At 43.3% G+C, this 72,089-nt stretch overlaps 1 protein-coding gene across 1 annotated transcript; it reads left to right on the top strand.

The window, feature by feature from the left end:
* Positions 1-46,020: 46,020 nt before the first annotated feature.
* On the top strand, positions 46,021-71,655 carry LOC132834839 (cytosolic 5'-nucleotidase 1A-like). The gene is made up of 6 exons (XM_060853918.1): positions 46,021-46,272; positions 46,365-46,532; positions 53,573-53,702; positions 57,719-57,841; positions 66,070-66,254; positions 68,226-71,655. The coding sequence occupies exons 1-6, from the start codon at positions 46,141-46,143 to the stop codon at positions 68,589-68,591; spliced, it is 1,104 nt and encodes a 367-aa protein (XP_060709901.1). The 5' UTR covers positions 46,021-46,140; the 3' UTR covers positions 68,592-71,655.
* The last annotated feature ends 434 nt before the right edge of the window (positions 71,656-72,089 follow it).

Here is a 72,089-nt window from a genome sequence, read left to right as displayed (position 1 = left end):
GGTAGAATGTGCAAACGCCGCACAGACAATCAGCCGAGGCTGGAATCGCACCCGGGTCCCTGATGTGTGAGCCACCGTGCTGCCTACCATTGTTATGTTTTTTTTATTGATACAGTCTTCCTAAGATGAGGAACATATGATATGAAAAATGCTTTGATATGCAGAAAGTAACATTTTCTGTTTGTTTCAGCTCCCTATAAATTACATGCACATCAGAAGGCAAACTCCATCTCACTTCACACACAGGCTCGCTTGTGGAAATAGCCCAGGATATAAAGCTGCTCAGCAACGGAATTGGGGTAAAAAAAGAATAAAATGCAGCAGAGGCTACAACACTATTGCATTGAAGAATTTGAAATTACCAAACTAGAGGAAGTGCACAGAGGAATTGACTCCCCCCCCCAAGTTGATTTTGAAGATGACTGTACAAAAAGCTCGAAAATTATTCCAGAAGCTAAAAGTATAAAACGTTTCTTATTCCATCAAATTACCTGCTGCAGTAAAAGTAGCTTGTAAAGTATTGTTCATAAATTCTTCCAGAATACCAGCAAGTGTCTAACATCTGCAAATTATATGATGATGCTTCCTTGCAGAAATAACTTATTGTTAGACACAGCAAATGGGGATACATTTGAATAATATAGTTTGAGTAAAGGAAATTGCTGGAGCAACTCAGTGTGCCTGACAGCATCTGTGTGAAGAATGCAGAATTAATGTTTCGATTCAAATAACTCTTCACTGGAACAGTTCTGATGAAACTTGAAACATTAACTCTGCTTTCTCCTCACTGATGCAGCCGGACATGCTGAGTTTCCCCAGCAATTTCTGATTCTCTTCCAGGTCTCCAGCATCGTCCGTTCTTGGTTTTATTTTACAAAAGTTGTGTGTCAGTGTTGTCATCACTCTTCCAAATTTTCTGTGTTTTCTAGAGGACAGTCAGGTAGAACATTGGAATTGACTCAGTAACTGTGTGCAATCTGTTAACATCCTTTATAGAATATCCTTAATTGTGACATGTACTCAAGCCCAGACATACAGGAATACAGTGAAAAGTATTATAATGTTGCCTCTTGCGGTGCCAGCGTGGGTACAGGTACCTGGGTATAATTCTTAGGTACAAAAAGAAATGGACAGAAAAGTCCTTGCATTACTTTGCTGAAATAAGACATCATTAAAAGTATAGACATTACAGTCATATAAACAAATTACAAAAAAACATGACATTGCAGCAGTTCAATACAGAGGGCTTCCCCGTGTGGTCTGACCACCCACAGCAGACCCCAGTCCAATAACCATCACCAATCTACTCCAAGTCTCCAGGCTGCTCCACACGGGCTCTCAGCAGCTCCAAGGTACATATTCTCTGGAACTGCATCCCACATCACACTCTGCTCCGGGACTGTTTCCCCCTCACTGCTCTCTGCTCCAGGACTGTTTCCCTCCTCACTGCTCTCTGCTCCGGGACTGTTTCCCCCTCTCTGCTCTCTGCTCCAAGACTGTTCCCCCCTCACTGCTCTCTGCTCCAGGACTGTTCCCCCCTCACTGCTCTTTGCTCCGGGACTGTTCCCCCCTCACTGCTCTCTGCTCCGGGACTGTTTCCCCCTCTCTGCTCTCTGCTCCAGGACTGTTCCCCCCTCACTGCTCTCTGCTCCGGGACTGTTTCCCCCTCACTGGTCTCTGCTCCAGGACTATTTCCCCCCTCACTGCTCTCTGCTCCAGGAGTGTTCCCCCCTCACTGCTCTCTGCTCCGGGACTGTTTCCCCCTCCCTGCTCTCTGCTCCCGGACTGTTTCCCCCTCTCTGCTCTCTGCTCCAGGACTGTTCCCCCCTCACTGCTCTCTGCTCCGGGACTGTTTTCCCCTCTCTGCTCTCTGCTCCCGGACTGTTTCCCCCCTCACTGGTCTCTGCTCCAGGACTGTTTCCCCCTCACTGCTCTCTGCTCCAGGACTGTTCCCCTCTCACTGCTCTCTGCTCCAGGACTGTTTCCCCCTCTCTGGTCTCTGCTCCAGGACTGTTTCCCCCTCTCTGCTCTCTGCTCCAGGACTGTTCCCCTCTCACTGCTCTCTGCTCCAGGACTGTTTCCCCCTCACTGCTCTCTGCTCCAGGACTGTTCCCCTCTCACTGGTCTCTGCTCCAGGACTGTTTCCCCCTCTCTGGTCTCTGCTCCAGGACTGTTTCCCCCTCTCTGCTCTCTGCTCCAGGACTGTTCCCCTCTCACTGCTCTCTGCTCCAGGACTGTTTCCCCCACACTGGTCTCTGCTCCAGGACTGTTTCCCCCTCTCTGCTCTCTGCTCCAGGACTGTTTCCCCTCACTGGTCTCTGTTCCGGGACTGTTTCCCCCTCTCTGCTCTCTGCTCCCGGACTGTTTCCCCCTCTCTGCTCTCTGCTCCAGGACTGTTCCCCCTCACTGCTCTCTGCTCCAGGACTGTTTCCCCCTCACTGGTCTCTGCTCCAGGACTGTTTCCCTCTCTCTGCTCTCTGCTCCAGGACTGTTCCCCCTCACTGCTCTCTGCTCCAGGACTGTTCCCCCCTCACTGGTCTCTGCTCCGGGACTGTTTCCCCCTCACTGGTCTCTGCTCCGGGACTGTTTCCCCCTCACTGGTCTCTGCTCCAGGACTGTTTCCCCTCACCAGTCCTCCATTCCTCTCTGGAGAAGTCAAAGTCATTAGTTGACAGAAAATAGCAAGGAGGAGGAAAAGGAAGGAGAGGTAAATAAATAAAGAAAGAAAGAGACAATAATAGGCAGAGCAGAAGACCTCAATTGGACCCTCTTACTCTGATGCCATCTTGATATTATTAAAATGCACAATCATACATTTCCCACGACGGAGAAAAGAATAAGGTGCTTGAAAGTTAAAACAGCTAGATAAAATCATCATTAATAGGAGCAGGAATAGGTGCAACGTATTTGTCCCATCAAGCCCGCTCTCCCATTTTATAGGTTACGGCAGATCGTCCTTAACTCCTCTTTTGTGTCAGGTCTTCAACTCTGCAATATTTAAAATAAATCTATCTACCTCCTCTTTGAATACTTTCAATGACTGAACATCCACAAAACTCTAGGGCAGAAAATTTCAGACATTCCTTTCTCTCTGGAAGAAGAAATTCTTTCACATCTCAGTTTTAAATGAATACTTTGTTCTGTAAACATGTCTCCTCGCTCGAAATGTCCCACTGGTGGTATTATCTTCTCAAAATCTGCTCTGTCAGACACCTTCAGAATCTTTCGTGTTCCAAAAAGATCACCCCTTATCCTTCCAAATTCTGATGAATAACCTGTTTAACTGTTCTTGTCATGTCAACTCCTTTATTCCCAGGAATCAGCCCGAGGGGATCTCCTCTGGAAGTATTCATATCACTGTAACCGATTTAGAAGGAAAGAAAGATTGGATTAAGTACTGAGAAAAGAAAGAAGGTGACAGAAAAGAAACATGAGAGAAAAAGACTTTTAAAATCCTAACAATTAGCAAACGTTTATATACATGTGCAAACAGATTCAAGAATAACATTGTCCCCTCTGTTATCAGACTTTGAGTGGACCTCTTTAATGTTAATGATGATCATCTCTGTACCTTATTGGCAGCTGTAACACAGTATCCTGAACTCTGCTCTGTTTACCTTGATGCACTTGGATTGTACAGTCTGCCTGTAAAGCACATAAGAAAACACTTTTCACTGTGCCCTTTTACAATAATGATAAATCAAATTTACGTACCACATATAGGAATGAGAAATTTACTTTGCATAAGATTAAATGAAAAGTAGAGCTCTTGCTAAAGTCATACTGGTGTCTATTGCATTGTGGCATTAATTCAAGACCAGCCAGGGGAAACAGCTTTAAGACCGCTCCATGATTTCACATTCTTTAAAGTTCCCATATAAAGGTAGCCAGCTACTTCAGTCACTCTGTTAGTGAACTAGAGTCAGTGTAGCCTCATCAATAGCCAGCTATGTGTGTAATGTACAGTAACATCAGGAAACAAACAATCTGCGTAAGACTGGGATATTGTGGCATTGTAAATGTTTAACATTGTAAATAAATTACAAGGTATTCATCTCAACATGAATCTGATTTTTGTGATATATGATACATGGATAACATATAGCAAAACCACAAAGCCATCAAAGCAGCAGTAAATGGACATTTAAAGTTGATTCTGCCAGCTAATTAGTGGTAGTAACTGGATGCGAAAAGCTGACAAGGCGACAAGGTAGTTGAGAAAAATATGTTTCCTAATGGTCATCCATAAATCTGTCTGAGTTCAAAGTTGAAGTTACAAATCCAGCCAAGACTGAAGTGCTACAAACTACTAAAGATTAATGAAAATTCCACTTCTCTCTCCATCTTTCACACAAAAAAAATCAGCAGTTTACAAGAGGCCCAGGACTGCTCCAATTAACATGAAAATGGTTATTAAAAAAGTGCTGAAGAACAGCTCCAAGGTAATAAAGCCTTGCCTTCAATTATGTGTAATGGAGTTACTGTAATCTTTTCCATCAGTTGAGCGTGTGTATTTTACAGAAATAGTGGTCAGCACAGAATTCAGAATATACATATAAGTGTGTGATAATGTGGCATTTTTAACAGTGTTGCAAATAAACTTCTAAATATCTGACTCAACAAAACTCAAATCTTGTGATATATGTTGTACAGACTAACATATCAAAAGTGAATCAGTATTGGCTTGGAGCATTCAAACAGACATGATAATTCATGGTTCAAAAATGCAGAATATTATTAAAGAATACATTTTATTTTTTAGCATGATGTAACAATACACTGCTTAATAAATTGTCAGAATTATCTGCATAATACATTTGTCATGATTATTATATAAATACCTTAACATTAAAGGAAAAAGTGAATGAACTGGAATGGTGCCAATGGACACTGAAATCCATTCTTTGGATGGAATCATGTGCTGTCCTGAGGGACAAGCTTGACAGAACAACATAATTGCATGAGAAGTATAAAAATATGATTCCTAATAGCAGGATGAAAGTTTGTAATTAAGTTCTCAGAGCTTTGAAGACAAGTCGAGCTTTCCAATGGCAATCTTCAGAAAGTCCCATGTCATACATACTCATTCTCGAATGCATTTTCCAGAGTCAGTGGGAGAACTGTAGAACAAACACAAGGGGGCTTTTTAAAAACAGGTACGATAATAACTTTAGCAAGAGCCTGACAAATATTAAGTCAAGATACCTTCAAAATCAACTACAATGGATTGGACAGTCTGGATGACTGAGATGCATTTTCCCCACTGAGTCTTGGCTTCTCAACTCTCAAATGGTTAGTCTTCAAGAGAAGACAATAAAAATATTCTAAATGTACTCTGAAGCACTCCTTAAATCATGGCAGCATTGACATTTATAATTGGTAGAAGCTAGCCATGAAATATTCAAATTGGTGGCTACATCTCCAACAATCCACATAATGCTCTGAGTCCAAATGCTTAAAAGATGAGGCAGAGCAGTGGCAGAAAAGGAAGGGAATGGAAGCAATTCCTGCATGGCAGAACCCACTACTTCACAGAATGATCTGCTCCATGGGCCCAACACATGTGGGTTAGGAATCAATCTGCTCAGTCACATAAAGACACAGGGCAGAAACTTGTCACACCGAGTTCCCCATTCCAGATGAGTTCAGGAGAATGTTTTTCTCTTAGAAGGTTATGAGCCTTCAGAACTCTTCCCAAAGAACTGTCAAGGCAGAGCCATTGAATGTCTTTAAAGCAGAAATAGATCAATTCTTGACCAACAACACAGCCAGACTTATTAGAGGGAAGTGGAATCGATCACAATCAGATTCATCATGGTCTTATTGAATGGAAAAGCCAAGCTTGGGGGCTAAATGGATGACTCCTACTCCTAGCAAATATGTTTGTGTGCTTATATGAAAGTTGTTGCTGTTTGGATATTATATGGGCTGTGATTCAAAGGAACAGAACTGGTTGCATAATACGAGTAACCAAACAATGTTTGATTTTCTGATTGTAAGATTCACCATAATAAAACCAGAGCTTTTGATGGACATTATAAATGAAGGCATAGCGTCCAAAAGTCAAAAGATATGGCTAAATTTACATAAAGCATATCCAACCCTCCTGCGTCTGTAGTTCCCCAATAATGCACACACAAAAAATATAATGTGTGGATTAAAATGGTGATTGCCGAGAGGGTGAGTAAGAAAACCCTGGCAACAGGGGAACCACCTGAATCCATTTGCAGGCTCTGTCTCCCCTGCCTCTTCAGGCAAATGCACCAGAATCCAACCTGTCCCTACTACCCTGTCAGGGCGAGACCTTTCTAAAAGATATTGTCAAGAAATTTCCAGACTTGCTTTTACCCCTCCTGCATGAAAATCCAGCTCAGAGAGTCTGTTTGCACTGATAAACTCATAAGGTCCAGTCCTCATTCTCTGTCATCTTACACACACCATCCCTTTGTTCTCTCAGGCTGCTCTCTGTCGTACAGCTTTGATTGGTTGCCACTTGCTGCCCCACTGGGATAATATAGGCTAACGTATGTAGCCACATAACAAGCTCCATGCCCTTACCACAATGCCACTTCTTCTCCTGACTTTGGTCATAAACTAAGCCTAATTTCTTACATTCCGATTGTCTTTTTGAACTGGAAGGGAGCTCCAATTCACATCGTCTCTCCATCATAATGGGAATACAAGTTACATTGCTGAGTGATTCCTGGTTCATGTCTCACTCTCAAACAGAACAACATTCCTTAATGTATTATGATATAGTCAAAAGGTACATGTGCTATACAAAATTGCTTTATCGTTAACATGATGTCAGTCATGTTAAATGTTGGATGTTGGATGATGTCACGAAGGTAGACAGGCATTCCCATGCATGGGACAGCTGGATCCCATAGTGCACTCCTGTGGTCTCTGGGCTATGAGCGTCACTGCCTCCCACATCCTTACTTGCAGCTCCTGGTCCTCTGTGTGCATGTGGATAAATTCCCCAGATGCCAACGTGTCAGGGTCCACTCCCTGCTTGGAGCTGAGCAAGAGACCACAAGGTCCCTGTTAAAGAATTGCAGCACCATCTTTCACTTCTCCAAGATCCTCAGGCTGAATATCCATCACCGTCTAGTCGGGCAGATTCAGAATTCCAGTGCTTGACTGGGAGCATAAGGGCTTATTAAATATGGTACGGGTGCCAAGATTGTTGGCCTTCTGGTGGCTATCCTGTGAGTGGCAAATTGTTTTGGCAATGGCACGTGGGGCTAGAATTAGACCAGACTGGTGTCATAAGGGCAGAGTAAGTAATTAATGAGGCAAGTTTGGAAAGATACAGCAAAACATCTCACTCAGCCTCACTGTGAAAAGTCTCTCCAAAAACACAACTCAATAGCCAAACATTATATAATACTGCCCAAAGGCATCAACCTTCCAGATATCTAATTGCAGGACATTTCCGCTAATTGAATACTGGCTATTGGACAAAAAGCCAGGACAAAGCTGGGGCAATGGAATGATTGAAGGAACTGGTGGTGAGGCAATGTCTCCAATGTACATAATGTGTTTTCTGACGTTGTCATTGAGCGGCAGTAAATAAATGAAAACCAAAAAGTAGCAAAGGAGGGATCCTTGAGCAACAGTAACGTTAGTGATGTGGGAGTGAGCCAGATGTCAGTCGCCCTCTGGTTATGACCGGGCGGGTAGATGATAAAGTAGGTAAAAACCAGGTGGGTAGATGATGAACCCAGGTGATAAAGAAGAATGAGGAGCAATAATGTAACACGGTTACTGTCATATCGGATGTCATTTGACTGGGCAATATAAGGGATGGATACATAATTTAATTAGAAGGTGAACGTGCACCCATGCATGCAGTGTAAGAAATGGGGGTGTATAGAAAAAGAATGAACCTAGTTGGTCCAGCCGCATTTAGAATATTGTATAAGTTCTGGTCACCACATTACCAAAGGATGTGGATGCTTTGGAGAGGGTGCAGAGAAGATTTACGAGGATGTTGCCTGCTATGGAAGATGCTAGCTATGAAGAAAGGTTGACTCGTCTAGGTTTGTTTTCATTAGAGAAAAAGAGATTGAGGGGGGACCTTAATCATGAAGGGTATAGACAGGGTAGATAGAGATAAGCTTTTTCCCAGGAGGAAGGATTCAATAACGAGAGGTCATGCTTTCAAGGTGAGAGTTGAACAATTTAAGGGGATACACATGGCAAGTACTTCACACAAAGGATGGTGGGCATTTGGAATGCGTTGCTAGCAGAGGTGGTAGAGGCAGGCACGGTAGATTCATTTAAGATGTGCCTGGACAGATGCATGAGTAGGTGGGGAACAGAAGGACACAGATGCTTAGGAATTGGGCGATAGGTTTAGACAGTACATTTGGATCGGCTGAGGCTTGAAGGGCTGAAGGGCTTGTTCCTGGGCTGTAAATTTTTTCTGTTTTTTGTTCTTTGGTTGACGTTGCTAATTAGACTCGTTGTGAAATGATTATCTAATTTTTTAATTACCAGAGTTCTGCGAAATAAAATGAAAAATCTTATAGAGTCTTACAGCTCAGAAGCAGACTCTTTGGTCCAACCAGTCCATGCCAAACATAACCCCAAAATAAATTCGACCCACCTCGAGTCAGAAAGTCATAGAGATGTACAGCATGGAAACAGACCCTTCGGTCCAACTCATCTATGCCGACCAGATATCCCAACCCAATCTAGTCCCACCTGCCAGCACCCGGCCCATATCCCTCCAAACCCTTCCTATTCATATACCCATATTGCAATTGTACCAGCCTCCACCACTTCCTCTGGCAGCTCATTCCATACACTTACCACCATCTGTGTGAAAAAGTTGCCTCTTAGGTCTCTTTTATATCTTTCCCCTCTCACCCTAAACCTATGCCTTCTTGTTCTGGACTCCCCACTGCAGGGAAGAGACTTTGTCTGTTTAGCCTATCCACGCCTCTCATAATTTTATAAATCTCTATAAGGTTACCCTTCAGCCTCCGACACTCCAGGGACAACAGGCCCAGCTTGTTCAGCCTCTCCTTGTAGCTCAAATCCTCCAACCCTGGCAATATCCTTGTAAATCTTTTCTGAATCCTTTCAAGTTTCACAACATCCTTCTGATAGGAAGGAGACCAGAATTGCTCACAATATTCCAAAAGTGGCCTAATCATTGTCCTGTACAGCTGCAACATGACCTCCCAACTCCTGTACTTAATACTCTGACCAATAAAGGAAAGCATACCAAACGCCTTCTTCACTATCCTATCTGTGACTCCACTTTTAAGGAGCTATGAACCTGCACCGCAAGGTCTCTTTGTTCAGCAACACTCCCTAAGACCTTACCTTTAAGTGTATAAGTCCTGCTAAGATTTGTTTTCCCAAAATGCAGCACCTTACATTTATCTGAATTAAACTCCATCTGCCACTTCTCAGCCCATTGGCCCATCTGATCAAGATCTGAGGTAAACTTCTTTGCTGTCCACTACACCTGCCTGTTCCTGTTCCATATCTCTCCAAACCTTTCCTATTTATGTATTTTTCCAAGTGCCTTTTAAATGTAGTCATTGTGCTCCCATCAACTTCCCCTGGAAGTTCTTTCTACACACAAACCATTCCCTGTGTAAAACAATCACTCTGCATGCCATTTTTAAAATTTTCTCCTCTCACCTTAAAAATATGCCCTTTTGTCTTGATAAGCCCACTCTACCTTATCTTTACCACTCATGATTTTATATATCTCTATAAGGGTACCCATCCCACACTCCAGTGAAAGAAGTCCTTGTCTATCTTGCCTTCCCCGATAACTCAAACCCTCCATTCGCAGCAACATCCTGGTAATCTCTTCTGAACCCTCGCCAGCTTAATTATAATTTTATGATATTATTAATAATACTATCGACCTCCTCGAAGTTCATTTGCCCCACATCAGTATGTTGTGCCTAATCTTCCTGCCCAACATGAACCTTATGTTTCTCAACAACATAAAAATCATCACCAAATGTTTCAAATGCAGCTCAGTTTTAAAACATCAATGAATGGTGGCAGTCTGTTCATGCAGCAAGGTAGCTATTGCCTTGCTACCAGTGACTTTCTTTAAATAGGGCACGGATTGCAATATACATTTATAATATGGGTTTTATAATGTCCCTGTATACATGCTTGAAAAATGAGATACAAATAGGTGGAAGATGCTATGCCCATTTAGTGTTGAGCTGCCGAGGAAAAAGTGAGGACTGCAGATGCTGGAGAGTTAGAGTCGAAAAGTGTGACACTGGAAAAGCACAGCAGGTCAGGCAGCATCTGAGGAGCAGGATAGATGATGTTTCAGGCATAAGCCTTTCATCAGGAATGTGGTTGGGCTGCCTAACCAGTTAGGTAAAAACAATGACTGCAGATGCTGGAAACCAGATTCTGGATCAGTGGTGCTAGAAGAGCACAGCAGTTCAGGCAGCATCCAATGAGCAGCAAAATCGACAGTTCGGGCAAAAGCCCTTCATCAGGAATTGTCAGCATGATGTGGAGGTGCTGGTGTTGGAATTGAAAGCTGGAGATTTGAAATAAAGCTGTTAGACTATAATCTGGTGTCGCGTGACTTGTGACATTGTCAGCATCCCATTGAGATACAACTTAGAATGAGCATTAGATTAGATTAGATTAGATTCCCTACAGTGTGGAAACAGGCCCTTCGGCCCAACAAGTCCACACCGACACTCCAAAGAGAAACCCACCCTCCTATATTTACTTCTGACTAATCCACCTAACACTACGGGCAATTTAGCATGGCCAATTCCCCTAACCTGCACATCTTTGGACTGTGGGAGGAAATCTTCGAGGAGGAAACCAGAGCACCTGGAGGAAATCCACGCAGACACGGGGAGAATGTGCAAACTCCACACAGACAGTTGTCCGAGGCTGGGATTGAACCCGGGTCTCTGGCGCTGTGAGGCAGCAGTGCTAAAATAGACGTTGCATCCTTTCACTCATAATTTCACAAAAGGATGGCACCAGGGAAGGCAGTATTGGTGCAGGTGGATAGATACAGATTAGAAAAATAATCATGTTAACCCTAATTCTGTAGCTGCCGATGCTTCAACTCTCCATGAATAACAGGTTCCCATGAAGAAACTTTTAGCCTTGGAATCACACTGTGTAAATTGAGCAAATGAATACTTAACATATTGTGTGAAATTTTAATCAAGGTGTCGATCTTGGTTGAGATAAATATGTAATACAGCACCGTTGTTAAAATAATGGGTCAAACGAATTCATCCAAAACTATCTGCAGGCTGATATAACCACAGTGTAACTTCAAAGCAGTTCTCAGATATGGTTTCTACTGTAGAATGGCTAATCTTACAGACCTCAGTGGACTTGTAATGTTCTAACAGTTTTAAACTCTCTAAATATAATATTTGGTTTGGATTCTGCATCTTGTTGTGAGTGAATTTGATGCAATTCTCTAACCACCTAACTGGCTAGGTGTTTTGTAACTGTTTAAACCACAGAGTTATTTTGAAGTGTTTTGATTGCGCTTTTTCCCTTCTGATTCCAAAGGATAAAATTCTAAATGATGGATTACAATGCTGAAAGCAGTTTCTATCCTTAGCACAATGATCAGATTACTTAGCTGATACTTACTTGATCACAAATTAAAATGATCTAAATACCTCCAAAGGTTTTCACTCTATCAAAACTGCATGACGAAATTTTAAAATGTTAACAGTGGTTTCAGAGGAATGTTTATTATGAAGGTATGAATAACAAATTAAATGCTGTGGGTCATTTGCCTGAGTAGCTAAATGATCATTTGCAAAAAAAATCAAGTTTAGATTAGATTAGATTAGATTACTTACAGTGTGGAAACAGGCCCTTCAGCCCAACAAGTCCACACTGACCCAACCGAAGCGCAACCCACCCAGACCCATTCCTCTACATTTACTCCTTCACCTAACACTACGGGCAATTTAGCATGGCCAATTCACCTAACCTGCACATTTTTGGACTGTGGGAGGAAACCAGAGCACCCGGAGGAAACCCACGCAGACACAGGGAGAATGTGCAAACTCCATACAGTCAGTCGCCTGAGGCAGGAATTGAGTTCCAAAGCATTTCCAGATTTTGATAAAATTAACATATTTTCACACTGGCATAATTTTACCTTGTCGTTATCAGGCCCACTTACTGGGCAACGTGTATTGAACCCAATTTCTGTAGTGATTGGAATGAGGGCCAAGTGGATCTCATTATCTATGAGATCCCTGATTGGGCCTGTTAACTTGGGCCACTCAGGGAGCCATGGCTGACAGATGTAAGTCAGATATTCAGAGAGTCTCCTGATTCTAAGCATTGTCTCTAAGTTGGCTGGTCAGAGCCTATGTGTCTGTATATCTAAATAAAGAGTGGCTTGGTGAAGGAATATTGGCCTCTGTGCACTTATTCCACTTTCCCAATCAGATCAAAGTGACTGGGTAGAAAATCAGGAGATTTAGGCCTGTGATTCTCTAACTGTCACTCACTACACATGTCTCTCTTTACAGAAAGACCGAATTGGAAAATCAGCATTAGGTAGTCATCTTCAGTTTCAGTCAGAGATCCAACTGGTGACTACTAATTGGCCATTGGTTATTTATTCCATTCCAGTGTTTCTGACCATGAATTCCCACAGAACCTGAAATCAGGTAGGACATATAGTTATGGGTGAACCACAGCTCCTCCCCATTTGAACCATCTCCAACCCCCATGCACACAGGAAGTGAAAGCTATCACTTCCTGACAGTGGTTGAAGTTCCCCAAATACTGCAAAATCCATTGGCTATTGTGCCAAAAGTAAATCTGGTGCAATAACTCTGTACAGGCTGGTATTCTGTCTCCAAAACACTCTTTATTACACATGCATTGTACTCGACACTGACCCAGTTCCCTCAGCTCTCAGACTGAACAGAACCCTTGGCACTCCCATTCATATCTGTCAGCCAGGGCTCCCTGATCAGACTAGATTAATAACCCTAATCAGGGAACTCATATTCTGTGGGATCCAACTGGCTGACCTCATTACAATCACTACAGTTGGCAATGGAAATCTATTTTTACAATGTCTTTAATAAAGATTAAAATGTTGATGCAACAACAGTTACTCAGCTACACAAGGCAAATTTCCATGGAATGGCTTGAATCACAAAGCAGTTCTGAAATGATACTTGATTATTTTCTTTCTCTTATGACATTTTGATAGAATAATTTCAGTGTGAAGATTTTCAGAATTCTTTCAAGAGTGGAGACATGGTGAACAGTGGTTAACACTGCTGCCTCACAGCGCCAGGGATCCCTGATCAATTCCAGCCTTGGGTCACTGACTGTGTAGAGTTTACACATGCTCCCCGTGTCTGCGTGGGTTTCCTCCAGGTGCTCTGGTTGCCTCCCACAGTCCGAAGATGTTCAGGATAGTTGAATTGGCCATACTAAATTGCCCATAGTGTTCAGGGATGCACAGCCTGGGTGGATTTGCCCTGGGAAATGCAGGGTTACAGGAATGGGATGGGAGGTTGTGTTTAGGTGGGATGCTCTTTGCAGGGTACATCCAGCTTCAATGGGCCAAAAGGCCTCTCACTGTACTGAAGGGATTCTGAGAATAGTACATTGCTAAGATCCATATCAAACAAATGATTGTTTTCATCAGTTGTTCATGGTTTTCTCATACCATTTTAACCTATCCACAGCAGAGAAGATAAATGAATTCAGAGTGGATACCATTTTATACCTTATGCTTTTTTGATTTAATAAGGTCTGAAACAGAGTGTACAGCTTTCAATTGTTCAGATGACACACTAGGAAGCTGTAAACTTTTATTAACTCATAGCATAGTTGTCAGCATATCACAGACAATTGTTTTAAATAATATGTGTATAAACTCATCTGCCTGTTCTAGCTTCCTGCAAACTGTTTCCAATATTGTTGTAAGGAAACTTATTGAGTTTTGTACTAATTCTGAAACATGCCGTATGCGCTTCACTCATTTGTTGGATCACTTTGATCACTGAGCAAAACAAATTTTGCCTTATATTCAACAGGTTTTTTTTTCCAGAAACCATCAATACCATAACAGGGCGTAAAATGTGAAATTTGGAGAAATTTGTTTGGGTAAAGAAAGATATTTAGTGCCACCTAGAGCATGATAATGGAAAAGTTCCCCTCTGCTTAATTTTGGAAAATATGTGAAGCTTTGACCTTAAATTTGCATTCAGTACAGTTTGCTCATGCTCTCAACTTCAATTTTCCCTTCTGTTTCTTCAATGGATGTCTTTAACCCTATCTAATAGGGCAATGGCTACATTAAAATAGTGGCCAGAGAATTTTTACAGGAATGCAACAAGTCATAGAGTCACAGAGGGGTACAGCACAGAAACGGACTCTTCGGTCCAACTTGTCCATGCCAACCAGATATCCTCAATTAGTCTAGCCCCATTTGCCAACACTTGGCCCATATCCCTCTGAATATCTTTCCTATTCATATGCCCATCCAGATGTCTTTTAAATGTTGTTACTGTACCAGTCTCCACCACTTCCTCTGGCAGCTCATTCCACTTACACACTACCCTGTGCATGAAAATGTTGCCCCTTAGGTCTCTTTTAAATCCTTCGCCTCTCACCCTAGTTCTGGGATCCCGCACCCCAGGGAAAGGAGTTTGTCTATTTATCTTATCCATACTCCTCATGATTTTATAAACCTCTATAATGTCACTCCTCAGCCTCCAAAGCTCCAGGAAAACAGCCCCAGCCTACCCTTATAGCTCAAACCCTTCAAACTGTGTAACCCTTTCAAGTTTCACAACATCCTTCAGATAGCAGGGAGACCAGAATTACATATAATATTCCAAGAGTGGCCTAACCAATTACCTGTACAGCCGCAACATGACTTCCCAACTCCTATACTCAATGCTCTGACCAATAAATAAGTTTTTGTAACCTCATGAAGTAAGGCTTTATTTAATTTTATCACTTTGGAAACAACAACAAAAATAAGTAGGATGTCTGTTTGCCTGTGTCGTTATTCTTCTGTAGATCCAACAAAGTCAGATTGTTTTTAAAGTTATGCATTCCAAAGTTATGCACTCCAGCTAAGATATTTAATTCATTTAACTAAATTATTTAATATAAAGTTAAAAATCACACGACACAAGGTTATAGTCCAACAGGTTTAATTGGAAGCACTAGCTTTTGGAGCGCTGCTTCCAATTAAACTTGTTGGACTATAACCTGGTGTGATGTGATTTTTAACTTTGTACAGCCCAGTCCAACACCAGCACCTCCAAATCATTTAATATAAAAACCTTTTAAGCCCTTAAATGCTAAGTTACATGATAGTAGCTTAAAACTTAATTCATTGTGTTTCTAAAAGTATTAACCAATACAAAAATGATAAAAAGGCTAAATAAAATTCGATGTAACAAAGCAAAGGTTGATCCTACCAAATAGTAAAAGGGCAAGCATTTGACAGGATTTTCTCAATCGATTGCAGGAACTCTAGTGGAAGCATCAAGCTAACTCCAGAACCAAAATGACTTAAATGCTACCTGCCAGTGTTGTTTGCCAAACGATGAGCATGAGAATGAGGTGGATGAGCAGGGAGAAACTCCACAAAAAGTCATCTCTTGAGCTGATGGTGGGGATTACAATTGCTGTCAGTGCCTGTGGGAAATAAATGGAAAAGTTGAACAGTCAAGATCAACTATTCCGAACTTCCAATGATGTCCACTTGGGGTGATGCAGTAAAGGCCACTGCCACTTGCAAAATCTAGCTCCAAATAAGACAGTAGTACATCAAGGAAAGGATAATGCTTGTAACTTTATAAATCATTCAATGTCCCAAAATGCTTCCCTACCAATGGAAGACTTTAGAAGTGTAATTACTGTAAAGACAAAGGCAATAGCCAATTTGTGCAATGTAAGCTCCCATCATCTTCAGCATTATAGATGACCTTATTATTGATTTGGAGAAAGTGAGGACTGCAGATGCTGGAGAATCGGAGTAGAAAATCACAGCAGGTCAGGCAGCATCCAAGGAACAGGAGAGTCGATGTTTTGGCATAAGCTCTTCATCAGGAATTCCTGAAGCTCACCTACTCCCTGGATGCTCCCTGACCTGCTGTGCTTTTCCAACGCCACACTTTTCGACTTATTATTGATTTGGTTGGGGGATGCTGGTCAGCACATTGGGAGAACTCTCCTGCTTTTCAATGTTTTACAACTGAACAGGCAGATTGAGTCTTGATTCAGCATCTTATCCTAATCACAGCACCTCAATGTAGCACAGCTTAGCAATGCAGTGAACTGTCAGACCAGATTATCTGCTTAACTTGTGAGGGGGAACTTGAATTCAAAATCTTCTGAATCATGAGATACAAATTTTCTTGGCTGAGCTTGGCTTAAAGGAAGACCAAAAAATATTACTTGTAACAAGGTAACTGGGCAGTCCATCTCATCCACTTCCTCAACTCAACAAATTTTCAGAGTGAAGATTGGTGACACAGACGGCACGTGACAGGAAATCACAAATTGCCAGCCCGTAATTTTCCAAGACGTGTTCCCCATGCATTCTATATTCCACTGAGTCATCGCCTTTCAACGCATTTTTAAAGATTGCTTTCATCGATAGTCAAGTACTTTGCAATCTCTGTCATGTGCCATTTATCTCAAGTCTGCCATTTTTCCAATTGGTTCAGACTGGCATTCTGGGAGTTTTGGAAATGGTCTTCGGTGATGGTACAGATGGGCTGTAGAGAATTAATATGCCACATCACACTCTGCCAATGGAACCTGGGTGTAAAATGGAATGCGTATTCACTATCACCTATTTTGCATAAAAATTACTTCTCAGTGCAAGAACAATTTTCACCTCTGCACCATCATTGCATTCAAAAGAAAGAAAAAGTGAAGAAATGAGACTGTCTGCTGGTTAGGACAGTGTGGCAAGCATACAGTGCCCACGTGCCCTCTCCAACTGGAATACACAGGTGGATGTGTAAGATCCTGAATTTATTAGTGAAACAATTCCTGACGATGCCAGATTTCTCAAAGTCAAAAATCACTTAACACCTGGTTGTAGTCCAACAGGTTTCATTGGAAGCATTAGCTTGTGCCCACAACAATACACAACCACCTGATGAAGGAGCAGCGCTCCAAAAGCTAGTGCTTCCAACGAAACTTGTTGGACTATAACCTGGTGTTGTGTGATTTTTAACTGTCCACTCCATCCCAACACCGGTTCCTCCAAATCAGGATTTCTTAAAGGAAGTCATCGCTGAATGAGTTGCGGTGTTTAGCACAAATCAGCATCCACTACAGGTCTCAATGTCAATGTCCACACAATTGTCCAAAACTATTGTAGAATCAGACACACTTGTTTATCGGCTACAAATAAATATAGACATCATCCAACAGTCAAATATTGCAGAAGCTAGAAATTACAAATGCATGCCAAAAGAACTGAAAACACTCAGAGGGTGGACAGAATCTGTGGAGAAAGAAACAGGATGTATACTTCAAGTCAGTGGTCTTAATATTGTAATTTGTTAGCATGCAGATAACTATATTTATAGAGAAGTGATAAATCTTAACAAGCCATTAAGAACAACGGTCAGAAACATTCTCTTTCCTCAGATGCTGCCCGACCTGCTGATTCTTTTCATTATGTTTTGCCTTCATTAGAATTGTGAAAAACACAAAAAGACCTGGAATTGATTTGAATTCAGCAGGGAAAAAGGGACAATGGGAAGATGTGTCCTACAGTAAAAGGCAAACGTTAAATGGCAAAACAGTTTGTGATGTAATGAGAACGGGAATGCGATAAATAATAAAAAAAACAAAAGAGATAAATGGAGGAGGTGTGCATGGCAGTATCATGAACAGCTGCTTCCAAAAAACCAAGGTTAGGAGAAAGAAAAAAAAACAAAAGAAGAAAATCTAAAATGTGTAAAGAGAAACAACTCAAACTGCAGGCTTGGATGACAAGTTACAGTCAAGAGCTGTTAAATACCAATGTGCTTTTCTATTCAATGTATATGCCCCAATCACACAACAAGAACTGGTAAAATAACAACATAAGTTCTTTATACTGACAATGTACTAGAGGACCATGCACACATCTGACCATCACAACTGCTGCTGCATACAGGGAGTTCAGAGCTATAGAATGGTCAGAGCTATAGAATGGTCAGAGCTATAGAATGGCTAGAACACACTGTGACATGGTAGTAACAATTGTTAGTTATATGGGATTTCACCATGAAAGATGTACATATATCAATATCACCACATCATTTTCTTTCTCAAACTAAAGTTTTACCCTTGGTGAATCAATCTACATACATTAAAACAAAAGAAAATAACATTGGGTGGAATCTTACAGGGGTCTAAGTAACATTGGCCATGGGAAAAGTAAAACAGAAATTGCTGGAGAAACTCAGCAGGTCTGGCAGCACCTATGGAGAGAGGAAGCAGGGTTAATGTTTCGGGTCCATTGACTCTTCGTCAGAGTTCGATACTGAGATGTGAAGCCAAACCCGAGACTGGACCCAAAATGTGAATTCTGCTTCTCTCTCTGTTGCAAAAATTGATGTGCTTCTCAAGCATTGCTGGTTTTGTTCAGATTTCCGGCATCCTTGTTTCTTTGATTTTATTGGCTCCAGGGTAATTAGTGACATGGTTAAATGAGAAGTCTGACAAGGAAAATTTCCATCTTGGGAACATCTTGCTCCATCTTTTACCCTTTTGATGAATAGTGAGGCAAGTTCCTTATAATTCAGTGACGAGTGCCAATAAAAGGTGATTGTTGCTTGTTAACCACCTTGCTAATGGCCCAACTCATCATATTAATAATTAGTTTTCTACGTTATTGAACAAGCGAGACATTGATCAAGCTTACTCTAGAAGGCAGAGCTAGTACCTTGCAAATTCGGCTAAGCACTTGCTCTGAACAGCTTCCATATTGTGTACAATGAAATATCATCTCGGGGTACAACCCAAGTGCACCATTGCATGCACTCCTCAACCACAGACACTGCCAACCATTTACGGTCATCATGGTATGTCTCCAATACACTTGAGCAACTTGGGTTTCTGGCTCCATTTCTTTGCCCATGATGGCAAAGCCACATTGTCAACACTCTGAAATATATTGATGATTTTCTTATCGATCCAGACTCTTTGCAATATCCTTGGTTCGATATTGTCACATCACTTTCAAAATGCTGGTCATTAGAAAGGATACTGCGATTGAATTGTGTCTTAGTGCTCTGTTCAGGATATGAAAACAACAAATGCTGGAGATCACAATGTGTCAGACAGTTTCCATGGAGAGAGAGCAAGCTAACATTTTAAGTCTAGAATACTCCTCATCAGAGCTAAAGTGAAGTGTAGAGGGGCAGCATTGGTGCAACAGTTGAGGGGAAGGGGTGTCACAGATGTTGGGTAGTGGAGAAAAGATGTTAATAGTTTACATTAAGTGATTGGAACATCAGATCAATGGTGTGTCACTTGCCAGACTTGAAAGGTCAGTAACTGGGATGGGGGGAGGGGATAACAAGCTGAAAGAAAGGGAATTTGGAGGTGTTAAGGTGTTAAGCTCCATATTAAGTTCAGAAGGCTGTAAAATGTCTAGTCAGAAGATGAGATGTTGTTCCTCCAGTTTGTACTGTGTTTCACTAAATGCTGCCCCCTCCACACTTCACGTCAGCTCTGATGAAGAGTCATCTAGAGTTAAAAAGTTAGCCTGCTCTTTCTCCATGGGTGCTGCCTGACCCACTGCGATCTCCAGCATTTGTTGTTTTCAGTACAGATTCCAGCATCTGCAGTAATTTGTTCCTAGGATTACTTTGTGTTTCTGGTTGTAATTTGATTCTGATTTGGCAGCTGTTCTGTCAGACTGTTGTGCCATTTGATATTCACTCTTGATACAACTTTACTTGTGTGTATGTGCCAAAAATCTCCATTAGATTTCACACACCTTCAGTTGGCGGTTATATTCAATTAATTTGTTCAATGTACATGTTGGTGAGGTATTACCGAATTGCGGCATCTTTTATCTCTGCTTGTTTTTTGATCTTGGTACTGTTGGGAATATCCTGTGAATGATGACTGGTGAGGATTGTCAACGCTTATCTGCCAAATAATAATTCCGCATTGGTTCCACTGTTTGCAATTTTGGAATTGGTTTACATATTTAATTCCAACTGTGCTGCTTCCTCTGTCAGCTGAGATCTTGGCTCCTCTGGGACTGTTAGAGTTGCTGGCCAATCAGAGTGTGGGGCTTCCAGCCAATGAGACCCAGAAGTTTCACACTGCACTAAGTTAACCCCCTGGCAGTGGGATGGGTTTGTCTCCATCTGCCAGCTCACTGCTTGATGTTCCTCCCAGGGAAAGCTGCACTTGTTACGACTCTCTGAGTTGCAGTACATTACACCCTTAGCTGGTAACGGGTTGCTGCTTGGATTGCAATGGTGGTACTATCAAGTTGTGTTTGTTTCTTTTCTCAGGTTTCCTCTGAACCCCTGCCGACAGAACGATGTTTTTGGACGTAACAGAACTACAGGCTTCAACAGTAAAATTGAGCGATGAGAGGAAGTAAGTTTCCAGCCTTCTTTTAGCTATTCCAAGTTGTTAGGATCTTTTATTGGATTGACTCTTTTGCCTTAGCTTCATCATCCTTATTTTAATCTCCTTGACCATCCACTGGAAATGCAGTAAGCAGCACTGGATCCCTCTACCTGAAGAGTTCTGCTTAATGCTAAACCCTCAAAATCATCTATTTAATATTTGTTCCTGTACATATCCTGTATAAGTATGAGGGAAGCAATGGCCTTGTGGTATAATCACTGAAAGGTTTATCCAGCGATGAGGGAGGTTCGGGGAGTTTGGGTTATAATCCTGCCATGGCAGATAGTAGAACTTGAATTCAATAAAAATCTGGAATTAATGTTCTGATGGTGACTATGACACTATGGTTGATTGTCAGGAAAACTCCGTCTGGTTCACTCATCTCCACCAAAGAAGGAAACTGCCATCCTTACCTGATCTGTACTGTATGGAAGTCCCGACCAACAGCAATGTGGTTGACTCTTACTTGCCCTCTGGGATGGCAATAAACACTAGCCCAGCTAGTAATGCCTCATCCTGTGAATGAATAAGAGAAAATCTTGTAGAAGGTATGTATGAGTTAATTTCTCTTCAACATAGCATAGCTGTATTCCTGATGAAGGGCTTTTGCCTGAAACGTCGATTTTACTGCTCCTTGGATGCTGCCTGAACTGCTGTGCTCTTGCAGCACCACTAATCCAGAAACTGGTTTCCAGCACCTGCAGTCATTGTTTTTACCTCGTGTTTGTAACAGTCCGCCAGGTGGACCTCATACAAGAGATTTCCCTGATTAGGGCTGAAAACCTGGTCCAATCAGGGAGCCCTGGCTGGCAGATAGAAACAGGAGTGTTAGAGGCTCTGTTCAATCTCAGAGCTGGCTCTGAGCAAGCCGAACCAGCATCAAGTACAATGCGCGTGAAAATAAAGGATGATCCAGTGACAGGATATCACCCTCTGTGGTGATGAAAGAAAAAAATGGCCAACTGAATAAATTTGTACACAACAGTCATCTTTGAGTTGGGGCAAGCATTTCCGGCATCGTGCTGTTATTTGATGCCAAAGACTAGACCCAGAGTGTGGAGCGATTTTGTTTTTTTTTCCAGGCAAATTACATTGGGACAGAAGAATAGCAACGAGTAATTTTCCTGACAGCTCGTGGACTCACAGTTTTCTCATTTATTAGGAACCTAATGTTTCCTGAGGCACCGCTTACTGAAACCTTTTGAGATTTGACAAATTTAGTTATGGAATATTGTGACCCCAAGCCTTCACTAATTCTGAGACACTTTGGGTTTTCCTCTGCAATTTGAGAACCAGGGGAATCGGTGTCATGATTTTTTTGATGAGGTTGAGACGATTGGCAGAGGCATGTGACTTTGGTTTAATCCTTAATGAGATGCTGAGAGACTGTTTGGTATGTGGGATTAATGATGTAACCATGCAAAAGCACAAGCTGGCTGAGTTCCAACAGGCACAACAACTGGCTTTATCATTGGAAAATGCGGCAAGTGGAGCATATCAGTTGCAGGGTGTTCTGATGGAGGTGGACATCCTCGCCAGTCTGACTGACCTTGTGGACACTAATTTGAGTGAAAGCAATTGCACAGCCTCACTCAGGACATATCCTGAATTGAGGGACTCTAGGTCAACCCACAGCAAAACCCCGAAATACAGCCAAACCTTGACTAAACGTTAACATTTTTTCAAGATACGGATTGACAAACTATTGTACTTGCTGCCAATATGCAGACGCAAGACAACAAAAGAGCCCCATTCGGCCTGAAATGAGTAAGAAATGCATAGGCCAGTATCCAGGAGAGTGTACCTTCAGCTGGCTTGGAACTGTGACATTGCTTAGGAACATCTAATCAAAATAAATGCTTGGTTAAATAGTTACCTGGTTTTAATGGAGGTCAATATCAGTGCAGCTGTTTCAGTGATTCAAGATCCAGTTTTTAACAAAATTTGCTCTGGGCTCCAACTCTTCAGTTTGTACAAGATCTTGACTAGACTGAAAACCTGTACTGAGAAACCTTTACAAATTACGGGTGCAACTTCGGTTCTGGTAATTTATGAGAATCAGTGAGTTCAGTTACCACTGATCAAGCCAAAGCTTGATGAGGTGAAATTGACTGAGAAAGATTCTCCTTGATTGGCTCAGTATTTTTGAATAGAAAATGGCTGCCTGTGTGAAGTCCTAATTAAATACCCAGAGGTTTTTCAGGAAAGTCTAGGGACCATCAAAGCAGTCAAGGCCGCCTTGCATGTTGACCAGGAAGTAATCCCATGATTCTGCAAGGTGTGCTCAGTGCCATCTGCCTTATGGGCAAATATAGAGGCAGAAATCAGGAGGCTGGAAAGTGAAGAAACCATCAAACCAGTCCAGTTAGCGGAATGGGCAGCACCGGTCACACCGATTGCGAAGCCCATCGGGTCGGTTCACCTTTGTGGGGATTTTAAACAAACAGTAAACTGCTTTTCATAGCTGGATAAATACCCAATCCCTCACTTAGAGGATGTATACACAAAGCTGGCAGGGGGACTGTCTTCAGGAAGCTGCACATACAGACATGCAATTGTGATCAGATGACAATTCCCAGCAGTATGCCACGATTAATACCATAGGGTTTGTACCAATATACAAGACTGTCATTTAGGGTATGGTCAGCCTATGCAATTTTTCAGATGATGGAGAACATTTTATAAGGTCTACCCCAGGTCACCATAGATCTAGATGACATGCTAATAACAGGGAATACCGATAAGGAGCACTTACAGAACTTGGACACAGATTTTAGACCTTTTTCCCGAGCGAGAATTTGCTTCAGAAGGGATAAATGTGTATTCCAGCCACCTCAAGTGACCTATGCTGGTTACAGAATTGGCAAGACTGAGTTACATCATTGGAAGGTAAAGTAAGGGTGATCAAAGGTGCCCCAGCTCCCATGTCTGTACTGGAGATTGGGTCATTCCTTGAGTTGGAGAATTATTATGGAAAATTCATACATAACCTGGCATCTATCCTGGCACCCTCACATCTGCTATTGAAAAAGGGTTAGCCATAGAAATGGTCTTGTAGCCAAGACATAGCCTTAGGGGAGTAAAGAAGCAGTTATTACTGCCTATGGTATGGCACGCTATGATTCCCAAGCAAAACTTTACACTGATATGTGATGCCTCCCCGTATTGTATCGGGGTAGTGTTGACTCGCAGATGGCCCAATAGTCTTCGCTTCCCAGGATTTGGCTGATGCAGATTGCAAAAATACCAGATAAAGAAGGAAAGTTTGGCAGCCACCTTTGGTGTGAGAAAGTTCCACCAATACCTTTATGGACATATATTTGTAATAGTAACAGACCACAAACTCCTGCCTGGGCTATTCAAACAGGACAGTTGGGATTTTGGTACACAAGATCCTAATTAAAGGCAGGCTAGCCATGAAAAACTATTATATTTATAAAATGTCATAATTCTCCACTTCGATAAAATGTATCAAATAGCACAGATCATCTGTTCAGAATCAGAAACCCTATTTCCAAACCTGATCAAACAAAAATATACACTGCTCCCCTCACCAGGGAAGCATGTGGGAAATGTACATGTTATCCTCACTTGGAGGTGGGGGTGAGGGTGTAGCATGTTGGAATTGGAAACTAAATCCCCCTTTTCTGGAGTTCATGTGAAAGTTAAAGATTTTTAAAAGTATGTAAAACTTACCAATTTTCCTGACTTACAGATTTACACAAAGCATGGACCAGGCTTTTGTATTCAACAAGAATTAATAGTTATTACAAATAAATAGGCAAGTAAACAGTTATGAGCCATCAGCATTTAATTCTACAGGTTAACCCTTTAACTTTTATAAACTCTCCCTACTCCTACACAGATAGATGAGGGGGAAGACATAGAGTGAATGACTGGGAAACAATTCCGTGCCCTCTATCACAGGAATGCTGCTTGCACTAATCAGGACACAGCTTCTTTGTCTTCTTTCCCCTTTATTTTTCACTCATTTGCAGGAGGCACAGGGTGACTACTTCATCACCATAAAAGGTTTCTGCTGGATTAATTAAAATCCATGGCCTACAGCAAATGCTGAAGGGAAAAACAAACTGGCTTGCCTCAGGCTTAAAGTGACTTTTACTGCAGAGAACAGAGAGATCTTTTGAGCTCTTGGAGATCTATGGCTTCTCACAATGTTGTTCGCAGCCCCAAACTGGTCAGCTAGTCAAGAACCAATCACATAGTTGTTGGCAGGGAGAAGCGCATTGTCATTAATAACTGGTCACTAGTCCATAGACCAATCAGCCACATGTTGCTGGCTGAATCTGCATTTATATGCAGCCCTTGGCTCCATATCATTCATACCATCTTCTCCCACTGCTCAAACAACTAGCCGAGTGACCACTACTTAATACAAATGTCAGATTTAAAAATCATGCAGTAATCCTTCAGCAATCTTTAGCTTTAAAGCAGATTTTTTTCTTATTTCAGTTCACAATTAAAAATGCAGCAAGATAAAAAGACATGATGGTAACAACACATACCTTAAAGGAGTTCTCTATACGAACCTCCAGACTGGGAGCCTTCTCAGCTGAAGTAGGCAAGCAGGATTCAATACAGTCAGCACTGAAATGGATCAACTCTAAAATCAAACCCATTTTCAAGAGAATTTTGTATTCTCGGATTTAAAAGTCTTAAAGCCACTTTTATTGGGATAAGTTAAGTGTGTAAGGTCAGCAAAGGGATAAAGTTGCAGATAGGTGGGTATTGGATAGAGGGCTGGATGCCAAGATGATTGAGGGCTGAGGGTGCCAGGTGGGTGAGGGGTTACAATGACAGGTATGTGAGAGGTTAGGGTGCCAGGTGGGTGAAGGGTTAGGGTGTCAGGTGGGTGAAAAATTAGTGTGTCAGCTGGGTGAGGGGTTAGACTGTCAGGTGGATAAGGAATTAGGATGCCAGGTAATGAGAGCATTGAGTGGAAGTTAAATGGGTGTGAGCTTGGGGTGAACTCTGGGGAGTTCGTACAAAGACAATGGTTGGACGAATCTGTCAGAGTGATCTGGTCAGTGGGGTGAATGTGGGGAGAGGTCAGCATTGGGTCAGATTGAGTTTGAAGGGTTTATTTCCATGGGGAATTGGTCAGGCAGGCAGAGAGGGTCACGTTAAACAGGGCAGTTGGTGGTGTGTGTTGTGGGAAGTTAGGACTGTGTGGGTGGGGTGTTGGGAGGGGATTGGTGCTCAGTCTGACAAAAGGAGGGAGGGAACTGTTGGGGTGGGGAAGCAGTTTGGGTTGTGTCCAGTAGGGGTGAAAAATAGTTTTATTTTAAATTCGTTCGTGAGATGTAGACATCATTGGCAGGCCAGTATTTATTTCCTGTCTCTAGTTGCCCTTGAGAAGATGGGGGCGAGCTGCCTTCTTGAGCCATTGCAATCCATGTGCCCTTAGAGATGGAATTCCAGCATTTTGTCACAGTGACAATGGAAGAATGATGATATATTTCCAAGTCAAGAAAGTGAGTGACTTGGTGGGGAACTTGTAGGTGGTGATCTTCCCATGTGGTGTCATGGAGTCTTCGGGGGGAGGTCACATGTTTAAAGGGGATTTCAGGTGGAGTCTGGAGTCAACTGTTGGGATGAATTCAATGGATCATGCCAGATTCTGGGGAATGGAGATCTGGGATGAATTATAGGTCAGGCTGGGGCTTGGCAGTGGAACTTAGTGCCATTGGGAGATTGGACTCAGGTGTGCATGAACAGTCAATAAAAGGGGCTCAGTTTAATTATTCCACAAGAGTTCAGTCAGATTTAATTATTCTAATTCTTCCTGTATAACTATTAACTAAGTTAGTCAGAATGCTCCAAAGACTCCAACTCTGACTCAGTTCAGGCTCTTTTCAGGGGAATCCAGTCACTGGGTATTGACCAATCAAAATCTTCAACTTCTCAAGCAATTCCCAGGAAGCCCTGAAGACTGAGCTGCCTGCCTAGTGCCACAGTTAAAAGGGTAACCTCAGGGCTCAAGAGAAACTGAATGGGAGGGAAGAGGTGCAGTGTTGGTATTCATGTTGGTAATAATGACATTGATAGGACAAGAAAGAGCAGTCTTCTGAATGAATTTGGACAGTTAGGAGCGAAATTAAACAGCAGAACCACCAAGGTAAATATCTCTGGATTACTAGGCGAATGTGGACTGCAGATGCTGGAGATTAGAGTCAAGAGTATGGTGCTGGAAAAGCACAGCAGGTCAGGCAGCATCTGAGGAGCAGGAGAATTGACATTTCAGGCAAAAGCCCTTCATCAGGAATGAGCCTGGGAGCCTCAGGGATGGAGAGATAAATAGGAGGGGTGGGGCTGGGGGGAAGGGAGCTGAGAGTACAATAGATGGATGGAGGTGGTGGTAAAGGTGATAGGTCAGAGGGGAGGGTGGAACAGATAGGTGGGAGGGAACATGGACAGATGGGACAGGTCATGAGGATGGTGCTGAGCTGGAAGGTTGGAATTGGGGTTGGGTGGGGGGAGGGGAAATGAGGAAACTGGTGAAGTCCACATTGTTGCCAAGGGGTTGAAGGGTGCCGAGGCAGAAGATGAGGCATGCTTCCTCCAGCTGTCAGGTGGTAAGGGGGTGACAATGAGGAGACCCAGCAGGTCCTCGGCAGAGTGGGAGGGGAAGTTGAAATGTTCAACCACATGGAGGTGGGATTGGTTGGTGCGGGTATCCCAGAGATGTTGTCTGAAGTGCTCTATGAGTAGGGTCCTGTCTCCCCAATGTAGAAGAAACTGCATCAGGAACAACAGATACAGTAAATGACATTGATGGAAGTGCAGGTGAAACTTTGATGGATCTAGAAGGTTCCTTTGTGACCTTAGATGGAGGTGGGGGGGGGGGGGGGGGGGTGTAGGCAAAGGTTTTGCAATTCCTGCGATGGCAGGGGAAGGTGCCGACAGAGAAGGATGAGTTGCTGGGAGGGGGCATGGACCTGACAGGTTAGTCATGGAGATAATGGTCTTCACGGAAAGCGGATAGGGGTGGAGAGGGAAACATATCTCTGGGGGTGGGGTCCATTTGTAGGTGGCAGAAATGACAGAGGATGATGCAATTTATACAAAGGTTGGAAGGTGGGGGGGGAGGGGTTAATGTCCTTGTTGCAGATGGAGGGGTGGGGTTGGAGGGTGGGAGTGCGGGAAGTGGATGAAATGGGCTGCAGGGCCTAATCAGCAACGTGGGAGGGGAAATTGCGGTCTTTAGAGAAGGAGGCCATCTGGTGTTTTCTGGGGTGGAACTGGTCCTCCTGGGAGCAGATATGGTGGAGGCGGATTACTACCTGGGCAGACTGGTATAAGGTTAAAGAAAAAAATCATTGAGTTAAATGTGTGACACAGGGATTAGTGTGGGTGGAATGGATTGCAGCTCATGGGATACTGGCACCAATACTGGCGTAGAAGGGATGCTCTCCACTTGAACCATACCCAGTGTCAAATAACGTGGGCTTTCGAGAAGCCTTTAAACTGATTAGGAGGGGGGCAGGGGAAAGGTAGGCTTTTGAACTTTTTCATTTAATTGTTGACTGAAAGGATGGTAAGATCATATGATGATAAGATATAGGAGCAAAAGTCGACCATGTGTGCTCTTCCATTCAATGAGATCATGGCTGATTTGATTATCCTCAATTCTACTCTCCTGCCTTTCCTCATAATTCTCGATTCCTTGACTGATTTATTGATTACAAATAGCAGGGCAGCTACTGGAAAACTAACCACCCAGAGTGGAAAAGTATCGGACAGAGTTTCCAAACAGAAATACAGCAAAAAATCGTTGATGGTGGGAAAACAATAGTGAATGAATGGCTTTTTATTTGAATAAATGTATTATTCAGAACAAAATAAATGAATTAACAGCATAAGTGAAGATGAATTGGAATTGTCTATAGCCATTACAAAGACATGCTTACCAAGAGGTCAAAGCTGGGAACTAAATATTCAGGGCAACGTGAATTTTTAAAAGGGCAGGCAGGAAGGAGAGGTAGGGTAATTTTATTCATTCAGGATGAAATAACCAAAAAGCAAGAAATATTCTTGGATCAGAAGTAACAAGATGATGGATTAGGAGTAACAAGATGATGGATTACTGGGCTAATGGTAGGCTACTTGGTAGTGTGGATGAGCAGAGGGATCTTGGTGTCCATGTACACAGATCTCTGAAAGTTGCCACCCAGGTAAATAGTGCTGTGAGGAAGGCATATGGTGTACTGGGCTTTATTGGTAGAGGAATTGAGTTCCGGAGTCCTGAGGCCATGTTGCAACTGTATAAGACTCTGGTGCGGCCTCATCTGGAGTATTGTGTGCAGTTTTGGTTGCCATACTATAGGAAGGATGTGGAGGCATTGGAACGAGTGCAGAGGAGGTTTACCAGGATGTTGCCTGGAATGGTAGGAAAATCTTATGAGGAAAGGCTGAGGCACTTGGGGCTGTTCTCATTGGAGAAGAGAAGGTTTAGGGGAGATTTGATAGAGGTGTATAAGATGATTAGGGGTTTAGATAGGGTTGACACTGAGAACCTTTTACCGCTAATGGAGTCAGGTGTTACTAGGGGACACAGCTTTAAATTAAGGGGTGGTAGGTATAGGACAGATGTTAGGGGTAGATTCTTTACACAGCGGGTTGTGAGTTCATGGAATGCCCTGCCAGTAGCAGTGGTGAACTCTCCTTCTTTATGGTCATTTAAGCGGGCATTGGATAGGCATTTGGAAGTTATTGGGCTAGTGTAGGTTAGGTAGGATTCGGTCGGCGCAACATCGAGGGCCGAAGGGCCTGTACTGCGCTGTATCTTTCTATGTTCTATGTTCTAGAAGATTTAGAATCCATATCAGTGGAGTCAAGAAATCCTGAGGGAATTTCTTCCCTCGGAGGTAGTGGATCTGTGGCATTCTTTCACACTGAGTGCTAGCGAGGCTCTATTGTTAAGTATATTCAAGGCCGAGATAGACAGACTGGTAAGCAATAATTCAGTCTAACAAGGGAGAAAGGTAGGGTAGTGGAGCTGAGGATTGTCAAATCAGACATGATATCATTGAATGGCAGCACAGATATGTTGGGCTAAATGGTCTAATTCTGCTCCTGTATCTTATCATATTATGGGTTAGATTAGATTCCCTACAGTGTGGAAACAGGCTCTTCAGTCCAATAAGTCCACAACGACCCTCCGAAGAAAAACCCATCCAGACCCATTTCCCTCTGACTAATGCACCTTACACTATGATCAATTTACCTAACCTGCATATCTTTGGACTGTGGGAGGAAACCCATGCAGACATGGGGAAAATGTACAAACTGTACACAGACAGAGGCTGGAATTGAACCTGGGAACCTGGCACTGTGAGGTAGCAGTGCTAACCACTGAGCCACTGTGACACCCCACAAATCTTATTATCCTTTCAATCAACATTTAAATGCTTGTGCATCATGGCTAGAGCAAATGATCAGATGGTTGTTGTAACACAGACTTCACTTTGTGAAATTCCTCTATCTTTTTGGGTGTCAGAACATGACAACATTCTTGATACCCTCTTAGCCTTACAAAAGCGTGAATGGCTGGAAATGCACCACCTCACATATTCCTGCCACTAATTCATCAGGTATATGTGTCCATCAAATATGAGAGGATGTGTTACAATTGGAAGTGTGGACCAAAGATAAAAAAAAATTGCTGATGGCTTAAGGTTCAGAAAGAGCAGAACAGATCCAACCCGACAAATAAGAAATATTCTAATGGATGGACCTGCCACCCACACCTAACTAAAAAAGTCAAATCTAGTATCAAACTCAAATAAGACAATTAATTGTGCAAAGATAGCTGACAGGTCAGAAAATTGGACAGAATATTCAAGAAAAAAACAAACAATTACTAAAAAATTTATACAGAGGGACAAATTACAGGACAGGAGAAAATCAGCCAAAATATAAAAACAGACCAGGAAAGTTTCTTCAGATATTTAAAAGAAGAAAAATGTTTAAAAAAGTAAATTTTGGTCTTGTACAAAATGAGTCTGGGGACTAAGTAATGGAAGATAAAATGATGCCAGATTAATTGAAGAGATATTTAGTTTCCATCTTCTGTTGACAGGATACAAGTAACATCCTGGGAAATAGCTGTAAATGAGGAATTGAAAGGGAGGGAGGAACTCAAGTAAAGAACAATTACCAGGGAAGTAGTACTGAATAAATTGTTGGAACTGTGAGTTGACAAGTTTCCAGATTCTGATGGATTTCATTCTAATATTTTAGTAGCTAGTGGGATAGTTGATGCATTGGTTTTAATTTTCCAAAGCTCATTAGAAGCAGATAAAAGTCCTTTATTGGAAAAGCGAGAATGTAATTTCTTTATTCAAAAAAGTCAGGAGGCAGAAAGCAGGAAACTATAGGTTTATTTCAAACTTACAAACTACAGGCTTAACATCTGTTATCGGGAAAATATAAGAAACTATTATTTATTACATTATAAAAGGACATTTGGATAAGTTCAAGGTAATCAGACAAAGCCAACATGGTTTTGCCAAAGGGAAATCATATTTAGCCAATTTATTGGAATTCTTTGAAGAATCATAGCACCATATAATGTGGAAGCAGGTCATTCAGCCCCCTGAGTCAACACCGACCTTCCAAAGAGCATCCCATCCAGACCCACCACCGCCTCCCCCCCCCTCCCCCCCCCCCATCCTATCCCTGTGAACCTACACTTCCCATGTTTAATCCACCTAACCTGCACATAGAACATAGAACACTACAGCACTGGAAAGGGATCTTCAGCCCATGAAGTTGTGCTGAATATGACGCCAAAATAAACTAATCCCATCTTGCTGCCCTTGGTCCATGACCCTCCATTTCTCGTATATTCATGTGCTTATCTAAAACTCATTTAAACACCCTATCGTATCTGCTTTCATCACCGCCCCTGGCAGCGTGTTCCACACTCCTATCACTCTCTGTGAACTTTCCCTACTTCACCTTAAATGTTTGTCCCCTTTCATTAGACATTTCAACTCTGGGAAAAAGATTCTGACTGTCAACTCTATCTATGCATCTCATAATTTTGTAAACTTCTATTAAGTCTCCCCTCAGCTTCTGCCCTTCAAGAGAAAACAACCTGGGTTTTTCTAGCCTCTCCTTATAGCTCATACTCTCTGGTTCAGCTAACATCCTGGTAAACCTCTTCTGCACCCTCTTGAAAGCCTTCACATCCATCCTGTGATGTGGCAACCAGAACTGAATGAGATACTCTACGTGTGGCCCAACCAAAGTTTTATAAAGCTGCAACATGACATCTTGACTCTTGTACTCAATTCGCCATACAGTAAAGGCAAGCATGCCATATGATTTCTTGACCACCTTTGCGTGGCTACTTTCAGGGAGATTTGGACATGAACCCCAAGATCCCTCTGGACATCAATGCTGTTCAGGCTCCTGCCATTAACTGTATACTTTTCCTTAACATTTGATCTCTTAAAGTGCAGCACCTCAAAACGCCCAAATTAAACTCCATCTGCTATTTCTTTGGACTGTGGGAGGAAACCAGAGCACCCAAAGGAAACCCCAGCAGACAGGAGGAGAATGTGCAAACTCCACACACTGGCCCAAGGTGGGATTGAACCTGGGTCCCTGATACTCTGAGACAACAGTGCAAAACACTGAGTCACCATACTGTGAAAAAGTAATTTCTGCTGCAGATAAAGGGGAATGAGTAGATACAACATAGAGCATAGACCATTACAGTGCAGTACAGGCCCTTCGGCCCTCGATGTTGCACTGACCTGTGGAACTAATCTGAAGCCCACCTAACCTACACTATTCCATTCTCATCCATGTGCCTTTCCAATGATCACTTAAATACCCTTAAAGTTGGCAAGTCTACAACTATTGCAGGCAGTGCAAGCTCTGAGTAAAGAAACTACCTCTGACATCTGTCCTATATCTATCACTCCTCAATTTAAAGCTATGTCCTCTCGTGCTAGCCATCACCATCTGAGGAAAAAGGCGCTCACTGACCTACCTATCTAACTCTCTGATCATCTTTATATCTCAATTAAGTCGCCTCTCAATCTTCTCTCTAACAAAAACAGCCTCAAGTCCCTCAGCCTTTCCTCATAAAACCTATCCTCCATACCAGGCAACATCCTGGTAAATATCCTCTGAATCCTTTCCAAAGCTTCCCACATACTTCCTACACTGCCCAGAACTGTATGCAATACTCCAAATGTGGCCGCACCAGAGTTTTGTACAGCTGCAGCATGATTTTTTTTTATTAGATTAGACTTACAGTGTGGAAACAGGCCCTTCGGCCCAACAAGTCCACACCGACCCGCCGAAGCGCAACCCACCCATACCCCTACATTTACCCCTTACCTAACACTACGGGCAATTTAGCATGGCCAATTCACCTGACCCGCACATCTTTGGACTGTGGGAGGAAACCAGAGCACCTGGAGGAAACCCACGCAGACACGGGGAGAATGTGCAAACTCCACACAATCAGTCGCCTGAGTCGGGAATTGAACCCGGGTCTCAGGCGCTGTGAGGCAGCAGTGCTAACCACTGTACCACCGTGCTGCCCACCATGATCTCATGGTTCCAAAACTCAGTCCTTCTACCAATAAAATCTAACACACTGTATGCCTTCTTAACAACCTTATCAACCTGGATAGCAACTTTCAAGGATCTATGTACCTGGACACTGAGATCTTTCTGCTCATCTACACTACGAAGAATCCTTCCATTAGCCCAGTACTCTGCATTCCTCTTGCTCCTTCCAAAGTGAATCACCCCACACTTTTCTACATTAAACTCCATTTTCCACCTCTCAGCCCAGCTCTGCATCTTCTCTATGTCTCTCTGTAATCTCCAACATCCTTCGGCACTATCCACAACTCCACCGACCTTAGTGTCATCCGCAAATTTATTAATCCATCCTTCTATGCCCTCATCCAGGTCACTTATGAAAATGACAAACAACAGAGGACCCAAAACAGATCCTTGCGGTACCCCACTAGTAACTGAACTCCAGGATGAATATTTCCTATCAACCACCTTCTTTCAGCTGTCCAATTTCTGATCCAACCACTAAATCACACTCAATCCCATGCCTCCGTATTTTGTGCATTAGCCTACTGTGGGGAACCTTTTCAAATGCCTTAGTGAAATCCATATACACTTCATCGAATGCTTTACCCTCATCCACCTGTTTGGTCATCTTCTCAAAGAACTCAATAAGGTTTGTGGGGCACAACTACCCTTACAAAACCATGTCGACTATCTCTAATCAACTCATTCCTTTCTAGATTATTATAAATCCTGTCTCTTATAACCTTTCCCAACCACTTGCGGCACAGTGGCTCAGTGGTTAGCACTGCTGTCTCACAGCACCCGGTTCAATTCCAGCCTCAGGCAGCTGTCTATGTGGAGTTGGTACATTCTCTGTGTGGGTTTCCTCTGGGTTCTCCAGTTTCCTCCCACAGTCCAAAGATGTAGAGGTTAGGTGAATTGGCCATGCTAAATTGCCTGTAATGTTAAGTGCATTAGTCAGGGGTTAATTGTTCATTATCTTTTGGATTTTACTACCATGTAAAGTCATGCTGAGTTGTGGCTGTGCCTGGAAATTTGCCTGGCAAATCATGTCTATGTTAAGTGGTTGCAATTTCAGATTTCACAGTGTTATCAAGACATCCAGAACACAAGAGGCTCTTCGGCCCATTGAGTCTGTGCCAACCTATTTGCACAAATCCTACTTTACAGTTTTTGGTCTGTAGCCTTAAATGTTATGACTTTCTAGTACTCAATCATATTCATGATACAGGTTGTGAGGTTTCTTGCCTCTACTGCATTCCAGATTGCCATCACCCTCTGGGTGAAATAAAAACTCCTCAAATCTCCTTTCCACCTCCAGCCCTTCATCTTTAAATGATGCCCCCTTGTATTGATCCTTCGACTAAGGGAAACAGCTGCTTTCGATCAATCTATCCACGACCCTCATTATCTTATACACCTCTATTGGTTCCTCTCTTGGCCTTCTCTGAGCTTACCCAGGTTCTTTTCATAGCTAAAGCGCTCCATCTTAGGCAACATCCTGGTAAATCTCCTCTACACCCCCTTCAGTGCAATCACATCCTTCCTATAGCACAGTGACCAGAACTTTATAGTGAGCAGTACTCCAGCTGTGGCCTAACCAAAGATTTGTACAGCTCCAACATAACCTTCCTGCTATTTCTAATCTTTGCCACAACTGATAAAGGCAAGCATCCCATCTGCCTTCTTAACCACCCAATAACCTGTCCTGCTGTCTTCAGGGATCTGTGCACAGGCATGCCAACGTCCCTCTGTTTCTCTGAGCTTCCTAGCATCCTGCCATTCATTGAGCACTCCCTTGTCTTGTTCCTTCTTCCAAAGTGTATCACCTCACACTTTCCAGCGTTAAACTTCATCTGCCCCGATCTGCCAATCTAACCAATTTGTCGAGATCCTCTGTAATTCTAGACCTTTTTCCTTACTATTAACCCAGCCAGTCTTCGTGTCATCCACAAACTGACTTATCATCATGCCCCTTCCTTCCATATTCCCATCTTTATCGTTTACATATATCATGAAAAGTAAGAGACCCCAGTGCCAATCCCTGTGATAAATCACCGAACACAGGCCCCCAGTCACACAAAACGTCTCCTACCACTCAGCCAGTCTTGCATCTAGCGTGGAGAAAGTGAGGACTGCAGATGCTGGAGATCAGAGCTGAAAATGTGTTGCTGGAAAAGCGCAGCAGGTCAGGCAGCATCCAAGGAGCAGGAGATTCGAAGAAGGGCTCATGCCCGAAACGTCGATTCTTCTGCTCCTTGGATGCTGCCTGACTTGCTGTGCTTTTCCAGCAACACATTTTCAGCTTGCATCTAGCGTGCCAAGTTACCCTGGATCTTTTTACCTTCTACATCAGTCTCCCATGTGGGAGATTGTCAAAAGCTTTCTGAAATCTACATAAACTACACTGAAATCTACATCCAGTACACTACTCCCATCTATACAGCTGACCATTCCTCGAAAAATTACATCAAATTTTTTGGTTGTGACCTCCCTTTGACATAGCCATGCTGACTATCACTGATCAACTCTTGCCTGTCATCGTGGAGATTGATACTCTCCCACAGAATTTTCTCCAGTAGTTTCTCTACCGCTGATGTAAGACACGAAGGCCTGTTTTCCCCAGTTTATCACTACCACCCTTCTTGTCAAGTGGAACCACGTTAGCTGTCCTCCAGTCCTCTGGCACCTCCTGCATGGCCAGGAAGGATTGGAAAAATTTGAGCCAAATCCCTAGAATTTCTTTCCCTGTCTCCCATAACTGCCTGCAATACAGCTCATCTGTACCTAGGGATTTGTTCATTTTAAAGCATACCAATACCTCCAATAGCTCCTCCGTCCTTAGATCAATCTGCTCAAATCACTCACCTTCCACTCCCCACATTCTGTGCCTCCTTCTCCTAAGTGACGACAGAGAATCCTGGGTAATCCAAGATGGAGGACAGGAAAAATTTCTGGCTGTAAGAGCTGCTCCTCTTTTAGAGATACTTTAGGTGTTGGAGATGATTTCCTCGAATTCCAGGAACAGCAATTACTGTTTTATATGCTGTTGCATTGTTTTGGAACTTTGGGGGAAAAAAAGTCAAAACAACAGCAGTTTAAAAGGGAGAAGAACAGACAAAGGAAGCACATGGTGAGGACAGTGCAGGGGAGAGAGAAAGAGAGAGAAAGAGAGAGAGAGAGAGAGAGAGAGAGAGAGAGAGAGAGAGAACGAACGAATGAATGAACGAACGAACGAACGAGAACCTGCACGGTTACTGCCTTTGCTGTTTGAATTTGTGTATCGCTGGACATCGGAGTGCATCTGGGAAAATTTACAAGCAATGAAATTCACAACTAATATTGGAGGAACTGTTGGGTGAAGTTCACAGCACGGAATCAGGTAAGTTAATTATTGTTTTACGTCTGTCCAAGAGAAAGGCTGCATTAGTGAGTATAGTGAATTCTTTCTTGATTATATGTTTTTGGAGATAAGTCTCTTGATAAAACCTAAAATATAAGCCATAGCTATTAATTTAACCTGGGGCAGTGTTTGTGGAGGAATAAGACGGTGTTATTTTCTGGGTTTGTAGATTGTGAAGGAGCAAAAATGGCCTTTGCAGTGATATGCACTTCTTGTCAGACGTGGGAATTTAAAGAGAGTTTAAGGGTTACTACGGATTATATTTGCCATAAATGCTGTTGGATGCAAATCTTATCAGGTCGAGTGGATCGGTTGGAGAGACAGTTAGAAGCAATGAGGAAATTGCAACAGCAACAGTATGTGATAGATGGCAGTTATAGGAAGGGTGGAAAGTCTCAGATATAGTCACATAGATGGGTTAACTCCAGGAAGGGTGAGAGAGGTCAGCACCTAGGGCAGGAGTCTTTTGTGGATATACCCATTTCAAACAGGTATGCTGTTTTGGAAAATGTAGGGAATGATGGATTCTCAGGGGAATGTAGCACAAACAGCCAAGTTTCTGGTATTGAGATTGGCTCTAACGCAACGAGGGGTATCTCGGCTTCCAAGAGATCAATTGTGTTAGGGGATTCTGTAGTCAGAGGTACAGACAGACGTTTCTGTGGCCAGCAGAGAAAAAGCAGAATGGTGTGTTGTTTCCCTGGTGCCAGGATCAAGGATGTCTCAGAGAGGGTGCAGAATGTTCTCACGGGGGAGAGGGGCCAGCAGGAGGTCATTGTCCACATTGGAACCAACAACATTGGAAAGGAAAAGGTTGAGACTCTGAAGGGAAATTACAGAGAGTTAGGCAGAAATTTAAAAAAGGAGGTCCTCAAGGGTAGTAATATCTGGATTACTCCCAGCGCTACAAGCTAGTGAGGGCAGGAATAGGAAGATAGAGCAGATGAATGCATGGCTGAGGAGTTGGTGTATGAGAGAAGGATTCACATTTTTGGATCATTGGAATCTCTTTTGGGGTAGAAGTGACCTGTACAAAAAGGACGGATTTCACCTAAATTGGAAGGGGACTAATATACTGGCAGGGAAATTTGCTAGAACTGCTCGGGAGGATTTAAACTAGTAAGGACCCAGCGAGATAGTGAGGAAAGAGATCGAACTGAGACGGGTACAGCTGAGAACAGAAGTGAGTCAAACAGTCAGGGCAGGCAGGGACAAGGTAGGACTAATAAATTAAACTGCATTTATTTCAATGTAAGGGGCCTAACAGGGAAGGCAGATGACTCAGGGCATGGTTAGGAACATGGGACTGGGATATCATAGCAATTACGGAAACATTGCTCAGGGATGGGCAGGACTGGCAGCTGAATGTTCCAGGATGCACATGCTACAGGAAGGATAGAAAGGGAGGCAAGAGAGGAGGGGGAGTGGCATTTTTGATCAGGGATAGCATTACAGCTGTGCGGAGGGAGGATATTCCCGGAAATACATTCAGGGAAGTTATTTGGGTGGAACCGAGAAATAAGAAAGGGATGATCACCTTATTGGGATTGTATTATAGACCCCCCCAATAGTCAGAGAGAAATTGAGAAACAAACTTGTAAGAAGATCTCAGCTATCTGTAAGAATAATAGGGTAGCTATGGTAGGGGATTTAATGAGGTGACATACTCATTGAAGACTCTGTCAATGTCCTCTGGCTCCAAACACAGATTATCCCCATGGTCCCTAATGGGTGCTACTTTTTCCCTGGTTATTTGCTTTTCTTGAATATATTTACAGAATATCATGGGATTTTACCTGCCAGTGTTTTCTTATGTCTCCTCTTTGATCTCCTAAGTTCCACCTTACACTTTCTACACTCCACCAGGACCTCTGTTGACTTTTCTTTTTCCATTTGCTAAAAACTTTTCTTTTCTTATCCTTCTTATGATGTCCTGAATATTCCTAGACATCCAGGCTTGTCTGACAGGCCATGATGAGCTTGTACTGTCCCGTTTCTGATCCACCCCCACATTGTTCTGCTGTAGATGTTCCCACAGGAAGATCTCCCCAGTCTACCTTGGCCAGATTGTTCCTTATTTGAATAAAACCTGCCTTCCCCCAATCCAAAACTCTTCTTTGCAGACCTTTGTTTTCTGTGACAAACGTATGACGTCTGGTGCTGTGGCCGTTATCACTAAAATGTTCCCCTCCTGCCACCTCAAACATCAATCCAGTTTCATTCCCCACAATTGGGTCCAGTACTGCACTGTCCTTCTAGGACCAACTGCATGTTGACATATACAGCTCTCCTGTGTACATCTCAAGAAATCTACCCCACTAAACCCTTTACATTATGTCTGTGCCAATTAATGTTCAGGAAGTTGAAATCCCCTAATATAGTCACCCTATTTTTATTTTTGCACATCTCAGTGAATTGTCTACCTATCTGTTCCTCTTTTGTCCTTTGACTATTTGGGAGTCTATAATACAGTTCAAAGTGTGACTGTCCCCTTTTTATTCCTGGAATCTGCACATAAAGCTTCCTTTGAAGGCTCTTTCAAAATCTCGTCCCTCGTTATTACAATAACTAACTCCTTAATTAATAAGGAGACATCTCATATCTATTACATTCTCCCCTGTCTTGCCTGAAGATCTATTATCCCAGAATGTGCAGTTACCAGTTCTGCATCTCTCTCAGTTATGTGTCTGTGATAGCAACAATGTCACTATTCCACATGTCAAACCATGCTTTTAACTCACCTGTCTTACCTGAGCATTAAAGTAGACACCACCCATCCTAGTCTTATTGCCTTTAATAAAAATGGCTGAACTTTCTGTGCCCTAGCTCCTTTACCAGGCTGTGTCCTTATTGTAAGGATCCTAGTACCATTCTGATTCGTTGTACAAGTCCCACCTTCCCACGAAACAATTCAAGTGATCCAGGAATCTAAAAGCTGTCTTCCTGCATCAATTCCTAGGACACATAGCCACCTACCATAATCTCCTATTTCTGTACTCACCAGCACATGGCACCAGGAGAAATCCAAAGGTTACAAACACAGAGGTCATGCTTTTCGATCTACTGCCTAGTTCCCTGAATTCTTGATGCAGACCTCATCCCTCATTCATCGCATGTTGTGGGAAGCGATGTGTATCACAATCTCTGATTACTCCCCTACCCCCTTCAGGATGCACCACAGCCACTCTGTGACATCTCTAACCTGTGACAGTAGAAGCAGCACACTATCCTGGAGTCATGTCTACAGCTGCTAGAAAGTCTGATCTATCGGAGAAAGCTTTCCAAAGAGGAGGAGCAGAGCTTGTTATTGCAGGATTGCAGGATTTTGTACAATCCTGAAACTGTAGCTGTACTCGGCTTGAAGGTATTTCATATCAATTTAATGCTTGATTATAATAAACAGGGTTGACTACTGAGACTGCATTACTTTCACATGATGCAGAAATCGTTCTGTTAAATTATTGCCAGAGGTGTGTTACTAATCACAAGGAATAATATTGTCTACAAGTAATAACATGTCAGAGTACTGTATCTAGTTCTGTGTTCCATTGTAAAAGATTCACTGAAAATGCATTTCTGTTCAGTTCGGTGGAAACTAAAGTTTCAAGGAAATACTTCTCATTCCACCTTATTCCACCAGGTTACCCTGGCTGAAAAGGCAGAAAGTATTCCTTGGCACACCCAGGATTAAAACTAGTAGGCAAGCCATGATAATGCAATTGGGGCATGGCCTGATATATTTTTAGGAACCAGCTTCTATACAAACAGGCCACACTTACACCTACTGAGAAATATGGGTTAAAATCAGAGCCGGTGGCATTGGTGCAAGATGTGTCAATACCCAAGGAGCACCGTGAACCCAGTGGACAGAATTGAGTCTGATTGACTGGGCAATTTAAAACCAACACAGCATAAGATATTAGTCTCTCGCTGTACAGTAAATGAATGACGATTGTGGAGCTCCTGCTATAACTATCAGGTCATTAGCAAAGCATTGCTCATGTATAGAGGCTTTTACTGTGTCCTTCCCTCCATGGGCGACAAATATCTGGAACAATTGTGAAGCCCATTGACATGTTGTCCATTAAAAGCTGGTGAGGATTCTCAGGACTTCCTGGAAAAGTAACAACTACAGCAGGACCTGAAACCTTTCCCATCCACCACACCTCCCCCTATCCTCACACCTTCAGGTGAAATCAACCAACTCAATGAGGAGATACTAAATAAAAACCAAAGAACTGCGGATGCTGTCAATCAGAAACAAAAACAGAAATTGCTGGAAAAGCTCAGCAGGTCAGGCAGCATCGGTGAAGAGAAATCAGAGTTAGCGTTCTGAGTCTTGTTCTGAAGAAAGGTTGCCAGAACTGAAACGTTAATTCTGATTTCTATTCACAGGTGCTGCCGGACCTGCTGAGCTTTTCCAGCAATTTCTGTTTGTGGAACTCAATGAAGAGGCTTGAGAAGAGAGAATCCAGATTTTGAAGAATTGTATTGCAGGATTATTGTCAACTGGACTGACAAGTACCTGAGGGAATGATGTATGTTCCATTGACTGTTTCCCAAAGATCTTTGATTTCTGTGGTGTTGTTCCCATTGTTTGTATTAACAATGGAGAGGGGGGTTCATGTGAATTTGCCTCCAGCAGGATGCTTTACCTGATGTGGAAATGCTCATGTTATCCCTCAAAACATAAAAACCAGAAGTGTACAGTATATTGAGGAAAGCAACAGACATGCATTACAAACAACCAACAATGTACAAACAGAACATTGACAGGAACTTAAGTGTGTGGGTGGCATCAAGCTGTTACATACAACAGAAGAAAATGTTTTTAGGAGAAACATATCATGTTACAAGATGGGTAAGTAGCAGATGAGACATTTATTTCCTCAGTACATGTACCAATAGACAGTGATAATAATAATATGCAAGTTTCTTAGAGTACTGAGAGTCAGAACACGAGTAGTAGAAGTTGAAATCCAGTACACAGAGTCCTTCACAGAGGTTTTACAGTGAGGGTGCAGACAATATGTGGCTGTTGAGTTCCATGATCTTCTCTGAGATGTTTCAATTATGGAACACATCATCCAGTGACCTATCACTTGCAACAATTGCTCTGAGAAGAACAGAAATGGTCTTAGGTGAAAGTTCATACATGGGATTATGTATTAAATAGCAATGGGCAGCACAGTAGTGGTTAGTGGTGCCTCCTCCAGGGACCTGGGTTCAATTCCAGCCTCAGGTGACTGTGTGCGTGGAGTTGGCGTGCTCTCTCCTTGTGTCTGCGTGGGTTTTCTCCAGTACTCATGTCCTCCCACAGTCCAATGATGGGCAGAATAAATGGTTTGGCCATGCTAAATTACCCATAGTGTCTTGAGATTTGTGGACTAGATGGGTTAGTCATGGGAAATGCAGGGTGACAGGGATGAGGTGGATTTGGGCAGATGCTCTTAATAGGATTGTTAAAGCTGCAAATGTGTTGCTGGTCAAAGCACAGCAGGTTAGGCAGCATCTCAGGAATAGAGAATTCGACGTTTCGAGCATAAGCCCTTCATCAGGAATAAGAGAGAGAGAGCCAAGCAGGCTGAGATAAAAGGTAGGGAGGAGGGACTAGGGGGAGGGGCGATGGAGGTGGGATAGGTGGAAGGAGGTCAAGGTGAGGGTGATAGGCCGGAGTGGGGTGGGGGCGGAGAGGTCAGGAAGAGGATTGCAGGTTAGGAGGGCGGTGCTGAGTTGAGGGAACCGACTGAGACAAGGTGGGGGGAGGGGAAATGAGGAAGCTGGAGAAATCTGAATTCATACCTTGTGGTTGGAGGGTTCCCAGGCGGAAGATGAGGCGCTCCTCCTCCAGCTGTCGTGTAGTTGTGTTCTGCCGGTGGAGGAGTCCAAGGACCTGCATGTCCTCGGTGGAGTGGGAGCCTACTTCCACACTATCAGGAATCTATGATAGGCATGGCATGTCACACTGCTAAAATGGATACTTCGGATATATGTATGAAAATAACTTTGCTTGAGGATGACAGACAACATACCCACTATATCATAAGATATTGTAACATGTTAGTTGACTAAATGTTCATGATGTGGAGGTGCCGGTGTTGGATTGGGGTGGACTAAGTTAAAAATTACACAACATCAGGTCACCGTTCAACAGATTTATTTGGAAGCTCTCGCTTTTGAAGTGCTGCTTCTTCATCAGGTGGTTGTGAAGCAGAATCATGAGATACAGAATTTGTAGCAACAGGATTGCAGTGTCATGGATTGGAATATTAAACAAATTCAGTTTACGTCTATCATCTTTTAGAATGATCATATTAGTTTCAGTTCCATCATACGTAAATCCCATAACTTTTGTGTATGTGCCCACTTGTGTGCATGTATGTATGAAAGAGTGTATCGTGCAGTGGGGTCATCTGTAGTGTGCCATGAACCCAAGATCCCAGATGAGGCCATCCCCATGGGTACTGAACTTAGCTATCAGCCTCTGCTCGGTCACTTTGCGTTGTTGCCTGTCCCAAAGCCTGTCCTGGAGGACAGTCACCCGAAGGTCCAAGGTCAAATGTTCCAGACTGCTGAAGTGTTCTCCGACTGGGAGGGAACACTCCTGTCAGGTGATCGTTGTGAAGTGCCCATTCATCTGTTGCTGTAGCCTCTATTCAGTCTCAACAATGTACCATGCCTCGGAGCATCCTTGCCTGCAGCGTATGAGATAGACAACGTTGGCTGAGTCACATGGGTACCTGCCGTGTACATGGTGGGTGGTGTCACCACGTGTAAGGGTGGTATCCATGTCCACACTCTGATATGTCTTGCAGCGTCTGCCGTGACAGGGTTGTACAGAGTTGTCCTGCCATACCTTCTTTTAGCTTAAAAATGTGTTGCTGGAAAAGCGCAGCAGGTCAGGCAGCATCAAAGGAGCAGGAGAATCGACGTTTCGGGCATAAGCCCTTCCTCAGGAAATGGAGGGTGTGCCAAGCAGGCTAAGATAAAAGGTAGATATTGCTGAGGCTAAACGCTAACCCCAACCTCACCATCAAACCGGCAGACAAGGGAGGCGCGGTGGTAGTTTAGCGCACTGATTTTTATATTGCTGAGGCTAAATGCCAGCTCACGGACATCTCCTCCTACTGCCCCTTTGACCATGACCCCACCTCCCACCACCAAACCATCATCTCCCAGACCCTCTATAACCTCATCACCGCAGGAGATCTCCCATCCACCGCCTCCAACCTCATAGTCCCACAACCCCGCACTGCCCGTTTCTACCTCCTTCCCAAAAAACAAACCTGACTGCCCTGGCTGACCCATTGTCTCAGCCTGCTCCTGCCCCACCGAACTCATCTCTGCATACCTCGACACGGTCCTGTCCCCCTTAGTCCAAGAACTCCCCACCTATGTTCAGGACACCACCCACGCCCTCCACCTCCTCCATGATTTTCGCTTCCCTGGTCCCCAACGCCTTATCTTCACCATGGACATCCAGTCCCTATACACCTCCATCCCCCATCACGAAGGACTCAAAGCCCTCCGCTTCTTCCTTTCCCGCCGCACCAACCAGTACCCTTCCACTGACACCCTCCTTCGACTGACTGAACTGGTCCTCACTCTGAACAACTTCTCTTTCCAATCCTCCCACTTCCTCCAAACCAAAGGAGTAGCCATGGGCTCCCGCACGGGCCCCAGCTATGCCTGCCTCTTCGTAGGATATGTGGAACAGTCCATCTTCCGCAGCTACACTGGCACCACCTCCCACCTTTACCTCCGCTACATTGATGACTGTATCGGTGCTGTCTCGTGCTCCCATGAGGTTGAACAGTTCATCCACTTCACCAACACCTTCCACCCAACCTCAAATTTACCTGGACCGTCTCAGACTACTCCCTCCCCTTCCTAGGCCTCTCCATTTCTATCACAGACGACCAACTCAACACAGACTTTTACTATAAACTGACTGACTCCCACAGCTTCCTAGATTACACCTCTTCCCACCCTGCCCCCTGTAAAAACGCCATCCCATATTCCCAATTCCTTCACCGCATCTGCTCCCAGGAGGACCAACTCCAATACTGAACAACCCAGATGGCCTCCTTTTTCAAAGATCGCAATTTCCCCTCAGACGTGGTCGATGATGCTCTCCACCGCATCTCCTCCACTGCCCGCTCCTCTGCCCTTGAACCCCGCCCCTTCAATCGCCACAGGGCAGAACCCCACTAGTCCTCACCTACCATCACACCAACCTCCAGATACATCGGATCATCCATCGTAATTTCCGCCACCTCCAAATGGACCCCACCACCAATGATATATTTCCCTCCCCTCACCTATCAGCATTCCGGAAAGACTACTCCCTCCGTGACTCCCTCGTCAGGTCCACACCCCCCACCAACCCAACCTCCACTCCCGGCACCTTCCCCTGCAACCGCAAAAAATGCACAACCTGCGCCCACACCTCCCCCCTCACTTCCCTCCAAGGCCCCGGGGATCACTCAATATCCATCAGCAATTCACCTCCACACACATCATTTACTGCATCTGCTGCAATCGATGTGGCCTCCTATACATTGGGGACAACACCTCTGGGACACCCGGACCAACCAACCCAACCACCCCGTGGCTCAACACTTCAACTCCCTCTCCCATTCCGCCAAGGACATGCAGGTCCTTGGCCTCCTCCATCACCAGACCATGGCAACACGACGCCTGGAGGAAGAGCGACTCATCTTCCGCCTGGGAACCCTCCAACCACAAGGGATGAATGCAGATTTCTCCAGTTTCCTCATTCCCCCTCCCCCCACCTTGTCTCAGTCCCAACCCTCGGACTCAGCACCGCCTTCTTGACCTGCAATCTTCTTCCCGACCTCTCCGTCCCCACTCCCTCTCCAGCTTATCACCCTCACCTTAACATCCTACAACCTATCGCATTCCCAACTCCCCTCCCCCAAGTCCCTCCTCCCTACCTTTTATCTTAGCCTGCTTGACACACCCTCCTCATTCCTGAGGAAGGGCTTATACCCGAATTGTCGATTCTCCTGCTCCCTTGGATGCTGCCTGACCTGCTGCGCTTTTCCAGCAACACATTTTTAAGCTCTGACCCCCAGCATCTGCAGTCCTCACTTTCTCCTGTACCACCTTTTCGGTCTAGAGAATGAGAACTTTGGAATAAAAAAAAATGCAACCCCAGTCCACAAGATGATCAAGCTGGGTTTTACAGGAAGACAAATTAGTGAGGGGAATTGTTATAGAGTAAGGAGATGAAGTTTCCCACGCAGTGAATGTGTGTTCTTGCACTGTTCCAGGGGAACTTGAAACAACACAGCATCTCCCACTCAAGTGAACTTGCCCAGCAGAAAGTGACACGCCTCAACCATAGAGAATCATGGGGGCAGGAACGCCCAGCAGCAACATTGACACTTCCTTGTTGCATTTTCAGAAGCTGGGTCTGTTTCCCCGGGCAGCGAGAGAATCCCAGTGCCTGAGTTCTTAAATCTGTTTGAACCATGAGTGAGGAGACACTCAGAGCGGAGGGTGAAACCTCAGGCACAGTCACTCAAAACCAGGAGCAGTTGACCGACTGGAAAGCTGCACAGAAGGAATTTGAAAAAATAGCTTCCACGAAGAAACTGCGGACTGTAAGTGTCTATGTGTAAAAAGCGGTTTGTATTTATTATCCTATGCAACTTTTCCCAACGCTTGATAAACTGGTGTGCTTTTCCTTGGCTAGCCCAAGTCTCAGGATGCTATCACGATCGCCGTGTCTTCTCGCTGCCTCTTTAACATGGTGGAGGAAAGGAAAATATATCAAAAGCAAGGCCTGGAAAGTTACGTGAAATACCAGCAGGAGCACGAAGAGGAGCCTCTGAAAAGGGGACCCGCATTCCCATTGGTGAAGGTAGTAAATAATTGTGGTTTCCCACATCCAGCCTTTTTAGAAATGTGCATTAACGGGAATCAATATTGTCAGGTTTCCATCATTGTAATATTGAACGTTGATTTAACATTCCAACTCTGACAGGGGGGCTCCTCAATCTACAGTTTTCGTTATCGAGCGGTTGCAACAAATTATAATGCCAGTCCCAACCACAGTCTAACTTCATAAAATGAAAGCTGTTGCTGCAATGACACAGGGACACCCCCACCCTGCTGATAGATCACACACACACACACACACACACAGGGACACCCCCACCCTGCTGATAGATCACACAAACACACACACGCACAGGGACACCCCCACCCTGCTGATAGATCACACACACACATGCACAGGGATACCCCCACCCTGCTGATAGATCACACACACACACACACACACACATGCACAGGGACACCCCCACCCTGCTGATAGATCTCTCTCTCTCACACACACACACACACACACACAGACACCCCCACCCTGCTGATAGATCTCTCTCTCACACACACACACAGGGACACCCCCACCCTGCTGATAGATCTCACACACAGGGACACCCCCACCCTGCTGATAGATCACACACGCACACACACACACGGACGCCCCCACCTTGCTGATAGATCACACACACACACACACACACACACACACATACAGGGACACCCCCACCCTGCTGATAGATCATACACACACACACACACACACACACACACACACACACACACACACAGGGACACCCCCACCCTGCTGATAGATCATACATACACACACACACACAGGGACACCCCCACCCTGCTGATAGATCATACATACACACACACATACAGGGACACCCCCACCCTGCTGATAGATCTCACACACACACACACACACACACACACACAGGGACACCCCACCCTGCTGATAGATCATACACACACACACAACATGGACACCCCACCCTGCTGATAGATCATACATACACACACACACACATACAGGGACACCCCCACCCTGCTGATAGATCACACACACACACACACACACACACACACACACACACACAGGGACACCCCACCCTGCTGATAGATCATACACACACACACAACATGGACACCCCACCCTGCTGATAGATCATACACACACACACACACACACACACACACACAGGGACACCCCCACCCTGCTGATAGATCACACACAGGGACAACCCCACCCTGCTGATAGATTTCTCTCTCTCTCTCTCTCTCTCTTTCTCGCGCACTGTCACTCACTCATAGACACACACAGGGACACCCCCACCCTGCTGATAGATTTCTCTCTCTCTCTCTCTCTTTCTCGCGCACTCTCACTCACTCTCAGACACACACAGACACCCCCACCCTGCTGATGGAGTACACAGGAGGCTGAAAGAAGTGTTAAGTCCTAACAAAGGAAAGTTACAGCCCAGGACCAGGACCTTCAGCCCTCCAAGCCTGAGCTGATCCAAATCCACTATCTCAACCTGTCGCCCAATTCCTAAGCATCTGTATTCCTCAGCTCCCCACCTAGTCATGCATCCGTCCAGACTCATGTTAAATGAAAAGGGTTATACCTGAAATGTTGATTCTCCACCTCCCGATGCTGCCTGGTGTGCTGTGTTCTTCCAGCCTCCAGCTTGTCTACAAATCAAAGGTGATGAGATGATCTCTCTCAAGAAGGTAGAGATTGAGTGGACCTCAGATGTACTAAAGAGACTGCTGTGTGTTGTGAGCTGCTGGCTACTATTTCATTACTGTCCACTTAGGCCTGTTTTTGGGAAATAAATATTGTGCTAGATTTGATTTTGCGAGGCTCCATAAGGTATAAGGCATTTTCAGTTCCAGGGATGGTTTACATAAATGGGTAGTGTAACTCTGTGGTTAACTATGGCAACTTGTGAGGGAAAATTGAAGTTATTTTGAACACTGAATTCCTTTCATAGGATTCAACCAGAAAAATCAAAGCAATGTAGCTAACACATGCTGCAATTTTCACAAAATGTCAACCCAGAAAAAATATTTGAAAATCTATTTCAGGAATACAATGAATGTTTCAGTCAGTACATTTCTGAAGTTCTGTTTTCTAAAATGCTTTCAGATATTTGCCAAGAAGTAAATAATTTGAGCAGTTTCCAGGTGATACTTTTCCTCCTGAGGTAATCCCATCTTTGTATGTACAGGAGTAAACTTATCCTAAAACTCTCTCTTGTAAGTAAATCCCATCTTTAAACAAAAAGACCAAGCTGCACATGGTAATCTAGATGTGGTTTCCAACACTCGACAAATGGATTGTAAGATTTTCCTATTTTTATACTTCATCTCTCTTGCCTGAAAATCAACATTCCATTTGCCTTTGTAGTATTTATTGTACCTGTGTGCAAACTCTGTGTTTTATGTGGAAACCATCATAATCCCTCTGCATCACTGCATACTGCAGTTAACCACATTTAAGACCTTTTTTTTGCTGCCTACTCATTTAAATAACTTCACAATTATACTCCATCTGTCAATTTTATTTTTGCATTCATTTAACCTGTCTTTATTTGTTGTGTTCTCACAATTAACTTTCCTGCTTACTTGGTGTCCATAGACCTTAAGAGGAGTAGGCTGTTCAATCCCTGCTCCACCACTTGATAATATCATAGCTGATCCAACATTCCTCATCTCCCTTGATTCCCTGACTGATCAATAATCTAACTCAACCTCAAATATACACAAGGACTCTGCCTGTACAGCTCTCTGCAGCAAGGGATTCCAAAGGCTCTTAACCCACTGAGAGAAGGAATTTCTCATCTCATTTTTAAATTGGTGCCCCTTTATTCTGGGACTATTCCCTCTGATCTTTGACTCTCCACTGAGGGAAAACATCCTCTCAGCATTGACTCTGTCGAGCTCCTTCAGAGTCCGAGATGTTTCAATGAGATCACCTCTCATTCTTCTAAACTCCAGTGAGTGGAGTCCCAACCTGTTTGGCCTTCGTTCACAACACAATCCCTCCATACTAGGATCATCCGAGTGAGCCTTCTGTGGACTGACTCCAATTAACAATATCTTCCCTTAAATAAGGGGACCAAAACTGTTCAAGATGCCATCTCCCGAGCACTTTGTAAAATTGCAGTCAGACCTCCTGACTCTTTTATTCTAATTCTCTTGAAATAAGGGCCAACATTCCATTAGCCTTCTGTCATTTAGTTTGGCGCACTGACCTCTACACCACTGAAGCCAGATGCCAACTCAAAGACACCTCCTCCTACCGCCCCCTTGACATGACCCTACCCCCCATCACCAAACCATCATATCCCAGACCATACAGAATCTCGTCACCTCAGGAGATCTCCCACCCACAGTTTCCAACCTCATAGTCCGGGAACTCCGCACTGCCCGGTCCTTCCCAAGACTCACAAACCTGACCACCCAGACCTGATGAAGGGCTTATGCTCGAAACGTCGAATTCTCTATTCCTGAGATGCTGCCTGGCCTGCTGTGCTTTGACCAGCAACACATTTGCAGCTGTGATCTCCAGCATCTGCAGACCTCATTTTTTACACCCAGACCGACTCATTGTCTCAGCCTGCTCCTGCCCCACTGAAATCATCTCCATCTACCTTGATACTATCCTATTCCCCCTCGTCCAGGAACTCCCCACATACGTTCGAGACACCACCCATGCCCTCCACCTCCTCCAAGACTTCCATTTCCCCGGCCCCCAATGCCTCATCTTCACCATGGATATCCAATCCCTCTACACCTCCATCCGCCATGACCAGGGCCTCCAAGCCCTTCGTTTCTTCCTCTCCAGACGTCCCCAACAGTACCCTTCCACCGACACTCTCATTCGTTTGACTGAACTGGTCCTCACCCTTAACAATTTCTCCTTTGAATCCTCCCACTTCCTCCAGACCAAAGGGGTAGCCATGGGCACACGTATGGGCCCCAGCTATGCCTGTCTCTTTGTTGGCTATGTAGAACAGTTAATCTTCCGTAATTACACCGGCACCACTCCCGACCTATTCCTCCGCTACATTGATGACTGCATTGGCGCCACATCGTGCTCCCACGAGGAGGTTGAGCAATTCATCAACTTCACCAACACATTCCACCCCAACCTTAAATTTACCTGGACCATCTCTGACACCTCCCTCCCCTTCCTGGACCTCTCCATCTCCATTAATGACGACCGACTCGACACCGACATATTTTACCAACCCACCAATTCCCACAGCTACATGGATTACACTTCTTCCCACCCTACCTCCTGCAAAGATGCCATCCTGTATTCCTAATTCCTCCGCCTTCGCCGTATCTGCTCCCAGGAGGACCAGTTCCACCACAGAACACACCAGATGGCCTCCTTCTTTAGAGACTGCAATTTCCCTTCCCACGTGGTTAAAGATGCCCTCCAATGCATCTCGTCCACATCCCACACCTCCACCCTCAGACCCCACCCCTCCAACGTAACAAGGACAGAACCCCCCTGATGCTCACCTTCCACCCTACCAACCTTCGCATAAACCAAATCATCCGCCGACATTTCCGCCACCTCCAAATGGGCCCCACCACCAGCGATATATTTCCCTCCCCACTCCTTTCCGCCTTCTGCAAAGACCATTCCCTCTTCCTGATTATCTGGTCAGGTCCATGCCCCCCAACAGCCCACCTCCCGTCCTGGCACCTTCCCTGCCACCGCAGGAATTGCAAAACCTACGCCCACACCTCCTCCCTCACCTCTATCCAAGGCCCCAAAGGGCCACCTCCTTCCACATCCATCAAAGTTTTACCTGCCCGTCCACCAATATCATTTATTGTATCCGTTGCTCCCAATGCGGTCTCCTCTACATTGGGGAGACTGGGCGCCTCCTAGCAGAGCGCTTTAGGGAACATCTTTGGGACACCCGCACCAATCAACCACACCGCCCTGTGGCCCAACATTTCAACTCCCCCTCTCATTCTGCCGAGGACATGGAGGTCCTGGGCCTCCTTCACCGCCGCTCCCTCACCACCTGATGCCTGGAGGAAGAACGCCTCATTTTCCGCCTCGGAACACTTCAACCCCAGGGCATCAACGTGGAATTCACCAGTTTCCTCATTTCCCCTTTCCCCCACCTCACCCAGTTCCAAACTTCCAGCTCAGCACTGTCCCCATGACTTGTCCTACCGGCCTATCTTCCTTTCCACCTATCCACTCCACTCTCCTCTCTGACCTATCACCTTCATCCTCACCCCCATTCACCCATTGTACTCTTTGCTACCTTCCCCCATCCTCCTCCCTGACCTTTCATCTTTTGTACTCTGTGCTACTTTCTCCCCACCCCCACCCCCCTCTCTCATTTATCTCTCCACCCTGCAGGCTCTTTGCCTCTATTCCTGATGAAGGGCTTTTGCCCAAACCGTTAATTTTCCTACTCCTCGGATGCTGCCTGAACTACCGTGCTTTTCCAACATCACTTTAATCTAGAATCTCTTCCTGTCATTTAGTTTGGCTATAGTATGTCAGATCACATAATCCAAGTCAATAATATAATTTTAAATAATTGAGGCTCAGCACTGATCTCTGTGTCAGTCCATGTGTTTCACCTTGTCACCCTGAAAATGATACGTTTATCCTGACTCTGTTTTATTTGTTGGATAATCTTCTATTTATGCTAATGCATTATCTCAACACCATGAGTATTTCTGTAGCAACTCCTTGAATGTGTTTTAGAATTTCAAATACACTGTTTTCAATCGTTCTCCTTTATCCAACATGTCTGTTACATCCTGAAAAATACTTTTTAAAAAATGTCAAACACAATTTTCTTTTCATAAAATAATTTGACTCTCTGAAGTTTTTCAACTTCTGCTAATTGCTCATACTATTAATGGCTTCTACCATTATCACCGTGACAGATCCCCGGTTTACTGGCCTACGGTTTCCTGCTTTATTCTCTTCCTCTTTTCTGAAAGAGGTGCTACATTTGCAGTTTTTGAATTTGTCCAGGATCTAGGGAATTTTGGAAGATTATAACCAATGGCTCTACACATTTATTTTACGACATATATGGTAGCCTTTAAAATCCAGTTCATTCATCTTTTACTGCGTTTCAGTGATAATAACCACTGGAATTTCAGCCCTTTTACATCCTGCCCACAATTTTCTCCTTTTACTAGGATGCTTTTAAAACAACTGCTATCCTGATGACCATTATAAAGTGTAGGATATGACATCATTTAAAAGAGAATGGATAAATATTTGAAAAGTTAGGACACTTACTAAGCGAGCAGCTACAAAGACACAGTGGTCCAAATGGCCACTGTCTGTGCTGGAATATCAGTTTTCATGAAGGCCATGAAACTTAAAACAGCTTTCACTAAGTTGGATCATTACTTTCTGATGTATTCATTTCTGTGGGATGTGGGTGTTACTGGCTGGCCAGGTATTGTCAGTCCCTAGTTGCCCTTGAGAAGGTGGGGGTAGCTGGCTTCTTGAACCGCTGCAGTCCCTATGTTGTAGGTAGACTCACAATGCCATTAGGAAGGGAATTCCAAGATTTTGACCCAGTGATGGTGAAGGGTCAAGTCAGGATAGTGAGTGACTTGGAGGGGAACTTGAAGGTGGTGGTGTTCCCGTGTGTCTGCTGCCCGTGTCCTTCTAGATGGAAGTCGTCTTGGGTTTGGAAGATGCTGTTTGAGAATCTTTGGTGAATTTCTACAATGCATCTTGTAGCTGCTACTGAGTGTCAGTGGTGGAGGGAGTGGATGCTTGTGGATGTGGTGCCAATCAAGTGGGCTGCTTTGTCAAACTTCTTGCATGTTGTTGGAGCTGCACCCATCCAGGCAAGTAGGGATTACTCCATCACACACCTGAGAGGTACTTTGTACATCGTGGGCAGGCTTTGGGGAGTCAGTAGGTGAGTTACTAACTGCAGTATTCCCAGCCTCTGTCCTGCTCTTGTTGCCACTGTTTACGTGGTGAGTCCAGTTGAGTTTCTGTAGAACAACGAACTGTTTTCTAGAATATAATACATTTCTTTCTTCCAGGCACTGGAAACGGTTAACTTACGACTACGTGAACTTTACCCTGAAAGTGATGAAATATTTGATATTGTTCTGATGACAAACAACCATGCACAAGTAGGAGTGAGACTGATAAACAGCATCAATCACTACGGTAAGTTCATAGAAACTTCTGTGTATGTTTACTTACTTTGCACATTGAATTTTATTTTGAATTTACACTCTGGTTCTGCTGCTTTCTCTCAGACGCACTACAGGTTCATATCCCTAAAGTTACGCTTCCTTAGTTTATATCTGTTTACAGTAATTTGTTATTGCCATGGTCAGCTCACTTTACTTCTGCAGTGATGTACCTAATTTTGTTAGTATATTTTTGTGATAAAATAATTAGTGCTCACTGCGCCATACACCCATAAAACAAATTCCTTAGAAAGTACTCCAGGACAGATGATTTTAAAATTAAAAGTAGCAATTTTCTAGGTTGGGTCATTAGGTATTTACTCTGTATGTAATTATGCAATTTAAAAAAAGAAATCCATGTTCAACCACTCAAAAAGCCAGATGTTTGAACAGGAATCTAAAACATACTCGTGGGTTCGGCAGTTTAAATTAAAGAAGATATAAAGGTTCAGTAATTGAGAAAGTCACAGCAGTATGATACTTTAACAATGTTTAAAACCGCAGATATAATTTTTGTCCATAAGGATTCAGATATGCTGATTTGAATGGAATGCATTCAATTACTAAGTATCATATGGCACTGATGCAACCCAAAGCCATTTGGTGCACTTGTAAAATCCATCAAAAGCATAACATGTATTGGATGTGTTTACAGTGTTGTATTAGTGTTAATTTTACTGAAACACTTCAAAGGAAATTAACTAAACATTTTACTGGTACTTCATGTTAAGCTGCTTTTGGTTTTTTCAGAACAGAGTGGGCACGGTTGGTTTGTGCGTGTTGACCAAAGTCTCATAAAAAGCATTGGCCCATCTCTACACCCAGACTGGGAATATAAGTAAAATAAAACCTCCAGGTGATGAGTATCTATTGTTGCAAAGTTTAAAAACAGATTACAAATCTAGCTCATGAGATTACGCAGCCAAAGAGGAATATATCAGAAAGCTGGTTGATATGTAAATAATAGGGCTATATCTAAGGAAGAGTTTGGCTGTTAAAATAAGGATTACCACTTTCTAAATCAATGTGTTGCAAAATATTTTAGTCACTTTCTGTATTTTGCCTCCTTTTCATGCCTTTTTCCCCCAATTTTTTTATTTTGGTACATCCTTTATCGAACAATGCAACAATAAAAATATTGTCAGAAAGTTTTTTTTGCTCAAACTGCAAAATAATTTTCATCAGTAATGTTGTAGATTACGTGCCAGAAACATAGCTGTAGACAGAACAAACTCAGCATCGTTAACATAAGAACAGAAGTCTGATCTGATAGTGATGATACCGAAAAAGGCTGCTTGATATGATATCTCCTTGTTTAATTAATTCATGGATATAAGCAAAACAGACTAGGTTAACATGTAAAAAATGAGGTCTGCAGATGCTGGAGATCACAGCTGAAAATGTGTTGCTGGTTAAAGCACAGCAGGTTAGGCAGCATCCAAGGAATACGAAATTCGACGTTTTGGGCATTCCTGATGAAGGGCTTATGCCCGAAACGTCGAATTTCCTATTCCTTGGATGCTGCCTAACCTGCTGTGCTTTAACCAGCAACACATTTTCAGCTAGGTTAACATGTATTCTTGTCAGTTCTGTGCCCAATGTTCTGTATCCAACCCACACTTAAGCTAACTAGGTACATTTATAACACTACCAAAGAGATCAAGCAGCAATTGGTTACTCCTTCCAAACATACCAATGGCAGGCAGTAAAAGTGGGATAAATTTGTGGTCAGCCATGTCATGGAAACATTTGGGGTGGCACGTAGCTCAGTGGTTAACACTCCTGTCTCACAGCACCAGGAATGTGGGTTTGATTCCAGTCTTGGGCGACCGTGTAGAGTTTGCACATTCTCCCTGTGTCTGTGTGGGTTTCCTATTCAGAAGAATGAGTGGGGATCTTATAAAAACATAAAATTATGAAGGGATTGAATAGGATAGAAGTAGAAAGGATGTTTCCACTGGCAGATGAAGTGAAGACAAGAGGGCATAGCCTCAAGATTAGGGAGATCAGATATAAGGACTGAATTAAGAAGGAATGGGGCAGCACGGTGGCTCAGTGGTTAGCACTGCTGCCTCACAGCGCCAGGGACCCAGGTTCAATTTCAGCCTCAGGTGACTGTGTGGAGTTTGCACATTCTTCCCGTGTCTGCGTGGGTTTCCTCCGGGTGCTCTGGCTTCCTCCCACAGTCCAAAGATGTGCAGGTTAGGTGAATTGGCCGCGCTAAATTGCCCATAGTGTAACGTGCATTAGTAGGAGAATGGGTCTGGGTCGGTTACTCTTCGGAGGGACTTATTGGGCTGAAGGGCCTGTTTCCACACTGTAGGGAATCTAATCTAACTAAATCAGTGATGTGTAATAAGCAGTGTGAATGTTTTCACCCAGAGGGTTGTATATCTATGGAATTCCCTGCCCAGTGAAGTAGTTGATGCCACTTCAGTAAACGTTTCTAAAGCTAAGGTAGACAGCTTTTGAACAACAAAGGAAGTTAGGGTTACGGTGAGAGGGTGGGTAAGTGGATCTAAGTCCACAAAAAGATCAGCCATGATCTTATTGAATGCCAGAGCAAACTCAAAGGGTTGGATGGCCTACTCCTGCTACTAGTTTCTATGTTCCTCCGGGTGCTCTGGTTTCCTTCCACGGTCCAAAGATATTCAGGGTGGGTGGATTGGCTATGCTAAATTGCCTCTAATGTGCAAGGATGTGCAGATGAGATGGACTAGCCATGGAAAGTGTAGGGTTATAGCGCAAGAGTGGTGGGTGTGGGTGGGATGCTCTCCCAGCGGTCAGTGTGGATTGGATGGGACAAATGGCCTGTTTCCACACGGTCGTGATTCTACGAATCTCTGAAATGTATGGATATGCATTCACCATCTGGAGATCCAGATCGCAGCATACTAATAAAAACATGTGCTAGCACAGTAACTCTGACTGCTGACCATGGGGAGGGTGTGGTGGGGGAGGGAGTGGCAGGAAGAAGAATGTGGTTAGTCCAGTTAGCTGGTGTGAATCTATCCTGCTGTTGATTCGGATAGCTTGGCTATATGTTACTCAGAGCTGAAAATGTGTTGCTGGTTAAAGCGCAGCAGGTCAGGCAGCATCCAAGGAACAGGAAATTCAACATTTCGGGCACAAGCCCTATATGTTACTCAGCCCTTGAGAAGGTGTGGTGTTGTGATTCAGAGCTGCATTATGGAAGAGATTTGAAGAAGAATTTATAATCTGAACAGATTAGTATGTGACAGACCCCTCTCTTCTGTTAACCCTCTCCTACCTTAAAATCAGGATCAGAGATTCTCCCAATGATGTGTGTAACAAAGTACCTGACTGAGTTATCAGGTCACATTCTAGTTCCCACTGAGAAAAACAAGCAGCAAAACTGGAATGAAACAGAAGAGAAGCAAACACTTATTTCATAGGTACTCAGTTTCTGAAAATACAACATGGGAATTTTTGAAACAATGCAGTTCAGGTATTTTATCCCAGTAAACTGTGCAGGATCCTGACTCCCACTTTACAGGAGACTCAGTCCCTCAATTACAGACGAAACTGTTGAATAAGACGCGACAAATTTGTGTTTGCTGCACCCAAGTAATGCAATGCATGTCTGAATGATGGATAGCTTGCTGTATTAGCATTTTAACACAAGTCAATTCAAGTTAATTTGTCAAACTCAGGGTGTGTGCAAGTGTGGGCCAATGAGGTGGAATGACTCATTCATACACAATACACTCGTCTATATAATTATTGCAAAACCTTGACCTGCATTAAACAGAAATTTGGCCAGGTTTAAACAGAGAACAAAATACTCATTCACAGATTTTGCAGCTTGTCATTCATACAGGTATTAATTTAATATAACTGGTTTTGGAATAGCATGTGATTAAATACACCTGTAGAAGATAGTTTTACTGATGAATTGAAAAATAATTGCAACAACTATCTAAAACAGGCTGCACCTTAAAAATATTGCCTTTGTTTTTTTTCAAACAGATCTGTCAATTGAAAGGTTCTGTATGACTGGTGGGAAAAGCCCAGTTGGATATCTGAAAGCATACCTCACCAACTTGTATCTTTCGGCAGATTCTGAGAAAGTGGTAGAAGCAATTGAAGCAGGTACAGATTCAATAAACTGACGTAAACGTATGACAATCTTGTGTCCTATTAGAGGAGAGAGAATTGGTGTAACAGCAATGCTGAAACTGCATGGTTTTTTTGTGTTAATGGGTGGAGTTTTGAGCAACAGGGTTTCAGCAAGGAATTAGTTTCTCCACTTTAAAGAAAATACTGGTTGTTGCATTGTACACATTCTCTGCTCAAAGTATTTGACATTTTCTTGATATTCTGAAACATTTAAATATTGATCCTGAGTCAATCATTTTTGGAATAATCTGGAATCCAACTCTTTTTAATTTAGGTCTATTTTTACAGCTCATTGGGTGTTCTGTCCTTTCAAAACTAAAGGGTACTAATTTTATGGAATATTAGTTCTGTAATTGATATCTCTAACCTTTTTAGAAAAATCAGATGCGATTAGTAACCGGGATTATCTTTGAGTTTCCATCCCACTTACTAATATAAATTTGGTGGCGTGGGAGTGGGGCTAAGTCTTTTGGAAGTTGTTGCCCTGGCTTGTCAGTGCTGTTATGGAATTTTCTGACAGATGTGAGGTGGGTGGAGTACGCCTTCTAGACATGAATAAACAAAATGAGAAAGTGCAACTGGCAGGATAATGTCAGCTCACATTTTTCCTGTCACCGTACACTGTCATTGCATTAGACCATACAACGTAGCAGTAGATGGTAGACCATTCAGCTCATTGAGTCTACTCTGCCATTCAATGAGGTCATGGCTGATCTAATCATTCTCAACTCCACTTTCCTGCCTTTTCCCGATTAACCCTTGATTCCCTCACTAATTAAAAATCTGTCTCTATCAGCCTGGAATCAGCCAGTGATCCAGCCACGAGCTTCCACAGTAAAGAATTCCACAGATTCACAACCCTCTCTTCGGAGAGAAATTTCTCCTCTTGGTGGCACGGTGGCTCAGTGGGTAGCACTGCTGCCTCACAGCACCAGGGACTCGGGTTCAATTCCAGCCTCTCTGTGGAGTTTGCATATTCTCCCTGTGTCCGCGTGAGTTTCCTCCAGTTTGGTCCCACAATCCAAAGATGTGCAGTTAGGTGAATTGGCCATGCTAAATTGCCCATAGTATTAGATGCGAGGGAGTCTGGGTGGGTTACACTTTGGAGAGTCGGTGTGGACTGGTTGGGCTGAAGAGCCTGTTTCCACACTGTAGGGAATCTAATCTGATGTTCTGTCTGTTATAGACCAGACCAAATCCCCTCAAAATATATTAAGAAGATAGGCTAGACCTTAACTACTTCTTATTTTAAAGGTAAGTATAAGGTGTTGCATTACAGAAACAATTCAATTGGTCAACGACTGGACTTTACATAAAACACTACAGTTAAAATACAGACCATATAAGAATAAAAGAAAATAATTAGTTTAACTGTAACTCTATCGAAATGCTGAACAAATAATATATATATTAACTACCGTTAATTAACTGTTCCACTCAAGTAACTTCCCATAGTCACACCCTTGACAAAGACAAATTCAGTGAAGTACATTATCTCACAAGCAATTCTAGCAGTAAGAAGAGAATCCCAACTTTTGGCTGTAACAGAGAGAGAACTAAGAGCTTCCACATCCACCTTCAAGACCCAGCTACTGCTGAAAGCCGAAATTTTAAATCCTGGTTCTGTGGGAACTTGACTCCACCCATTCAGGCTGCTTCTATTGTTCCAACTTTTCAAAAAAAAACCAAGGCCTCACAAGCTGTTTACTTTATTGGCTTTAAGCAGACTGCTCAATCTTGCAAAGTACACCTCTTATACAAAAAGCAAATGTGAGCTCAGTTAATAACAAATCAGAAATAATAACCTTTTGGAGACCAAGAGGATTAAAGGATACTAAGACAGGGCAGTGGATAAAATTAAAATATAAATCTAGATCTAACTGAATGATAGAAGAGTCTTAGGAATGGAATGACCTGCTATCCCTGTGTACCTAACAAAGTCAGTTTCCATCAGTCTACAGTCCACTTGACTAACAGAATGTACTCTGGGGATTTCAATGTCCACCACCAAGAGTGACCTGGCGGCAGCAATTGAGCTGATTGGGTCCTCAAGGACATAGCTTCTAGACTTGGTCTGTGGCACATGGTGAGGAAACAAACCAGAAGGAAAAACATACTCAACATCATACTTCCCAATCTACCATCTGCAGATGCATCTGTCCATGACAGTATCAGTAAGAGTGAGCACCGCATAGTCCTTGTGCTGACAAAGTCCTGCCTTCACATTGAGAATTACCTCCATTGTGTTGTATGACACTATCACTGTGCTAAATGGGACAGACATCAAGCAGATCTGGCCACTAAAAACTGGGCATCCATGAGGCACTGTGGGCCATCAACAGCAGCAGAACTACATTCCAGCGCAATCCGTAACCTCGTGGCCCGGCATATTCAACCATTACCATCAAGCCAGGGGTTCAACCCTGGTTCAATGGAGAGTGTAGGAGGGCATGCCAGGAGCAGCACCAGGCATACCTGAAGATGAGATGTCAAACTGGTGAAGCCACCAAACAGGACAACTTGCCAAACAGTTTAGCAGCTATTGATAGAACTAAGCAATCCCAAAACTAACAGATCCAATCTAAGCTCTGTAGTCCTGCCACGTGAATGATGCTGGATAATTAAACAACTCACTGGAGGAGGAGGAGGAGGCTCCAGGTATCCAGCATCTGCAATCTTTGCTTTTACCTCGTTGATTTTAACCCTACTGCAAATCCTCTTGCAAGGATGCCTACTTGAAGAAGTTCTCTTCCTCTCTCAACAAGAATCTCAGGGAGTCCCTCTCCAACTGCAACTCCCAGGTCATTTCCTCTGCCCTGAAGCTCTTCAACCATGTCCTGAAACAAACTCGCTCCAAACTTCCAGCTCAGCACTGTCCTCATGACTTGTCTGGACTTGTCTGACCTGCCTATCTCCTTTTCCACGTATTCACTCCACCCTCTCCTCCCTGACCTATTACCTTCATCCCCTCCCCCATTCACCTATTGTACTTTATGCTACTTTCTCCCCACCCCCACCCTCCTCTAGCTTATCTCTCCACGCTTCAGGCTCTCTGCCTTTATTCCTGATGAAGGGCTTTTGTCCGAAACGTCGATTTCGCTGCACTTTGGATGCTGCCTGAACTGCTGTGTTCTTCCAGCACCACTAATCCAGAATCTGGTTTCCAGCATCTGCAGTCATTGTTTTTACCCAGCATTACAGATACCAATCCTCAGCCAACTCGATTCACTCCATGTGACATCAAGAAATGGCTGGAGATATTGGATGCTGCAAAGGCTATGGGCCCTGACAACATTCCAGCAAGAGCACTGAAGACTTGTGCTCCAGAACTTGCCACTCCCCTAGCCAAACTGTTCCAGTACAGTTACAACACTAGCATCCACTCAACAATGTGAAAAACTGCTCAGATATGTCCTGTACATGAGAAGCAGGCCAAATACAACCCAGCCAATAACCATCCCATCAATCTACTCTCAATAATCATGAAAGAGATGGAAGGTGTCATCAACAGCGCTATCAAGCAGCACCCGCTCAGCAATAACCTGCTCAGTGATGCCCAGTTTGGGTTCTGTCAGGCCACTCAGCTCCTGACCTCATTACAGCCTTGGTTCAAACATGGACAAAAGAGCTGGATTCCAGAGGGGAGGGGAGAATGACAGCCATTGATATCAAGGCTGCATTTGTCTGCGTGTAGCATCAAGGAGCCCTGCAAAACTGGAATCAATAGGTATGGGGGGAAAGCTATCTGTTGTTTGGAGTCGTAGCTGGCACCTAGGAAGGTGGTCATGGTTGTTGGAGGTCAGTCATCTCAGCTCCAGGACATCTCTACAGAAATTTCTCAGGGTAGTGTCCTAGGCTCATCTTCAGTTGCTTTATCAATGGTCTTTCCTCCACATAAGGTCAGAAGTGGGGATGTTCGCTGATGATTGCACAATGTTCAGCACCATTCACAGTTCCTCAGATACTGAAGCAGTCCATATTCAAATGCAACAAGATTTGGACAATATCCAGGCTTGAGCTAACAAGTGGCAAGTAACATTCACACCAGACAAATGCCAGGCTATGACCATCACAAATAAAGACAATCTAACTGCCTCCTGACATTCAATGACAATACCATAACTGAATCCCCCACTAAGAGAAAGTGAGTACTACAGATGCAGGAGGTCAAAGTCAAGAGTGATTAGATTAGATTAATTTAATTAGTTTAATTTGGTGATATGTTCAGCATAACATTGGGGGCCGAAGGGCCTGATCATGTGTTGTCATGTTCTATGTGATCAGTCTGCTCTGTATCCATTTTCAGCTACTGATCAAATGAGTCTTACTAGCTAACTATATCTCTCTTGGGCACAGTTCCTTATATTCCTTTGGCATTGGTCTATCTTCAGTGATTGATCACTTTGATTACTGACCAATATCACAAGATTGTAACATTTTCCATGGTCCAGTTTTAATGTTCCTCTCAGTCGGGGAGGTGCTCTTTTGTAAAGAGGTTTAACGTTCGGTTTGAATGAACCTTGATAACAGGTCAGTTTTACACACACACCCCTACCTAATGAGTAGTCCATCATCCAACCAGTTGACCGTTCAATACAGCAAGCATTCGCATAAAACAAAGAACTATGGATTCTGGACATCTGAAACAAAAACAGAATCCTGCTGGAGAAACTCAGCTGATCTGGGAGTATCTGCGGCAAGAACAACTGCAGGAACAGGCCTTCGACCCACCATGCCTGTGCAGACCGTGATACCCTTCTAAACTAATCCCATCTGCCTGCTCGTGATCTGTATCCCTTTATTCCCTGTTTGTTCATGTGTCTTTCTAAATGCCTCTTACAAGTTGCTATTGTATTTGTTTCTACCTGGCAACATGTTGCAGGCACCTACCATCCTCTGTGTAAAAAAAAACTTGCCTCCTTAAAACTTGTCCCCTCTCGCCTTAAACTTATGGCTCCCTAGTATTTGACATTCCAATCTGGGAAAGACTCTGACTATCCACCCTATCCATGTTCTCATAATTTTATATATACTCTATCAGGCCACCTCTTGGCCTCCAATGCTCTAGTTCAAACAAATCAACCTCTCCTTATACCTAATACATTCCAATCCAGGCAGGATCCTGGTAGATCTCATTTGCACCCTCTCCAAAGCCTCTACATCCTTCCTATAGTGTGGCAACCAGAACTGCACGCAACACTCCAAATGGAGCTGAGTTAAAGTCTTATATAGCTGTAACGTGACTTGCCAACTATTATACTCAATGCCCTAAACAGTGAAGGCAAGCACTTTATCTTGTACCACCTTGTCTCAATTGTGGTGCCACTTTCGGGGAGCTACAGATTTGTAGCCTAAGATTCCTCAGTATGTCAACGCTCCTAAGGTCCTGCCAGCAGAGTATCTCCAGAGATGTCTGTTTTTGGAGCACGTTTTGTATATCATTTCTGATTTCAATTAAACCAGCAAATTTAGGGTTACTACCTCCAAGAATTGCATTGCTTTAAATATTATACCACATTTAGCTGAGAAAATAGATGTAAGTAGTAGGCTACTGGAATATTTTAGTTTAAAATCACACAACAGCCTCACACAGGGCACCTCACACCTTCAATGCATTATCTGGGCTAACCTGGCACCTGTTGTTAAAGTTCACTTGAGAATGTAACTTTAAGATGATTCTGAGATTTACATATGAAAGAACTGAAACCAACATGCCCATTCTAACAGATGAGAGACTTAACAAACAATCCATGTCTTTTTGCAATATATAATTTCAGTTACATCAAACTGTAAACCTTTGTTATAAGTTCTGTCTCTTACGATCTTATAATCCACAACCACCTGATGAAGGAGCTGTGCTCCGAAAGCTAGTGCTTCCAAATAAAGATGTTGGATTATAACCTGGTATGGTGTGATTTTTAACTTTGTCCACCCCAGTCCAACACCAGCATCTCCGAATCAGGAGTATTTTAGGGTTAGCGTCTGTAGTAGCACACATTCCAATCACTGCTTTCCACCAGATGTAATCAGATTTAGAAATGGTAAATCTTCCACAAGTCATGAAAAAGTACTGCCCTTGCAGCAAAAGCAAGTCAGCAACTTACCCGATCACTTGCAGGCACTGTGAACAATACAAGTCAGATCAATAATCTCAGAGTAGATCTAGGTGTTCAATGGCCTAAATTTGTCTCTTCACACATAATGTACAAACCCTAGCTCCATTGGAGAAATCTCATTTCTGCATCAAAGCTTGTGAATTCAACTCCCACCTCATGACTTAAACATACTAAAAAACTGACACCCACTGCACTATCAGAGATGCCAAATAAGGTATTAACTTGAAACTGCACCTGTGTCCTCATGATTGTAAAGGATCCGGCAAAACTATTCTGAAGGAGAGGAACTATCCAAGTGTGCTGGGCAATCTTTATCCCTCAAACACCTGGGAAATCCTAGGAAGGATACGTTTCCCTTGTGACTGTCTGTAGTATTATCAATCATATATTTGAAAGTGAGGGATTGGATTGAAGTCAATTCCCTGTAACATTTGTTTATCCAATTCCAAGGCCACACAAGCTCATGGTATTGGGATACACTAATGTCAGCTGTAGCTCAGTCTCTTTAATTATAAACCAGAGGAATGCGAGTTCCAGCCCCAGACTGAGCACTAGCTCCAAAGTTGACACTCTGGCACAGTAACAAACTTTTCGAGCAGCTATGTTGCTAGTAAATAAACCTGACATTGAGAAAATGCGGTGTTGAAGCCAGAGTAGGTACCAAGTGGATCACTCTTGCTGCTTTGTCCGAATGACCTTCGTGTTCCCATACAACCAATCGGCAGCCCAGGGCATAATCCACAAGTACCAGCTGTATGCTGTCCTTGTCCACACCTATCGGCGTGTGGCATGACAGACCCCTTATAACTGTTGTGGCACCTCTTCGATACACTGGCAGTGCACTTTGGAAGCACAGGCTTGTGTTGCAGAGCTCACTGGTCAGTAGCTTTGCTGCAACAATTCTATATGTTCCAGGATGCACACCCAGCTGTCAGACTGGACAAGGCTGCCTCTCTGAGCTGCTCCATTGGTCTCTGTGTTGGATCACTTCCCCCACTCCTCAGACCACACAGGTTCTGATTCCCTGACTGGAGCAGATCTGCAGACATTGCATTGTATTTGTGTCAGAAGTTGCCTCTGACTAACTGTATTGGGAAGCCCTGTGGGAGAAGCATGAAAGCTGTGGGGTTAACATAAAGGGTTCTACAAAGGGGATATGGGATGTTCTGGGGTTCACCGACGCATTCAGGTGGACCACTGGTTGGAGAGCACTCAACTATCACCTTCCACAGTGCTGGAAACTGAGGGCCCGGCATGGGGAAGAAATTGGTTCCACGCATGCTCTGACTGGATGGGGTCATTGGCTCCATCTGCGAGGAATAGGGCTTATAAAGGGAAAGAACATTGCTCACAGACCCATGTGCTGAACACAACACAAGCCAGCGGGGTCGTGTAAATGGGGTGACCTTATAGAGGTTTATAAAATCACGCGGGGCACAGATAAGGTGAATAGCAAAGGTCTTTTCCCTGGGGTAGGAGAATTCAAAACTAGGGGACACACGTTTATGGTGAGAAGAGAGATTTAAAAGGAACATGAGGGGGGAGCCTTCTTACACAGAGAGTGGTTTACAAGTGGAATGAACTTCCAGAGGAAGTAATAGATGCAGCTACAGTTACAACATTTAAGAAAACATTTGGATAAGTATGTGAATAAAAAATCTTTGGAGGGATATGGGCCAAACACAAGTAGGTTTTTTAGTTTAGTTTGGAAAGGTGGTTGGCATGGACTGGTTGGATCGAAGGGTTTGATTCCATGCTGAATGACTCTATAACCAAATGCATTCTTCCTGCCTAGTTCACCTCCGACTCCCCAGTGATGTACAAAGTATCTTGAATTTGATAGTGTCAATGTATCAAATATTTTCAATATGACAGGTTTTGGATTCCAGTGAAAAGCTTTTGAAAAAGACCTTATAATATCATCATATAGCCCTAGTCTCCAAAACTGAAGAACACTAACAGTGCCAAGTGAATTGTATTGTTCAATATGGGACAATAGTTGTGATATGGAGCGTTTGTGACGTGCCTGTATTCAGCAGTGAGACTGTTATAGCATGTTGCCTTGTTTTGTTTCCCCAATTGCAGGAATTGCAGCAGCGACTATGTTTCAGAGCGACAAGGCCCTGCAGCTTTCAGATCACCAGCTGAGGGTGGCATTTGATGGAGATGCTGTTCTTTTCTCTGACGAATCGGAAAAGATTGTCAAGGCTCACGGATTAGATACATTTTTCGAACATGAGCTGAAGTTTGAAGACAAGCCTCTTGCCCAGGTTAAACTGACACTTTGACAATACTTAGCAGAGCAATGACATTACAGCTTCAAGAGGTGGATTTTGCCCTGGATTTTTTTTTGTAAAGAAAGATTGAGACAGAGATGCCAAAAAGTCTGCTTTCTTCATAAAATACAGGACAAAATGCACCTCCTAAAGCCATAAATCCCGACAGTGTAGAAGTAGGCCATTCAACACACGGAGTCCACACTGACCCTCCATACTAGCAACATATGTTGTCTGCTTAACCAGCCCATATGTCAAAACCCAGTCCATATAGTGACCAGCATATAGGAGTTTTCTGAAAAAGGGTCTCTCCACAGATGCTACCGACCTGCTGAGTTTCTCCAGCGATTTCTGTTTTTGTTTCAGATTTCCAGCATCTGTCACTCTTTGTTTTTGTTATGATTTTCTTATCAGGCAGCATTTCCTAAATAATTCTGTTCATGCTTTAAAAAAAACTGTCAGAAACCAGTTTAAGACTATCCGCTGGATTTGTGGTGTGATCCATTGACACAGGCTGGAAGTTATATACATTCACATGTGGGACCCTGTTCTTGTAGGCAAAAGGGATTTGTCCACACCTTTCATAGAGAACCTCCAGTATGGGAGTAGGTCATTTGGCCCATCAAGTCCACACCAATCCTCTGAAGAGCAGCCCACCCAAACCCAGCCCCCTACCCTATTCCCTGTAACTCTCCATTTCCATGGCTAATCCACCTAGCCTGCACATCTTTAAATTGTACATTTTACACTGTTGAACTTCCTGTATGCCTCAGAAATATTGATAATAAGTAAAGATCTTTGGGGAAATAAGAGACCTTTGAAATATGGATATTAAGATGAATCATACAAATTCTAATTACAGACTGTGAGACAAGTGAGGAAAGTCTTGAAACAGAAACTCTCATATGCCACAAAACCTGACGTACTTGGATTAGAGAAGGAATGGCAACAGAACCCATGTCTTCATGGCTTGGGCCCATTATTAGCTCCTACAATAAATTCCACCTGAGGCATCATCCAAGAGAACTTGCCAGTGCAGGGTATCGTATGAGCTTTATATTGCTCTATTAAAATGATCTAAGATCAGTCTTCATTTGAATTGTTTTAGGGGTGGGGATGCTAAATGGTAAGAGAGTGACGAAGAGATTTGAGACATCAGATCTTTGGACAGAACATCATTTTGCCCCAGTCACCGTCCCACCCCTTTCTCACCCCTCCCACTATCCTCGGTAAATATTAACATCCACTGCATAATCTCTCTCACTCCGTGGAGTGGGAAATTCAAGCTTAAAAAAAACATTTTCCAGAATAAGGGAAGAGACAGCTCAAATCCATAAAGGAAAATTCTCATCAAGATTAAACATCAGCTGGGAAAGAGAGACACTAACGTTATCACCATGAAATGTGAGGAACATTAAGAGAAAAGGAAACAATGTTTTGATTGTTTTGAATCAGATAAACTGCTTTTGCCCCACCCCATCAGGCGGAGTTTGTCACACAAATGAAGCATTAATCTATGTGATATCATTGGATTGCCTTTCTGTAGAGGGTAAAAGGCAATATCTTTCTCACATTGTACTCGGGGTATATTGCAGGAGTGTTGGAGAGTTTCTGTTTCATCCAAATTGGTTTTAACTTGAAAGTACACTGGGTGGTGGGAGCGGTAAAAAGAAGTACTTTTGAGGTAATAAATGGTCATTGATCTAGCAACGACCTTGGATGACAGAAGTGTAAAAAGTGTAAATACCGGAAGAAACATCAAAGCAGCGCTTCACACGAGGCTCCAACAGCACTGATGATGTTCCCTAGCCAGGGAACGAAACGTTTGCAGCAAAAACTTCCAGCTCGGCGAGCAGAACCACAACAGAAATTATCTTTAAGTAAAGGCTAAAGATATCAGTTCTGCAACCATTACCCCTCAATGGTTTCTGAAAGGTCTAATTTATTCATTTATTTTGCATGCAGGGTCCTCTCAAAGGATTTTTGGAAGTATTGGGGAAACTGCAGAAGAAGTTCCATGCAAAGGACTTGCGATTGAACTGCCCCATCAGGACCTACCTGGTCACAGCACGAAGTGCGGCAAGTTCTGGAGGAAGGGCTTTAAAGACTCTTCGCAGCTGGGGCCTGGAGGTTGATGAAGCACTCTTCCTTGCAGGGGCACCTAAAGGGCCACTCTTGGAAAAAATACGCCCTCACATTTTCTTTGATGACCAGATGTTCCATGTTAAAGGAGCACAAGCAATGGGAACGATTGCAGCACACGTTCCTTATGGTATTGGTCAGAAATACAACAAAAGCACCCCAATAACTGAACCTTCAAAGAAAAGTTAATCTTGAGCAGGATAAAATTACTGTGCGCATGTGTGTGTGTGTGTGTGTGTAAGTTCAGCCAATTTACACTTGTGCTGCATCATTCTACGCTACCTATATGTGCAAGGTGAGAAAAAAGTCAATCCTAGTCAAAATTTGGCTTTATTTAGTGGGGTCTATTCAACAAAGCACTTATACACATTTTGACCTCTTTTTCACATTTTCTAGTATTGCAACTCAATTTTTTATGCTGTCTAACTTAAGTGCAGGAGAGCTGCATGAAATAGTCAACTTAATGTTTTCATATCGTATTTAATTTGAGCACAGAAGCCTTGAAGCAGTTTTGTTCACATAAAAATGCACATTTTGCATGACTTTCCCTTTGAAACCGGAACCATTTTAAATTATTTGAGATAGCTTTTCTTTAAAAAAAACCAAGTAAAGTTTACAGAATGATCAGGTTATCACTCACGTTTTCCTATTCTGGCAGCATTTACAGAGAGAAATCAGAGGTAACATTTCAAGTTGAGTGACCCTTCCTCTGAGGAAGGGACACTGGACCCGAAAAGTTAACTCTCATTTTTTTCTGAAGGTGTTGCCAAATCTCCTGAGCTTTCCCAGCAATTTCTGTGTTTGTTTCTGATTTGCGGTACCTGTAGTGCTGTCGGTTTTTACCAAAGTTTTCCTGTCTTGTGATGAATTGTGCTGAGTACTTGACCTTGATTTTTTTTATAAGTGTAATTGATGATCAGTGTTTTCCCAAAGTGCTGGGCAAACCGGTTCTGCAACGTGTGTTTAGATCTCTCATTCTTGGCGTGAAGGGCTTATGCTCGAAACGTTGAATTCTCTATTCCTGAGATGCTGCCTGGCCTGCTGTGCTTTGACCAGCAATACATTTGCAGCAGTAAAGGGCTAAATGCCTGCTTTTAGTGTGGGTAAGGAATGAATCTTTCTTGATAGTAGCAATGTGGTGAATGGTGCACTTCTGGTTGGCAGTCTGCTCATGTTACCTACTGTTGAATCTCGTCTTCTCCCCACATTGAGGCCTTCAGTGACCGTGCAGCACTTGAGAAACAACTATCATGTGACTCAATCCCTCAATGTCCCAAATTCCTTCCTGCTTAATCGTTTTCTTCCTAAATGCTCCATTTGCCCTATTTTCATAGAGAAGAAATTGTTTCTATCTCGCTAAATAGTTCTTTGCGTTTATCAGATTCTGTTGGTCAAATGGAAGAAGCTTCGGTTTCTCCAATTCCTTCTCACAATGAATAACTCTGTTCCTTGAAACCATTACTCAGCACTACTGGTCTTAAACAAGTTTTGACACTACATTGCAGTTGATGTTAAGTTGGAGGGAAGGGTTTTATGCAGCATATGTGCTGGGAACACAAGAAAACAATGGGTATAAGTATGATTGAGGCCAATGATATACATTATATGTGAATTTGTTTTGAGGTCCCACATAACACCATATATTTTCATTATTTTCTCTTCAACAAGCGGCAACGATCCTAGAATTCTGAAAGACTGGGATTCATGCCTGTACCAATGTTCCCCTGTCCAATGCTGTGATCATTACAGTGTTGCTCTTTCCTCTTGTTGTACATCAGATCTGCCATCCATTTTATTACCTGCAGCTGCTTGTATGTTTACATTCATGGTTATCTCACAACATACGGTTTTAAATATTGCAATATGTCGGCAGAAGTCAAGCGCCCATGGTGCAGGACGCCATTACACATCAAGTAGCTCGGGGAGCTTGAAAAGATTGTCCAGAAATTAAACAGTGAATCTTGGAAAATAATCCCTGATTTCCTGATTTTTATTTTGGATTGTAAAATGAAAAGTGCAATTGATTCTAAAAGTGATAAAATTTGGAAGTGAATGTTTTGAATGAATGCTAGATGATGGATTTGTTGAAATATGTGTTTTTTAATCTTTTGCATTTGGAATGCCTGAGATTGTTCAGTGAATCAAATGTGTTGGACATTCCTCTGTGTTTTTGTACCAATGAAAATCACTATCCTTTCATGAACTGCTATACTAAGGGAAGCAATGGCCACATGAAATTCTCACTAGGCAATTAATCCCGAGACCCAGCTAATGATCAAGGGTCCCAGGTTTGAAACATGCCATGGGAGATGTTGGAATTTGAATTCAATAAAAATCTGTAATTAAGGGTCTAACGATGATCATGACATTCTCAATTGTTGGAGGAAAGCTCATCTGGTTCAGCAATGTGCTCTAGGAAGAAAAGTTCCCAACAAACAGAACTTTTCCTAAATAAGCAATCACACTTAACAAGCCACAAAGATGGCTACTCCGGGAAATGTAGATATCAAATGGAAGCAGTGCACCCTCCATTGTCCTGATTAGAGAGAGAATCCCTTGGAACAAAGTAAATTGTCACTTATATCTAACGACAATTGCCGGTTGATCAGTATGACTCATTCGCCTGGGAGTTATAGGTTAAAATCCTAAGATTAGCCATTCCCTCCCTCCTCCCTCCCCCTCAACATAGTTTGAGCCCCCTGCAGTCATTGCGGTATAAGATGGCAGCACACTAACTTGCCCAGGGCTATTAGGGATGGGCAATAAGTGCTGGTTTAGCATGCAACAGTGACATCCTATGAATGAACAAACAGAAAATAGATAAGGAGTTAATGTCAAATTTGAATACCTCAATTTCTTTTGGAATTAGAAGTGATAAATGAATTGTATAAAAATGTGTCCTTCATAGGATTAGCATCTGTAATTGTACAAGAGGGAGATTTCCATTCTGTTCTCCTAGCAACCAAGATTTGGAAAATATCTAATGATGCGACCTTTAACTCAAGCATGAAAGAAATAGAGTCATTAATGATCAACATCGTTTGTAGTTTTTGTTTGGATTATTTCAGTATTTTGTTGTAAAAATCACATCTTTCTGCCTTTCGAAAAAAAATTTGCTGCACAACATTTAACTCCATGCTTGGTTACAATAGTCTCCAAAATGATAATGACTTAAGTTTATCTTTTAGCATTATAGGTTCTTTATTTGTTTTGTTACCAGAAATTGTTTTTGGGCATTTTTATTGAAAAGCGTACTGTACTTGGTTCAATTTCAATAAAGCTGGCTTGTATAAAATCACAATCTATTTGGTACTTCACACTAAAAACATATTTAATGGATAAAAAGGAAAATTTTGAATGTCAGAGAGGTGGAATTGAAAATCCTCAAGTCCTTAGTAGATGTAGTAGAATTGTCCAATTACAAATAGAGGCCACACACGTGAAATTGACGAATACTGGTTTATTTCTCACTATATGGCGGCTCAGTGGTTAGCACTGCTGCCTCACAGCACCAGGGACCTGGGTTTGATTCCCGCCCGTCTGTATGGAGTTTGCACATTCTCCCCATGTCTGCATGGGTTTCCTCCGGGTGCTCTGGTTCCCTCTCACAATCCAAAGATGTGCAGGTCAGGTGAATTGGCCATGCTAAATTGCCTGTAGTGTTGGATGCATTAGTCAGGGGTAAAT

The sequence above is a fragment of the Hemiscyllium ocellatum genome, chromosome 3 (assembly GCF_020745735.1).
Source record: "Hemiscyllium ocellatum isolate sHemOce1 chromosome 3, sHemOce1.pat.X.cur, whole genome shotgun sequence".
In the NCBI taxonomy this organism is placed as follows: domain Eukaryota; kingdom Metazoa; phylum Chordata; class Chondrichthyes; order Orectolobiformes; family Hemiscylliidae; genus Hemiscyllium; species Hemiscyllium ocellatum.
This window is presented reverse-complemented; position numbering and strand designations above follow the sequence as displayed.

Coding starts and splice junctions, on each gene's coding strand:
- LOC132834839 (XM_060853918.1), top strand. CDS start 46,141: ATGAGTGAGGAGACACTCAGAGCGGAGGGTGAAACCTCAGGCACAGTC. Junction 46,273..46,364: donor CCACGAAGAAACTGCGGACT/GTAAGTGTCTAT, acceptor TTCCTTGGCTAG/CCCAAGTCTCAGGATGCTAT. Junction 53,703..57,718: donor AAACAGCATCAATCACTACG/GTAAGTTCATAG, acceptor TTTTTCAAACAG/ATCTGTCAATTGAAAGGTTC.